The 67,423-nt window shown below is 36.0% G+C and overlaps 1 protein-coding gene across 1 annotated transcript; it reads right to left on the bottom strand.

Annotated features, from left to right (window-relative positions):
• Nucleotides 1–8,186: 8,186 nt before the first annotated feature.
• On the bottom strand, nucleotides 8,187–35,515 carry LOC110374473 (homeobox protein B-H2). Its single transcript, XM_021332185.3, has 4 exons — nucleotides 34,919–35,515; nucleotides 18,909–19,137; nucleotides 9,842–10,066; nucleotides 8,187–9,675 (listed from the first exon to the last, which is right to left on the bottom strand). The coding sequence occupies exons 1-4, from the start codon at nucleotides 35,055–35,057 to the stop codon at nucleotides 9,429–9,431; spliced, it is 840 nt and encodes a 279-aa protein (XP_021187860.1). The 5' UTR covers nucleotides 35,058–35,515; the 3' UTR covers nucleotides 8,187–9,428.
• Between the last annotated feature and the right edge of the window lie 31,908 nt (nucleotides 35,516–67,423).

The following is a 67,423-nucleotide window of genomic DNA, read 5'->3' on the forward strand; positions in this document are numbered from 1 at the left end:
TGAAAAAACTAGTACATATCTAGCATAAAATAAACAACGTATTTAAACAGATATGGTTATTCCAATCATGATCTAATCGTTCATTGAAATTCGTTATTAATGGCAATGAATAAACAGTATTATAGTAAAAACTCCATGAATATTGAAGTGCATATTGCATAGAATACAAAGACAATTTGATTGGTATTAAAACCTTTTTTGTAAATGTGATTTTGCAGGCTGTGTAAGTTTTGGGGTGAAGTGGTTTACTGAGCGCGGGGTGGATTGTAATTAGGATTTTTCCTTACTTAATTAACTTGGGAATTAAAATTTTAAATTGTTTTAACATATTTGAGGTAGCTGTGTTTGTAACGATATTATTTGCTTTTTGGGTGGCGTCTAAATATTGCAGTATCCTGAGTGTCACCAATTCACGCTGAATGTATGTAAGTTCATCATTTACACATATGTGATTTTGGCAGTTTCAATGTTCTGGTTGATAATAAACTTCTGAATTATCTTTACTTATCTACATTTTTCTTAAAAGAAGTTAGGAATGTAACTCTGAAGAACGCGAGTAACCTATTGTGGTCTCATATTTAAACATATTATAAAATATTACTTAATTTTGATACATCACCTAATTGCATTGTATTATAAAATTCCTCATACATTTGACAGTGATGTAAAATATGCGTTTCCTTTAAACTCCGTCTGTAACGAAGCTTGAAATCAAAGTTCATTATTCATAATTTCGTTGCTTTAACTGAAGTTAAAACTGAACCAGTTTGTATGATAATTAAACCACCTTTTATGGGAGCGTCATTGTTCTTTCTTGTTATTTTTTAATCGATTATAAACGTAACAATGAGTTCTTAAATGTTAAGTTTCAGTTAGTTGAATGGCAATTTTGTTTGACTTAATTAGTACTTTGTTAAACTTTATTCATAGCTGTGTTTTAGGATCTTGCCAAAATTAAGTACCTAGTTAGTAATAGGACCTTCTTAAAGTAAAATATTCAGTCTGATTTACTAAAACAGAGGTCAAGTACTGCTCTATTTTATAATGGATGTAAGTAGTCATTAATGTCTTGGTATTTTCAAAGTTTAAGCTGATAACTAAAACTTTACAAAAAATATACTAACGTACCTATTTTATTATCGTATTCTTGGACTTCTACTTTTAACAGACGTGAGTGGCAAATGAGCGGTTTAAAAACGGTGATAAAATCCTTAGGGGGCTACGGTCCGGCGGGACGGGGTGGGTGCCCCGGGGGTGAGGGGGGTGCGATAACATCGCGATTACGCGCTACAAAACGGACGATATCGCGCGCTCATTACCAACACAGGTTAGCCGCATAATGGATATTTACAGACCATCTTGCTTTTATATCGACAATATCCAACAATCAAACAACTTTACAAAGCTTAAAGTTACATACTGTAATGTTGTTTGCACGGAAATCGTTCATGTTTTTTAGGACCTAATTAAACTAAAAACAGGTTCAGTTGCCATTCATAAAAGTTATATGAATTAAGCTTGTTAAATAGAATAGCTGCTTATAAATTCCAAGCAGGTACCCACGTCCAGTGTTTAACTACCGAATCAATTACAACCTTTATTAAAAACAATTTAATATCGTAACAATAAAATGACACGCGGCCGCCGCCGGTTCGGACGCAGCTAACCGCGAAACGTCCATTTCATTTCCATAATTTCACAAAATGGCAGATTAAAATTCGAAAACAGCGCTGACAATCGCGACGCGACACAACAATGCGCCACGCTGCGTTTCCCGCGTATTATCCAATTTGCTTGTCAAAAACGTTGCGCGAGCGCACGACCTGACGCGATACCTAGCCAATCACAATAATAAAAGCCCATAAATGCTACGCATTTTGTGTATAAATGTAACGAAACTAATTGGTCCTGTAATAACACGAGTTAGTTATTAACTGAACTGTGTTCGAGTTGCGTAAGGCTAAATAAACAGTTATGTCTCGGTTGAAACGTGCGTGGCACAAATAATACGCGGCGGATCAATCGATACAAAGAAATTAATTACAAAAAAGTGCATACAAAGCGTGCACCGAGTTATCGCGACAGAACGCGACGCGACTAAAATGAAACGACTAATTACCCAGTGGTCGCGCGATACCATCTCGTATCGCGCACCGCTGCCCGCCCCCCTCGCCCCGCGCCCCACCCCGCCACACGGCGGTTTTAAACACAACACTTTGTTAATCATTTTGATTGAAATGAAAGGAAACACAGACTGACAATTAAAAAAACAATGTAAGCTCATAAAGGCAGATATGAACTTTAAATGGATAACTATGTATGCATCCTGTGAATTAAACTTACATAGATACATAGTAAGTTTTTTTCAATACTGATATACCTATTAATTACTGATGGATTTCATTTTAAAGTTACGCTTCAAGTAAGAGCAGTTTTCATCAAAGAATCTGACTTAAACTTTTACAGCAAAAGCATTAACATCCGATAAGTTTGTCAGTCATTCTGGAACTGCAATTAAAAAAAAAACAGTTAAACAAACACAGGTAACACTAGTTACAAAACAAGCAAACAATCAGATTGACGAACGGCAGCAATAGAAACGAAAACGTAATGAAATAAAAAACTTTCTCATATCGTAACCACTGTTATTATATACGCTACGCACCGCGATACGCACAATTGTTATTTGTAATTAATCGTGAATTAGTATAACAGTGCTTGTAATGCCTAATATTTTATTATTCATGGTGATTTTATTCGTGTAACAAACGCGGCAATATCGCGACTAAATGCTATGGTTAATTACGAAGAGATACAATCGCCGCGTGGAAAATAAAAATCGCTCCGCTTTGCTATTCAAATCGCGGTGTCTGTGCAATTACGTATCTTAATGGTGAGATATCATTAACTAGCTGCTCCACTTACTATTGCGTACAAATAAAATGTCTTTATAATCAATTAATGCTGTATATAATAGCGTTTATGCTGCACTTACTGGCTCTGTGATCCGTAGGGTTGCAACTGCTTGCCAAAATTGTGGCTGTTACTAAATCAGAATTTATATCAATAATTTGAAAGGTTTTGTTAACCCTGGTTTTATAGAACCCGATCTTAATACCTATTCGACAGTCAGAAAAGAACAAACAAGCCTGAGCTTGAAGAGTATTTCATAGTAAGGTACCTCTATAAATCACTATCAAAGTTCACACTTTTTCAACAAATCGAATCCTACGCTTACTTACGTTGGCATGACTGAAATATAATTCAGTCTGTAATGTAAATTTTTCAATCAACTCGGCATCCAATCTGAATCTTGCTTTTTTTTTAAAACCGGACAAGTGAGAGTTGGATATCGCACAAGGAATCCGTGCAAATCTGTATCTGTAAAATGTATGGGACCATCTGAAATATTTATTTTGTTCCAAATTTCAGTATTATTTTCGGCAACAGAAATACATCATCGGTGAAAATTGACAACTGGCATTTTACCAGACGGATAGACAGCCAATTAATTCTTAGTAACCTTGTTACTAAGTATTCACATGTTTTCAACACTTTTCCGAATAAGGAACTCTGAAAAAATTGTTGAAAAAATTCTTATTCATTACCATTTCTGTATGTTATAAGAGCATAACAATTCGTGCATGGACACGCATTTTTTTCTGTTCGACAGAGGCAGGTGTTGCATTCGATTCCATTAATTCCGATGATTATTGTGGAGTGCTCGTAATTACTAGAACGGACTGTGTTTGAAAAACCCAATCAAAAATAACACCTAGGCTGTACGTTGTATTGTTTTTGCTTGGGTTGTTATCAGTTTGAGTGTAAAAGCTTAAGGTGTGAATGTATTAGCTCATGATAGCTTGATAAGGTTTTGTGTTATACAGGCCATTTAGAAGTCAATAAGACAGTCAAAGAAGATTTTTAGCATTACTTTTAAGACAAACAAGGTTTCGATAGGTTACTAAAGGAATCAGTGGACTTGTGACTGAGCAAAAGTCAAACATGAAAACCATTTTATGAATGCATATTTTCAATACCAAATTAAATGAGGCCCAAATTAGTTTAAACACTGTAAGATGCTAAAAAAGGTTCAGAATACTTACCTACATGAATCTACAACATTTAGGTTTTAGAATCTATCAGGACTGTTCTAAAACATGTGCCTAATAAACACAAAATTCCATACACCTAGTTAACATTTGACAACAAAGGATATTTGTTTACATATTTAGCCACATCCCTGTTATGCAGATGCAGTGTAAATTCACACACAGCGCGCTGTAACAATGCATTAAGTGCATACAATATGAACCGCTCCACTGTTTTAATTGCAACCATTAGGTGCGTTTACGTTACCGGCCTGATTAATATGCTAATGTGCATTAATATTTTAATATCCCTATACGGTGCCTGAAATGTTCTGCGGTCACTTTCACATATTATACACACTCTTTGTATCACACCTTAACTTTGAAATGTTCGTAAAATTACTGTTAGGCTTTATGGCTGGGCTTGATAATTAGGGTGGTTATAAAAGTACCGATAGATGGAGATTACCATGGATTTAGATTAAGAGAACTAACAATTGACGTAGATAGAGGGTTTAATGATTCTTTGGTTTAACGGTTTCACTTTAATTTGAGAACACGCGTGAGCGTTGAGTACGATTTTTGAGCTGAATTGCCAGTTGTTCCGTTTAAAATTTTCAAATCACACAAGTAAAGAAAACTAACGACAGACGCCCCGTCGTGTTTTTATATAGCTGAGAAAAAACACAGACGGTAAGTGCATAATACTACATCATATAAGATGATTCATAACCCATTGTGCAGTTATCATCAAACGCAGCTATTTCTTCCACTATAATCACTCCAATCAACTACATGGTTGCAAACAATATTTTCTTGGTAAAGTTACTTTGGAAACTAAAAAATTAAGTGCAACTCTTCAGGCTCTATTAAATAGACATGATAAACAGTGTTGCTGCACTTAAAACTTAAACTAACATCCGCGTTCCGAAGGAAATATAAAAGAGTTTTCCCACTATCTATAAACGAGTGCCCATCAAGATATAACTTATTTTCCATAAAAACTACTGATGTAGCACTTCGCCGTTCAAACACGGCTTGTGTACACTCTATCGCTTTCCTGCCCCAATAAAAACGTTGCAGCCCTTTATCCAACATCGATCACAAATACAGTTACACCGGACTAATGCTCAGGCATTAGTACACAGTAATCGCTGTCTGTTTGACTTCGCCATGTCCCGATAACAGCTTGACACGACATTTTAAACCGTGCTTTTAAAGCACACAATTTTTTGGTGTCAATCGAAAATATTTGAATTCATAGAATTGTATTCTTTTTCACATTAGCAGTACCTATTTACATAGTAGTTGTAGAGTGGTTCATTTTGAAATTAATCCACAAAACTCGTTTTTGCATTCGAATAAATTGAGCTATTATTTTGCTTACAAATGACAACTGCGCCCTTGACACAACAAAGCAATTTTATAATCGATCGCTTTCAGCCCTTAAGTGTCAACGATCAAGTTTTTGTAATGTCCAAGTGAGTCATATAGTATTTTAATGTATGTATTGCCGGGTCGGTGAACAAAAAGCCTAAAATCGCTTGTAATCAGTAATTACGGGCGGTGGCAGCGACGGAAGCAGATACAGATCTACAACGCAGCGGCGCGGGCGCCGGCTCGCTTGTTGCCCATTGATTTAGTGCTAAACACTCGTTAAATGCTTTACCTTCATAAGTGTTTGTCGAAACGCTTTTCGTACCATTAAGTCTATACATAAAACCAAGCTTTTGAACGAAATAATCTAGACTATTTCTAAACAGTTTCAATCAGACTCTTATCGTAATGAGAAGTACAATTTAATTACCATAATTTTATCATTTTATACATGTCCCGGTTGTAAATAGACTTGGAATTGCTTCTATACGAATGTAGCTTACTTAAGTGTTCCATAAAACGCACAAGATAACTTCATGCGTTCATTAACACATGTAAATTCATAGTGGTTACTTAAAGATTGCTTGAAATTGGTACTAAACTTAGTCATTCCGCAACGGGGCCAATTGAACCATTTTGAGAATTAATCTACAAATATAAGACAGAAAATGAGTAGTGCTCGTTGATTATCGCGCATTATTGTTAACGATCGCAATGCATCTTAAGTGAAACGTATTTTGCTTTGTTAAAACTGGTACTTACCCAAAGCGCAGGAAACATTAGTAGGTGAACTGCAATAAAATGTTAAATATTACGCGAATTGAGGAAGCATAATCCATGACTCAGTCAATTAAACAATCTTTTAACGGTAACAATGCAACGCGAGGAAGTCGTTTAGGTAAACTGACCATAGCCTCATGTTTTTCCTACTCATAACAGATTCGTTTATTTTAGAAAGAAAGATTCAAACATAAGATTACTTAAATGCCTATTATATTTTAAAAGTTGAATGTCAAGAAATGTTTATGGACAATGTTTTCTAATGAATTTATGGTATATATCTTGAGGGGAACGATGCCCAAGAATATAGGTAAGATTCAAAATATTCAAATTGTTGAGCTTTTCTGTTTGCTCTATCCTGACCATAATGTCATATTCAACTCTGATTTCGTGTCTTTGGTTGGGTATTGATTTCAATCGGAAAATATTCATTTCACTGTAACTGACAGCAAAAAGTATTCGTGTCTGTTGTGATTAAACATCGTTTAAACAACATAAATATTAATACGGCACGAGTGGCTATTGGCGTAGCGTGGCGTGGCGTGATACCAGCCTAGTTTTTTACGTAACGCGTTGTTCCTACGTAAATATGTGTAATAAATATACTTAGCATTTATACCCTGTTATTATATCAGCTCCAGCTTTTTTGCAGTAAACGATTATGTAAAAAAAATTGTTTGAGCAAACTGAAGTTTAGAAATTATAATTTTATGAGTGCTTCATATTGATGATCTGGTATAGATTGTTTAAAAGCACTCGACTGAAAAAAAGTTGAGGAACAAGCCGCGTAAGTTAGTAATTAGATATTTCTTTAGGTACGACGTACAGGTAGCTGCAATACCGTCGTGGTCAATAAGTAATGTTCATCTAGGCATCGAGTAAATATTAGTATTTGTAAGTTACATGGCTGTTGATGGTGGTCACCGCGTTACCCCAACGCGCCGAGGCACGCAATGGTTTGTAGAGGCGATTCTAGAAAACGGTCGTTTTGCGATTAGATCTGTGCAGGAGGAAAGGCTGGGGTGAGCAGTGGTGGGGGAGGGGTGTTGTTAATTGCTCCGTTTTGTGAACACGGTCGGTGGCGTGCCCCGTGGGCAATCAGCGGCCTCTGACTGATTGCTTTTTAAATAGGTTTTATGCCCGCTAAAAATGTTTCGAAGGAAATCAAAGAGAAGTTTCGTGAGGGCCGATTGTGTAAACGCGACCGCGTACAAGTTGTTTTATAAAAGGCAAATCTGCCGTGACGTACATGTACTCTACGAGTTTATAATTGTTTCAATGTCTGATGAAATCTTGTTAAATGTCAAATTATTAAAAGATAAGCACATTGAAGAGTGAAGTCGAACACCAAAACTAGTGCGCCATAATAAGGATGTCCAAAGTCGGTGAAAAGTTGCTATCAGGTGCAAAAAAACGGAACAAGCGTGCTAATAAATTGGCGTACACACAAACACTTTTATTCGCAGACATAAGTAAGGTAGCGTGCAATCAGGACGTTGCACATAGCGCGGACTAGGCTCATATTCGTAACAGCCCTAATGGAGCAGTTGCAAATGGAGATAGCACACACAATTTAACACGGGCCTATTAACCGAGTCTGAGCCGATGGCGTGACAAAGCGGAGTTAGCTCCACGCCGCGTGGCTGCCCGCTAGGTGTTCGTTACAACTGGTAAAGTGCCACGGAGAATGTATTAAATTTGCTTTTATATAGTACTTCTAATTAATCTTTAGTTCAACCTCGTTTGCTTCTGTTTGCTTGACCAATAAATTTGCATGTAAAAGGTCGATTGGCAACTCTATTTTTTATTCTGTTCAACATGTCACTTGATATACGATTTCACGCAATCTTTTGGTGTCGTCGAGTATGTTGGTGTCAAAGTTATTTATTATGAAATTTCGTCTAATCGTTGTTGTATTGAAACCAATAAATAGTGTGCATTTTTCTTTAATTTCGTAAATCAAATTATTATCTGCCAAATCTACACGTCATCGAAATACAAAATCGTAAGCGAACATCTATGTAAAAGGTGTGACAACAGAAAAACAATTGCTATTTTAATTGACAACATTTTAATTACAAAACACCACAAAATCTATGGGACATAAAATGCCACATCTCTGATTGCTTAAGTACATCGCTGTGTTATTTCTATTATAGCATTAGGTACTTTATTACATACATTTAATACTTTAAGTTGTGTATTTAATACTAACAATACATACATCGTAACTATATGAATAGTTATATATTTATAATATAATATACAGTATGTTTGCACAATGTCGTGGCGTTGTTCCGACTCACTAGTACTATACAGGGTGCTGCAGTGCTTCATCACACGCTCATAATATGATATCACTCGCGATGACATTCATTTGTTTGTCGCTAACGATTGCCGTTCCTCTTTTGTTTGTTACATAATGCCAAAGTTTCCGACATTGCTCTCGAAACAATCATCTTTTACGTAACACGGTAATTGTGTAGACTCAATCTTGTTATCTCATCGTTATGAAAATATCTTATACGGAATTGCAATTAACACAAGTTTAATCTATAGACTGGCGTCTGAGGGCACTCGAAAAACGAAGGCTGTAGGCGAGTCAAGGCATATCTATCCTTGAGATGAGATCGCGAGATGGCAATCGTAGATCACTGGTATTGTTAACGACTCTGTGGATAATATTTTGTTATCACGAAGATGCAACACTGTGGAGAACCTTGTGGAACATTTCTTACATATAAATTAATCGACAGCGGAACGTTTCCATTCCAGCTTATTTATTTACTTCTATTGTAACTTACAAAGCTTTGTCTAATCACTAGTTTATCAATAAGTAGTTAACACAACATCAATTATATTTTACAAGTTCTTATATCAAATCTGGGCTTATAATATCACATAATATCCCGGACAGTCAATGTCCGTCTCAAGAAAATAATATTCGTAATACAGGTCATTTCCGAACGGGAAACTCGTGCAAAACAATAGTGCAGCGAACTGAGTCAAGAGAAACCATAACCAAACAGGTAAGACGACCGAACTATGGCTTCTTTCTTTATAACCAAAGCACTCATCAATGTAGAGTTTATCACTTTGTTTTTGACAACACTTTTGTTCTTGGGAAAGTCATAAGCACTCGGATAGAATTTTTCACTTGTTTATTAAGGTTTGTTCACATTATACGTGTATGGGCTCATCGTCGTCTTCGTCGTCGGAGCGCCTGTCGGCGGGGGTGTCGGGAGGGGAGCGGTGCGGGGGCGCGGGGCTGCCGGGGTCGAGGTCCGGTGAGGGCGTCCGACGCGCATGCGCGTAGTAGCCGAGCGCGCCTAGCGCCGGCGCACCCAGGGAGCCCAGGTGTGCTGACGGCCCTGGCAGGCCCAGCCCTAGAGGCGGGACACCTCCTAGCGGTGCACCGGGGTATAACCTGGTGGCAAAGAATATTGTTGTATGAATGGTGTTTGTTTTGGCCTCGATTTTAATCTTATAATCCTTCGAAACCAAGCAATCTTCAAAAGCATTATCTCTCCGCAGAACTTAAGTAAGCTTGCTTGATTTAAACTCGAGGAACAGCATTCTATATTCAAACTTACCGGTAAGGCAATGGCTTTTGCAGCGTGTTAGCGCTGGCCGACGCAGCGGCTGCAGCGGTTGCAGCGGCCTGCCTGTAGTACAAGTCAGCGGCTGCGGGCGCTGGTTGCGCTGGATACGCCGGTACTCCTGGCCAGTAGCCGCCGTAAAGCCGCTGAAACGCTGCATAGTTGCCGGCTTCAGCTAGAAGTTCAAGCCCGACCGCTGTTTGCCGCTTCCATTTTGTCCTGGTGAAGAAATATGTGGTTGAGAATGGTGTTTGGTTTCTTCTATTGAAGGTTCGTGATTGTTGTTCAAATCGAAGTTTTTAACACCTAAACTAGTGTAAATACTGTAGAACGCTGTAAGTGAGCTCATTCATCATTTTTGTCTGTAGAACGATTAGTGAAGGAAGATATAGGTAAGACATTAACTTTGACGTTGAACTAAGTAGGTATTGTCTACTCTACTTCTTTTTATTTTAACAACATTAAAGTAGATAATTCAAGAATCCTAAAAAGAGCAATTTCAATGTAATCTTAGAACATCATCATCATCCTCCGAGCCTTTTCCCAAACTATGTTGGGGTCGGCTTCCAGTCTAACCGGATTCAGCTGAATACCAGTGCTTTACAAGAAGCGACTGCCTATCTGACCTCCTCAACCCAGTTACCCGGGCAACCCGATACCCCTTGGTTAGACTGGTGTCAGACTTACTGGCTTCTGACTACCCGTAACGACTGCCAAGGATGTTCAATGACAGCCGGGACCTACATCCGAAACACAGTCAATGGTGTCTAAGATATACTTAGAAAGTACATACAAACTTAGAAAAGTTGCATTGGTACTTGCCTGACCTGGACCGGGATCGAACCCGCGCCCTCATACTTGAGAGGTTGGTCCTTTACCCACTAGGCCACCACGACTCTTAGAACATGATAAACGACTATTAAGAACACCAATAAAAACACTCAATAGCAAAAAGTTCGATTGATAAAAAGTTCACAGTCCATTAGAAATTGAAATAAATCGTTATGAGAATCCCACAAGTACACAGAAGCGATTTATGTCACATTACAAACTTAAATCGAGTCTAAAATTCTGTGAACTGCCGTTTACGGACCCCAGAGCCATAGATCACGCGTTGTGACCCCAATCGTCATCAAATTTGTCACAGTGCACTCGAGAATACAATGGGGATACCACAGTGGTAAAACTAATAAAAAAATGTAAATAAAATAATAAATTTGACAAAACGTCTTGGGCACTAGTGGAGTTGCTGGAGCGTGGTCGAGTACTTTAATTTGATTTATTTGATTCGGTTGGGAAAGGGTAAGCCCGTATAAATTACGCTACAATACTCACTTACTCTGGGTTATTACTTTAGTTTACAACGGCTCTGTCCCACAATGCTATTTAGCAAAAACTTTAATGGTTGTGTATTTGCAATGAATGATGATGTCGATTCAATAGGACTTTTAATAAAATATACATTTGTGAAAAATAAAAGTTTTTTTCCAGGGGGTTTTAGTGAAGAATTTGGTTTTCATCGTGTATCAGTAATTAGGTAATGCGTTCCTACAAGACTATACAAAAATAAAACTAACTGTTGCTTTTGTTTAGTTAATTTATTTTAGGCATTAAAAATTTACCTTCAGTTATATAATTGAATAAATTAATGTATTGAAGCAATTAAGTATATCCCACTATAAAAAATGTTTTCTATTTCGCATTCAATTTTCCGCACGCAACAAACAAACGCATCCCCATTTGGAAATTTAATTGAATTCCGCAGTGGGTACTCGATTAGTTCCGAAGTGGTTGTTTATTGTCGTCGAGTGAGGTTTTTATTAATTCGTAGGGAGTCGTTCGTAGCATTATCATTGCTATTATTAGTCGCGTAGTGTGCGCCCATTGTTAGCGCGCCCGCGGCCTCGCGCTACCAGCCGCTTCACTGGCCACCTCGTTAATTAATTTCTATAAATGCATCATTTAATTTTATTAAATGCAAATGAGAGGGGGAGCTCATGTTATAGCTCGTCATTCGTTTCACAATATTATTTTTTGTAACCCCATTTATTATCATCTGTCTAGTTAATTCATATCCTAATACATAAACCGGCCTCATAATAGAAGCATTTTAGCTTTAAATATAACGTTAACTCTTTAAGCCGCATTAAACCCGATCCTAATTTAAATACTACACTTTAATTATCAGTAGCTGACAAATGATCGATAGAAAGCTATGCTCTCATTAATCATGTTATTATGACGTCTCGCTCTTAGCGTCCGTCACTCGAGAGCACTTATTTAATTGTCAAGTGCTGAATGAGGGGCAATCTGCTCAGTGACACTATTCTTTTTATTGCCGCCGCGGGCTACGAACAAAAAGCTCTCGGAGCGCACTTAAATTTGGACTGGGGCATCTCAAGTCTCACCTCTCGACAGACAGTACACTGCTCTCTGTCTAACTCGAGGGCGCCACGCGAGAGAGCCTCGCCGCCGTCCCTGTCCCGCCGTCCCCCGGTGGAGTCTGACTACGCCCCGCCCAGTGGTTTAGTGATTTGATGCTGCGTGAACTGATTCAATTGTTGTTCGAGGAGACCCGTCCAAAAACGGGCCTTAACAGCTCTCGTTAAAGACGAAAATTGTCCGGTAAAACGATCCCGCTTACGACCTCTCCGGGGGGGAGGTTGTTTATCTCAGTTTGCGTTTTTCGGCGACGTGATGCGAATTCGGCTTGTATATCCGGCAAACAAAGAGCACTTTCATCGATCGCTGCGAGTCGAGGCGCGCTGGGCGCTTACGCTCTTAGGGCTCGCACTGAGTCGGGCCCAATTTGAGCTTTATCGAACGTTATTTATACGCAGCTTAGAAACTTTCAGAAACATGTTTGTGTGAGCGCTCTTATGGGAATTGTTTGAAGTGTAAGCACTCGCATTGTTGTGAACATTATGCATGCCGATTTGAAAACATTTTTGAGTTCAGCTTTTTAATTGATGTTTAAGACAGAAATAAAAAGTTAAGGAATTCAGTAATTTTGTCCGAAGTGGTGTCACTTAGATATGTCAACTTAAAAAAACTTCTATTAAAACTTAAATAAGGAAATGTAGGTACGATCACGGATTCAGGGCCAACTATTCTAACCAATATATATTATATATACAATTCATAAATTGCGTGCATAATAGTTTGAAATAAAAACTTTTATGAACTCTAATTACAAGCTATTTTCTGAACAAATTGTATTATAATCTGTTTATCTGTGGACTTAGTTTTTTTATGACAATTGTCTTTGATACAGAATTTCTAATAAAAAATATTAATCTAGACGTAATAAGAATTACGATATAAATTACGTCTAATTCCTATTTACATATATCATTGAGACTTCGCATAACTGACCGGTTTCCTCAACTTAAGTAAAAATTGTATTTTCTTTCCTACTTGAAAGTAAAGCCCAATAAGACGAGATACTGTAGCTAGGTAGATCGCAACGCGAGCTGGTCTTTATAAAAGTGTGTAGGTATTTCATAATACTTTTTTTTTGACTCATTAAATAATCTGAACTGTAACTTCCTTTACATAAAGAATAACTTTTAACAATCACAATAATTATTGCATAGATTATCTCTTTGATAGATCAGTCACACCGCTCACCTGAGAGCGCTAACAAAAATGTGGACCATATTTATTAAAAGATATTAACAAATGTGGCAATTTGTCTGTCTACATACAAAATACGTAATGTTATTTTAATGAACAAGTAGGTAGGTATACAATAAAACATTTCCTGCAAGTGGAACGCTCACTAATACCAGATTGCATCACGAGCCAGACTTAGAACAGCAAAATTGCTATACAAGGAATAATCCGGCTCGCAATCCGCTTATTAAAACCCGGCCAAAACTGAAATGGCATTTGCAGTATAATGATTAGTGGTTAAATGATAAGCCGGACGACCGGAGCGTCCTTGCTACGAATCCCGTGTCTCTGCCGTGTAATTTGGAAGGGTTCGCCATAACCGATTAGGCTGGTTCTCGGTAGCTCCGCGAACTCGCGGAACCCGCGCATTATGTCATTAGAGATGTGTAAGCACACGTACGGAATCTTAATAAACCTGCAGCTATTTAGGATGCTAGAATCAATCAATTGAACAATCGATTGTTTAAAAACCACGCGCTGTTCGATTGTTAAAGTTAATTTACGACTGCTTGTTAACTATTCTGCAGGTACGGTATTAGTTGTTATCGAGGGAGACTTAAATGGTGCAATAGTAGGAAATTGCTGCATATTTAAAGTCCAATGGTCTCACTTACTTATTTACAGGATTAGGTACCTACATAAGTATTTTCCTTATTTAAAAATTTACTTTCATACTTTCAGACATTGCAACCAAATTGAAACAAAATGGGTATCGAATACCCTTCAACACAGGTAGAGTTTTCCTCCTAAAATCATCAACATACAGATGAGATACTTACAAAATCATCACAAATCAGTTGAAACAAAGAAAATATTAAAACAATAAATTGTGTGTTTTGCATATCCATCGTTTCATATGTTGTGGAGCGAGGCTGCGCCACGTAGCCTGGGTGATCGCAGCGTTTATACAAATGATACAAATTTACGAGAAACGCTAACTGGTTAGTCGCTAACGAACGTACTGTTACGCGTGCGTTTCAGTTTCCATATGAGTAAGTGATCTGTCATGGCGTTTGTATGAGAAAAGTAATATTTTTTGTCGTTGGAAAGTATTCGATAGTTTCATTAAATTTTTCTGCTTTGTCGTAAGAATGATACATTTTTTCGATGCCTCTACTACGGTTCATTTTCATAGACAAAACTATAGATTTCATTTGGATTCTTATTCCATTCCTATTGGTGCTCCAAAAGCAACTTATCCTTATACCACTTATCAGTAAACAAGAGCTTGAACACAAACACCTTTTCCGCGCTACAGTAAAAGCACAGTCAATATTTTACCTCAAACACGACATTCAATTTCGCATTACTAGGTCTAGGCAGCAGCTACAGCAATTCACAAACATTATGACTATCGCTTAATAACAGACAGAACCGTGCGACCGAACTAGTGGCAACACAGGTAGGTGTTGTTACGAGCGTCATTACAGGATACGTCATTAGGTAATCGCGATGGATTACACGTTTCGACGACTAAACGCCGATAAACGACATTTTGTTCGCGGCCCCCGGCTTATTGTGAATTCACGATCGTTCCGACAAAATATTATAACTATTGATGAATCATGCTGTGATTCAGTCTATGGAGGTCGGTTATCTAGGTCCGTTCATGTTTTGGATCTCTAATAAGTAACCGCGATATGTTTTGCGGGTAATAGCGGAAAATATTTAAAGGTTTTTCCCACGTGAAGAGTTCCTATAACGACAGGATGATTTTCCTTGAAGAATGTTGATAAATTTATCCAGTAGTTGCCAAATAAAGTTCAAGGTAAATCGGGAATAGCCGTTTATAGAATGTTGGTAATGGGCTTTCCATTTCTAAAAGACATTATCGCTATCATTCGCTTTGTTCGTTACAATAATTCTCAATTTTCCTATTACCGTCTCCAATCCTTTCCAACATAGATTTAGGTGAGCAAATAAGGAAGCTATTTGGAAACAATTAAGCGGGCACACACCGGTGGAGCCTTAGGACAGTGTCGGCGATGTGGTGATTAATAAGAGGCGTGTATCGGCGCCGGCGCGCCGGTGACTTGCAGCCTTTGTGAGGCTGAGCCGACGGTCACACGGTGATGCCACTAGAGGTAACTGTTACGTTTTAACAGCTATTACGAGTAGCTACCAAAGTTCTAGCATTAAGTTTAGGCTGACCACCTTTAACTGACTAACATTAAACATTTTTTTTTTCATGAGTTTCATCTCATTAGACGGTAACTTATTTGATATGATGATGAATCAAGATAAAAAGAAGAATCGTAAGCAAATGTGAATTAACATTATATAATTGAGAGTATTTTGCCTAATTGCCGAATTAAAACTTGCTATCATGACTGATCGAAGGCTCGAAATAACAATTGAGATTAACAGCGAACAGATGTTAACGTGAAGAGCATTACACAGTGGTAATTCTCCTCGGTTGTTCTTACACCTGTCGCGTGGGAGCGATCCAGCTGAGACACTTATATTACCTCTAGCATATCGACGCAACAACACTACAAATTACTCATGTAATTGCGACAAATAGACGCAATTCAAAACAAAACAACCACTTTCTATATAGAAAATTAGCCATGTTTAACAAATTATATCCAAAACCCATTAAAAGCGACCGCGCCAAATCAACATAATGATATTAATTTTAATACATTGTTGAAAATCACTAAGCAAGTAGGCAAGAAGTTATGTAGCTGTGTAATTATTTATAATTAAGCAAAAAGCAAACGGCGTGTCTTGTAAATAGGTAATTAAAATTAATTGTTTCACTTTGGGTTATTATGAAAAAGCTTTGTGTTTTTCTAAATTAGAAGTAACCATTGTTCAAAAATAATCCATATATTAGTATAATTTATTCTGTATCCGGGAACCAGAAAATCGGTGCCCATACTGCCTATTATTAGTAGGTAGTATCACCATTCTATTTGGCCAGGCCGATATAAAAACTAAAGGAAAGTGACCGCACACAAAAGCCATTACATCCTTCAATTAACTTCGATTTCACACCCTTTCACGAACCGAAAAATCGAAGCCCAAACATTAGTTTAACCGAAATTATAGAAAATCAACAAAAACCGAGACAAAAAGGTGCAGTCCCGGCGGCAGGGGCGTGGACACCGCGCGGCGCCTGCGCATGTCCCGAGCTACTGGCACATTATCTATTGCGAAGTTAGTTTGAAAATGGAAAACTGGCCTAAAAAAAATAAAATGATAGCAAGTACCCGTTTAATTTCCATTAGCTACCGAATCTAATTTTTGAATAGGAAACGGTAGAATCAAATGAAGAGGCTCCATTTTTTCTGAGCGTAATGTAAGCACAAAAACCTCATACGCTAGTGTACTGGAAGAAAAAAAACAAAGCTAGACAGTTTTTAATAATGCACAATCTTGATTAGAAAGATGGTATTCAATCAATAGAAAATTAGTGTAGTTTGTTATTAGCTACCGTAGTTTTTTGTAAAGGAGACTTCAAAGGCGGCGATCGGGCCCTAATTATGAACGTTTGTTTTTTTAAATAGCCGCACTGGTACTGTCGTTGATAAAACTTCTAAGTAAGTATATATTGTTATAATAATTTAGAAGCATGAAATTAGCGGCGACAATTAATAGAACTTTTAATTCTGTTTATGGTTTACATATTCTAAGTTAATTTTAAAATAAAGATTTACATGGAATTGATAAAAAAGATTTTGCATTTTTTTTCTTTTCGCCGTAAAATAATTCTGAATCTTTAAGATTTGTGAAAATAATCGTATCTACATAGAGGCTTTAAATGTTAATACGTATGTAATTACACAAATGGAGATTGAGCCCGGTTCGGGTCAGTAGCAGACTCGCACAGACTCGCTGACTCAGCACTGCTTTGTAAGAACGCCGACTATCTCACGATCTTCGGCGGCGCTTGTTTCAAGTTACTGGCGTTTAGTTGCTATAATTACGACTTATAATTGTTTGTATAATATTATTTTAATTTGCATTATTTGCGGGACATTCATTTTCAGAATTTAAATCGCTTCTATCAAGTTTAAGATAATATTTTATAGAATAACGTATAATTTAATAAAAATTTTGTGTTTTTAGCTTTGCCATTTTATCTGACATAATGTTTTACTAGGTGATTTTATTTATAAAACATTTGTTTGCAAGTACTCACCGCTTGCGTCTTTTGTTTTGGACCACAAACTTTACTATAGATATTAAATCCTGCGCTTGGGCCAATCAATTGGTTGTTAATTGTTTTCGTTACTATACGTCTATGCTTGTAATGCTGCTACTGCATTCTCTTTCTCATTTTACTAAGTTGAATATTCTAGAACCGCCATGCATCAAGATCCACTTGAGCTTAAGCTTTATTGCAAGCAATGAAGCAATAGTTTGAATCAGTTTATAGAAATGAGAATAACTTTATTTTTGAATTCATCTGAGTCAATGTCATAGTTATGTTTTTAACTTTAGATCTGCTAAAGAGCAAAATTATTTGAATGATTTTACCAAAAACCTTGGCGCTAACAATTAATTGGCTTCACTAACAAGATCGATGTTTCCACAAATAATTAATTATCACTCAGAATAATATTTTCAGTTTATTTTAACCTACTATAATGAACAATTGACGTAATAAAGTTCAAGCTACTTGATTAGATATTTTAAATGAAATAACAACATGCGTTTTGTCAATTTCCTTGTATAATTTATATCATTATTGGTTAACTTCAGTACATACAGGTTACATATGTATATGTTTCAGTCATACACACGAACGCATTGTTCGATACTAGATATAAAATTATATATGTTCCATTGTTTTTTATACTTCCTGATTAAAAAAAAAAGTAAGTGGGTGCGAATTGTACATATATGCACAGTTGCATACTGGTTACCTATTACTTGTATGGTGACACCGTTCTAAATTAATATAAGCAATAAACTAAAATAACTGGGAAGTGTTCGTATAATATATATAATTTCCTCATATAATTCCGCGAAAAATTCGAGGAAATCTGGTGAAGAAATACAGGATGTCAGCCTTGGTAAATCGATAGGAAAAGGCTTGATAAAAATAATAATTTTGAGATCAAACCTTACTACACCTTAGTACTTAATTTTTAACAAATCTGTGAGTTTACTATGCTATATGCTCGCAATTTATAGATACCTACTATCATTTCGTCCATGTTTTTGAAAACATCACAGTGAACAACAAAGTCCAAATAAAATAAATAAATATATTATTTCCCGAAAATTAATATTAAAGTAAAGTATACTTGAGGAGCTCAGATAGGCAGTCGCTCCTTGTAAAGCACTGGTACTCAGCTGTATCCAGTTAGACTGGTAGCCAACCCCAACATAGTATGGAAAAGACTCAGAAGATGTAATATCAAAAAGAACTAACCTTCTATTCTGATACCAGGTTTTGACCTGCGTATCTGTAAGTCCTAGTTTCGCAGCCAGTTCCATGCGGTCCTGCACGCTGAGGTACTTCTGTCTCTCAAAGGACTTCTCTAGGGTCTGCAGCTGGTGGTCCGTGAAGGCTGTTCTCGCCTTCCTTTGTTTCTTCACCAGCCCCGATGAGTCGCCTCCGCAACTCTTGCTTGACACATCATCTGAATCGTCTTTGACTCCTGTTGAAGAGGAATGGTCGTTAGTTTTCTTATATTTAGCTGTAGCTTATTATGTAACGGATAGGTAGTTGTATATACAATAGTTTATTTCGTTCATTGGTCACTAACTCCTAATCCCTATTGACAGTTTTCATGCGCAAGACAATTTATTCATCTCCACTTTCCATTTTACGTTAGGTACCTACTTTGATTTCATCCCTGTTGTATACTTACATTAGGTACCTTTGCATATGGTTAATATAATTTGGATCTAAAGATTTATTCACTTAGCAATTAAGGCTTCGTCTACGAGTCCCTAACCCCTCAAATATCGACCACCAGAATATAATTTCAAGTAATCATATTAAGTCCTCAAACCGCAGTCATCGACCCCTGCTGAAACGTGTTTCTTATTACTCAGTAGTTGTCTTGGAGTGACAGAAGCCTTCCCTGTCGGTAGGGCTTCTTGCGGTCAGTGGGCCTCGGCTGCTTCCTCTATACCACTTGTCTTTCACTCTACATATCGAATTTGTCGCTATGTGTTTAATTTCTGTAAGATTTGCCCTACAAAGGCGATTGTAAGACCTCGTTTGAAGACATTTGAATAGCTCGATAGTTTGTGCCGTGTTAGATGAGGGGTGTTGAAGAATCAGTATTTAGAAATTATGGCTGTGGTGTAAAACGATTCTAATTAAATTACGTTATAGAAGTACTAAAGTGAGTCTAGTTTGCCGTGACAAAGACGTCTTAATAAATTCGCAGTTAAAGCCATTTAACGCCGTACAGCAGGCTCATAAAATTGTTTGTGTGATATGGCTTTACGGTTTCACATTAAACTATTGCACACATTAGCATCTAATAACCAGATAACGCTGCTAAATTGAAGACTAATAGCGCAAATATGACTTTCATTTTGGAAATGCTGAATTTTGACCACTCTTGCTAACAGGACCATGCATATGGATATTAAAAGCCGGTAGATATCTGAATAAACATGAAATGGATACCCATTTTCTTGACCTAAAAACAAAAGAAAAGCTTCTTAGCGTAAAGCAAGTAATATCCTTAAAGTCAACATAATATAATACGTGTTAAACAAGGTGAGGAGACAAAGGATTAAGTGTATAATACGCGAGGAATTAGCGCAGTCGAGCGGTGGGCTGCGGTTGCAAGTTGTGGCTGCGGCTTGCCACCCATGCGCCCTGTCCGAGACTAGAGCCACACACTATAGACTAAAAAGTTGGCCGATAATTCACCCGATGGTAGGCAATTTTTTTAAAAGAAAATCTTGAGTTCAATCAAAGTTTTCAATCGGGCTGATACCGTCTAAATACCTTGTATTCGTAATGTGCGTACTGCCATTCATCTTCATGCTTATTTATGAGCCCGAAGAGTCGGTCGACTAAAAGTTTGCTGTGTGCGGGGTGCGAACCGCCGCGTTTACGTAAACACTACATGAGCCTATTGTTTATCAAAATGAAAACCGAGATTGATAAGTTAAATGTGTACAAGTAGTTTAAATAGGCAGTTTTGTTCATTGATATACAGAACATAGGGTGTTCCCACATGTTACAAAGGCAAGACTACTTTGAGGTAAGAATACTTTGATATGTATTTAAATTGCTATTGGCCATCTACATTAAAGACTCTAATTTGACAGATTAATAATGAATTTCAGACACAATTACAAAAGTCGAGGACCAAAAAAATACTGAATTCCGTCTTTGTGATTGTTAACATTTTTAGCTCAGAGGTCACGGTGACTTTTTAACTATGCAAACTAACTAGTCTAATTATATTTCCATTAAACGAACAAAGGAGCTACTGTGACGTCACCGGCAATGTAAATAAATCTTTCTATAGCAAATATACATGCAGCAATCAGTTTGCAGATCAAAAACAACTTTGTTTTCAATTACAAGCGGTTAAAATGTTTACACATAAACGTTTTCCGTAATAAAACAACCTTGGTTATAAATTGCTCGTTAGTTTCGAGCAGATTTTTTACCAGCGACCCTTTAGCCGTTTGTAATATTGAGTATAATTATGTACAGGCCAGCCATTAGGGTACACCGCCGTTAATTTATTATAATAAGGTCCAACTGCCGACTGCACTTACTCGACCGTGAAAATTATTATCATTAGTGCACAGTAATGTACAACACAATGCACACATTAGGCTACTGCCCTTATCAGGACTCTAAGCAGCTTATAATATAACCTAAAATAATGTTCAGGAGCGGGAGTTAAGTATTAAGTACCTACAAAATTTTCCTTTACATTATTTTGCATGCTTTTCCGGAACTTGATACTTAAACGAAAACCTCTTTTACCTATCTCTCTCGATTAAGAGTTTTCTAATCGATACATGGATTGAAATCGCTCGATAGTATCCAATCTAGAATCTACATAAACGCAGATTTCAATCGACTAATTGAGAAATCGGTATGATGACGTGACGCAAATGCTAAATGGTTCAGTTGGCATCGGAGCACGGACACACGATCCGATCGGCCAGCCGTGTCGCAATGCCGCGCTGTTGCCGATTATTATATACGCAGAGATCATTGAAAACTGGGAGGCAAGGTAAATACTCCTTACATTTTATCTTCCACAGATGAAGGTTTGAACTCAATCTCCACTTGTTTTGAAATTCGAACATTAAAAAAAAAGCTTAGCTGTTAATATCCAACCAAAAATAGATCGCAAAGGTTTTATTTCAGGACCTTTATCTCCGTTTTGCGGTAAGTTGCAAAGAATACGAACTTTTTCCTGCATTTGCAGTAAACTCGGTGTATACTTAGGTATATACGATAGCACATCCCGTCACAGCGAATGCGATTCGCTGTTGCGCTTTAACCACCAATGTTACCTACAAATTCATTGAATTTATCTAAAAACCGGGAATTCCATACGTACAGTTTTCCATAACAATGTATATTGATAATTTTAATAAAGCAATTATTACCTAAATGTACTTATTGTACCCTGGAGGTGTTGTGATACGATACGTTTATCACGTAGGCACCTTGTTCGACCTCAGTAGATAATATTATGTAGGTACTTCACTACGGTATTAAACTTCTTCTGAGGCAATTTTCACATGGCGACCCCCGCAAACAGTGTGCCTTAAAATCATAAGTATTATTAACTCTACTTTATTTAATAACACCTTCGAACACGCTAAAACAAACCCGTTCAATAACAGACTATAATTGTGTTTTTTGTCGTCGACAAAATAATCACTGGTTCGACCTCTGTTAAATGTGAATATGAAACAATATGCGTAGGAGCGGCTCACTAATGGCTTTATAATTGAAATTATGACTTATGCTGCCCCTGCACGTCAGCACTCGCCAGCTTGAAAGACGTCCACTGAAGAGTTTGTGAACCAACCTTTGATTACATAGATAATGTACTCAGCAATGAATGCCGAACTAATGTAAACGTGTGTCTAGATATGGCAATCAGTGAAGCCCGCACTAAACGGCCTCGTCCGTCCGTCGATCGCAATAACTCTTGGAGGACAATCTAGCACGTATCTATATCTATGTACACGAGTTTAGGCGCTAATTGAATATTGAGTTACTTATGTGCGCGTGGTTGATTTCAAACTAGTTTTAATTATTCAATAATTATAGCGATAGCTCGATTAACAAATCTGATAATTAAGGCCGCAGTATTAGTGCTTGTCAAACGTAACGACACGCAAGGAGCTTTGTTGAGTACTGTTACAATATAAGAGCTATATTAATAACCGATTTGTGCGTAAAATATGCTAATCAGATTATAGATACAAATGTAGATACTTTATAATATATTTTCTTAATATAAAATAATTCAAGCAACAATGTAATCTTATAATCTAAAAACAATTATCCTAATTAAACTTTACGAATCGACTGACAAAAACTGTACTATTTTAATTGCGTTTTCAACGTCCACAATGCTTTGTAATAGTTATAAGTTATATCGAGTGATTGTAATTAAGTAATTAATAGTATTAAGGCAGGTGTGCCCAAAGACATTGAGTTTCATTGACAGCTTAGATTAATGAGCAATGACCGTAGTGATAACATCGTCTGAATTCTTTCGAGGTTGAATACTTTGTAGTGACGGCCTTTTTTCTAGGTTCTAAATTCAAAATATAAAAGACTGGTGACAAAATGTACCTACATGTATCTCGATGGGATAGGAAAAGACCGCGCTCGATACGCAGCGATAAAATGACGCTTTCAATGGCCCCCTAAAATGTCGTTACAGTGTGGGAGTAAATAGTATTCTGTCTTCTCCTTCAGAGTAACAAGTTTAACAGCCAATAATCATACCGACACAAGGTCATATAAATAAAGCAATAATTCATAAATAGTATTCAAATTAAATGACAGCCAGACATGAAATGCTGTCTTCAATCATTATCTACGTCATCTGATGAACCCAAAAGGAGAAAATTGCCTAGAACTGAATAGCCACATCGATCACAATACAATGATGACTTAACCTAGAAAGAATAACACAGATTTATAGGCTTGTCAGCTATTTAATTAACTGTAATCCCCTGTAGGAAATTCATTTAACAATAGATTGTTTTAATCACTATATAGGTACTCCCACTCATAACTACGTAATTAATATAATTGTTCGATTAGTGGGAATCATTCTCTATTCATTGCTCTGTGGAGACGTTAATCAAACATGAGTTACTGTTACGACGGCTGAAGTGAAACCGAACCTTTTTTATAAAAACTGCTTAGATAACGTCCTGGTTCTTAACGACATTCTCAAAAACAAAGGAAATGTAATTAATCATATTACAAAAGCGACCGATTGCAAAATATTTATTTTGGGTAGCATTACATAAAGTTAGAACGTCAGTTGCATTGCAATGTAATAGATATCTAATCTAATGGCAATTAAAATCTAAACCGGTAGCGAGCAACTAAATAATAGTCTATATGCCGTTTATACAATTTGCCTAATTACTGTAACGCTTGCTTTCCAGAGCGGCGATGCAAGAACTGTGAAGCGGACACACGCAGTAGCGGTAGCGGGACCAGTTACTTCATATTAAGTAATCTGTAACATCATGAAAGATCCGAAAATAAACATGCCTTATCTTATATTAAATCTTCATAAAAATCCTTCATAAATAAAGTTTGAGTAATCTGTGTTGCATTTATACTTTTCAGAAGATTAATTTTATCTGACTCTTTATACTTGAATTTATATAATAAGATCGTTATTAATCATAAGGAAACGAATAGGTGATAACTATGCCATTTGGACTAAAAATTCACCTATCACAAACATCCTCTTTGGTTTAACACTACAGCTGTGGCCTCTAACTTTTATTTATGTTAACTATCTTAAGTATCATAGATTGCCAAACATATTAAGCCCTCGAATTTACAATATCTCAAACTCAACATATCTCTAATTTCAATCCGCTAAATCTCATATTCCGTGCACTAACTCTTAATGAATTGATGCACAATGGCAGCACGGGCATGCAGCAGCGTGTGAGCGGCGCAGACGCAGCACAATGCACCGCGTTATGTCACGACTACATAACGTGCACAATCATACCACAACCATGCTCTGTTTTGTTTTTTTTTTCTCTTATCTTTACCTCTTTTAAGTAAAGTTCGGTTTTTAAATTAGTCTTGCGTTACCATGTTTGAAAATCGAAGCTGGAAAGTCTGGTCAGTCTTACGAAGGAGGGCCAGGTGTCTTTCTTTACCTCTTTAATTACAGTTCGGTTTTTAACTTAGTCTCGCGTTGGAGCCAGAATGTCTAACAACCAGTCTTACCAAAGAGTATCGGGTTGCCCGGGTAACTAGGTAGAGGCAGTCAGAGTCGCTCCATGTAAAACACTGACGCTAGACTCCAGAGTGGAAGCCGAATCTATCATATTCATGAGAAAAAGCGGGAGATGATGTTCAAAAAACAGATTTTCTGTGCAAACAAATTTTTATCTCCAACACAGGAAAACTATCGTTGCGTGTCAAAATATACTTACGAAAGATGTCTTTCCGATCACAAGGAAAATGGTCAGACGGATCATTGTAAATCTATTGTAAATGGAGTATTTTTACGAGGTTTGACTAATAAACAAGCTATCGATGACAGGTACTGAACGTTCCGCGGCAATTAATACAGCCACTGAGGTTACGCCTGAGTGCTGGGCTGGCGCCAGACATATGCAACTGTCCCGTTGTCACTTGGAAGCAGATTGAATGATCATGGAACTAACATAGATCTAGAGTTTATGCTAACAAGTTTTGTATTATATAGCGTATATATGTTAGTTTTTAAGGTATATCTATGGGACATTGTTGCCTGAATGTAGAAGATTAAATTTAAATAAATTGACTTCTACAATAAGCTGTATAAGTAACTAAAATTATTTAAGATATTTTGAGAACTGTTTCTGTATGTTAAAGTTAGTAGAAAGGAAATCGATTTGTTGTTCTACAAGTAATATTGACGTGTACATGTATGAAGTACCTATGCTGTTGAAGTAGTATTAGTGTTGAATTGTTTAAAAGGCTTTTCACGTAAATTTTATAGCAGATTTTGTTACGTTTTTGCATGAATATTTTCAATTGGCATACTTTAAATATCGATAAAAATGTAAATATAATTGTTCATTAAGTTACAAGAATATTTCTAAACTCATCATAGATCTAAACTGTAAGATAAGATACAAACAAAACAGATTAAACGGAAGGGCTCTAAGAAACTTTAACAAAGAGGATGCAAGATGCAATGAATATTTATGGTTCATCATCATCATCATCTCAGCCATAGGATGTCCACTGCTGAACATAGGCCTCCCCCTTAGATCTCCACAGATACCTATTTATGGTTATAATAGAATAATTCAAATGAACAAACTGAACAGTAAACTATAAAGTACGTTAATTTGATCGTTCACGTAAGTCAATACATACATACTGGCTAACAATGCGGTGATTTTGCGCTAGCACCAATTACGTGCAATTGTGATTAATGTAATTGTTCGCTTACAACATGCATTTTAATATATTTTCCCTGTTGAAGAAAAGTTTTAAGAATAACGGCTCGAATTTAGTTGGGAAACGTTGTCAAACTGAAATTGGGTGACGTGACAAGTTAAGACGCTGTAATTTTCGTAACTCACAAAAACATGAAAAAATATTTCTAATAGTCACATTAATTCACCGAAATAATTTATAATAGCTACCATTAATAAATGACAGTCGGTTTAAAGTTTACATCTAACTAAGTACATCATGGTTTATTCAAATATAAAACTAAATCCCTCAATAGGGACGTACTTCATCATAAAACATATCGATATCAAATGTATCGAATACAAAATAACGACGTATCAAAGCGGTATCGTTTCGCGATATATTTGGGCCTGTCGATGTGAAATCGGATGAAAAATTATGCATTTTCCGATAGGTTTTATACTTACCGTTCAAGTGGACGCTGAGTGGCTATTACACGGAGTATTCACACAAGTTACGTGTGTCTATAACACGATATTTACGTAATAACCGACGAGATAGGGATCGATAAGTGGACGTAGTCTTGCTAATAACGTTACTTTTAGTTACTCTGAATCTTTTGTATTCTTTGAGCCTTAGGAGGATTGTAATACCGAACTTAAGAGTTGTCTTCACATCGATCTGAAGGTATCGAAAATGTACCTACTAATGAAACCTACTTATTGGTAAAAAAAGTTGTCATGATAAAGGTATCGGTCTGAACTAAGAAGTAAGTGTGTCAGAAATATCAATAGTAACATTTTAAAGTATAATTATGTTGATGTGAATGTTAGGGTTAAAATAACTCTTGGACTAATGACTGCATATTAAGTAACTTCGTTTCTGGAAATAAAAATAAAATATTTTTCTAGTTATAAGAGCAGTCTGAATAATTTCATAATTCGCATATAAAATCTGAGTAGATAGATACCTACTGTTGTAAATTATAGCGGTATCTTGAGATCTAGAAAAAATAAATATTAGTCAGTGTCTGTTCAAGATTATCTCGGTATAATTTCAACTAGTTAACACTTCGGTGGGTTTGTTAAACTGCTGAATCCATTTGTGATTCTAAGCAGACATACTGAGCTACAATTTTGCTGTACGAACATTTTACTTTTTATGCAGCCAATAATAAAAGTAACAAATCAAAATAAACACTCTCGTATAACAAACAATTTCTCATTAAAACATATCAAAGGCCACGGTTGACAGTTGCAACATTACTACAACTAAACAAACTTTAAATAATCCCCTCTGGAAAAAAAGCTAATCACAAAGTCTTGAGACGAACCTTTATATTTTAAATCGAACCCAATTTCACAGCTCGCATCGCCTGTCAAATGTGACACAAAGCCAATCGCAGCCGTATTATGAGAGAACTCAAAACTGACCCTATTTATATCAATGATAATCTATTTATTGTCACAATAAAAACTTTTGATGTTATCAACTCACGGTGATGAAAGAATCGTCACCTTCTTCTCGTCCTTATCGCGATGCCAAAAGTCACGTTAGACGTCACATCAAATCTTAATTCGGACCTTATTGTTTAGTGCATAAGATTTGTATTAGTGTGATGATAATTTTATGGAAGGTATGCTAAGCAGCTTAGTGATGCGATGGTGCGGACTCGAGGTGAGGCGCGCTTGACGTTTGGAATGAGTGACGAGTCGATCCAGTGGCATTAGTTGTGCACTACAAGTACAGCCACCGACGAATTACTTTAACAATTAATTTAGTTGTATTCTGGGATCGTGACTAACGAAACTAGGTGAGAAATAAACACCTGTTAATCATAAAACACCTTCCTACCAGATTAGCGCGAAATTATATTTCACAATCTCAAGGCACAAAGTAAACCCTTGTTCATACATATTTTGCAGCGTTCAGTTTACGTGATCAGTGATAATAAATAAATGTTGCAATGAAACTAATCACGTTGCCCGCTCAGTTCAGATAAGACACTCATTTACTAATGTCAAGGAAAACATGATATTTGTGCAGCTAAATTCAAAAATGCATCTTTAATATATTATTTCACGTTTTTTTTCTCAATTCGTAGAAAATGGACATTCAATTTGATCGTGCGACTGAGTAGGTACCCTGTCATTACTCATAGATTAATTACTTAGTTAAATCCTCTTAGCTTGTATGGTCACTAATTGCTATAAACGTTGTATTTTTTTCACATTCTCAGTAAGTGGGTTTTTCAAATTACGATGCCAGAGGTTTTGTATTTACAGTTGCATGAAACGTTTAATTGCCTTCAACGGATGTTAAATACAGTAATTGGGAGGTAAATTCGTAAGATAACGTATACGTTAAGAAATATAATAAGCATGGGGTGTCCTTACGTGGCCTACGAACAAAAATTATTTGTTGAACCCACGACAGCAAAGTTCATGGAACATGTCGTTGCCGACTGTACCGACCTCATACAGTTCCCGATCTGTTGGATTTCGGTGAGCTATTTAAAAATTTAAAAAGCGAACGTAGCTTGACATTTGACAAAAGCTGATTATGACGTCAGTTTTTTTCTTTTTCCCCCGTGTGACACCGAGAGTCCTTTGAGCCAGGATTAATTTGGTCCGTTTTATAAGGGCTTACTTATCTCGAAGCCGAGTGTTAGGAACGGGTTGTATTTATCGCAACCCATTATACATTTTATTATTTAATTTATTTAACGCTTCGAGTTTAGCCGCTTGACTATTAAATCGTCGATGGGATAATGCGATCTAAACTCAAACATTACTTAGCCTTAAATGTGTTGTTTTGTTAGTTTATTTAAATTGAACTTTCTAACAGCTTGTTTGTTATTAAAAATGTTAAGAAGATTGGGATGTTAGTGCTATCTAACGACAATATAGCCGACGATAAAAGCAATAATGAATACTTTATTTTATTAGTTGTTTTTAAAACGCGATCGCATTAATTTAAATTTATTACAATTTAAAAGATTTTATGCAAATGCGGTGTGTTGTTAATATGAGATCTTGATAACGAGCATTTGTCTTAGTGTACATTAATTAGTTTGAAGCCAACTCGTATTAAACATTAATGAGGAATTATAATGAAGCTGGGATTACACGGTTGGAGCTTTAAATTAATAAATTATAATAATCATATGCAGTGCCCTTAATACGGCGACTTAAGTGGCCACTACTTTATTGAATGTAACTTTCCAATGTTATAACAGTTTTGTGATCCACTATTAAGTAATAAACTTATGCCGTTATAATATTTGTTACGGCCTCTTTTTGTATGTAAATGTGAAATAACAATACAAATAACATTCCACTTTTAATTTGTTATTTTTATCAACTTTGACACGTTAGAACGACTATTTTCCATTATTGATTCTAATTTCGGCCTAGTTGGGTCCTTGAGCTAAGTATATTTAAAGGTTTTTAATGAAGTAGGTACTAAAAACTTTCTTCAACAGTTCAAAAGAGCCCGTGAAGGGTCTTGTTTTTGCCTCAGATAAACAGCACACACATGTTTTCTAATTAACTAATATATTATAGCAATTAAATACTTACTTTAGACCCCGAAGATAATAATCTTGGTTCGAAATATTAATAGGCGCAGGTTTGGTTCCGCGTTACACATCGCAATTATTTCGCATGTCATTATTCGAATTAAATATAATTAATTATACCGTAATAACACTTATGAACATTTAATTAATAATGTTTGCTAATAAGCATTCGTTTAGTCGTAAAAACTTTAAATGGTTAAGTTCTCATGCATTTGAGTAAATAATAAACTTCCCGTGGTTTATATTCATTTATTTCCTAAATCAGACTCTTAGTCTAGCCATTGTTATTAATTTTAAAATAATAATAAACGTAGTTTTTTCAATTTTTTCAAACGTGAATTTGAACTGAAGTGTGTGAATAGATCTTTTTGAAGCAGGCCGGGCGTCCTTTTTAATTTATTTAATGTTTCCTTTTTTATCTTTTAATTGCTATAAGTAGATACCTACATAATAAATGTTAGAAACTATTAAAGATTTTTTCATAAAAAAGGAATATCTGAATGTTTTCTTTACCTAACTTCATTAAATCACATTTATTCTCAAGAACGCATTCTTGTATTGTTTTGCTTTTATATTTTCAGTAAGTATTTATTAGCTAGCTATAATTTTCTTGCAGTAGTACATTATCAAAACTCACCACATAAGTACACTATAACTTAAAACTCATCAAGAAAAAACATATTAATATCTTCGTTGTATCAAGATCATTGATAATCAAAGTTCAATCAAAACAATAAAAAACTGGAGTCACAGTACATTTGTGCCGCTCGGCCGGTCGGGTGGCATCGGAAGAGGTCGGTTTTGACAAAAGCCCCTGGATCGTGTCCATGGAGAACAAAATGACTAGCGGAGGTGCCATAACGGGATAACGCTTAAGAAAGTAGCGCGACAAAATGCGGGTGAGCGGGGGATGAGGAACGTTACTGTTTTCGCCCTTATAATTCAAAATCAAAAATCATTTATTCAAACTTGGCTGCAAGACAGCACTTTTTGAACGTCAGGAATTTAGAAAAGACATCCCCCAAAACGCCTACCCTTCACCAATTCTTCCTTGGACCCGAACATTTTTAGTAATACTAAAAATCGTAGCCATATATCTCAAAGACCTCAAACGAAAAGTCAGTTCACTCGTAACTCATCGTTTTGGTCATGCCCACTGTACGAATTTGACGCACAAGGAGGCGCCTGACCTACCTGTATTCTGTCATCTCCGCTTCTTTCCTTACTTCGTGATCGTGTTGCATCTCCCCCCTCGCCCCACCTCACCCCCCTGTCATATGCACCTGCATTAGACGTTTGACCCAAGAAGGACGAAAATAACATCGTGAGGACATTATTCCGATCGGATTACGTTTGTCTTTAATAAAATAACGATTTGTGAAATCCATGTTTAATTAAGAAGTTTAGATAACATGTTTTATATTGCGCGTTTTTTTAGAGAAAATGTATTGGTGGCCTAATTAGAGTAATTTGAGAAATGTAATGCAAACTTAACAAGAAATTCTGCTAGCACAAGCTACCATTTTGCTTGGTCCTTTTGCCAAAAGGACTTCTTTTGAATGATATATACTCGACTAAGTTCAAACCATATCTTACTAGCAAACAAGCCTAACCTGTGACAATATCCATTTATAGGCCCTTAGGTACATTCGCTACAAACCTGCGAGCTGACTTAACCGTTTAATCTTTTTATGCCGAAAATTAAAGAGCATCTTCTTGATTGACAAATTATACTTATTTTGAAGGCAATCGTGAATCCAATCCATGGAAATTCAATCACAGTTTTTGGTCATAGCCAATCACCACGATTAATCTCAATATTTTAAGCCCGATCAAACTATCGTTTGACAGTTTAGCCTGTAGTGTGCTGACTCTTATGCCCATTTTCACCAACAAATATCTCAATTTTGGGATCCCCTCAGAGCATTTAGGGAACACTTAATACGAATTTCGTTTTCACCAACGTTTAAGTGTCCCTTATCACTTTTATTTTTGGAGGAGTCCTTATTCTAAGTGACACTTAGTTAGGGAAACGTTATGAGACTATTGGTGAAAACGGGCATTAGTCTACAATGGTTTCCACCAAACATAGTTGCAAATTAAGATGTCTATGTAAATGTAAGCGTGTTCCGATTATCCTAGAAGAGACATTATAGCTCCGTGGGTGGGATACAAAGCGTTAACCTACTTCAAATTAAGAGTATTACAGAACTATTAGCGGTTTATGGACAGAACTATGAGTTCTACGTAATAGCCTGTTTGAATTGAAAATTATTGACTTTGGTCCCAAATGTATGTATCAATCTCTCATTACTATCTAGATATGCTTTAACTTTAGAGATTACCTACTGGGAAAATCTTAACAATTGGCACTATCTTCAGCTGCTGTGTGTTACAAACTTATTTACAAAAGTGTAATATTTCTCTAATGTCTTTGGTACCTACTTATGTCTAAAAATTATTTCTACTTAAAGCGCACTTACTTAAACTCTGGCAGCAAAATCAAATATAAAAACTGTTCTTTACTATTCATTATAATAAAGTAGGATCAAAGGATCAAAAAACTAATTGCATGCTTTGAAAAAAGCCTAAATGATATACTTTTTTGAAGAGTAATCAAAACTAGGGGGAAGACTAGATAAATCCACAAATTCATAATCCGACTGTCTTCATTCTTTTACGAAAATTTAAAAATAATCTTGAACCATTTAAAGTAACTGTTATAGCATTTTATGAGATGTTTAACGTAATAAATATGCAACATAAGTACCACACACTTCACATTCACGTGATAAAGTCAAAGCTTTTCATTATAAATTGTTTAATTATGCATTATAGACCTTTCACTGCTAAAAATAGAAATAACTTATGCATTACGGTTATAATAACCGCCGAAAATAAACTAAGGCCGGCAATACACGGACCGCTTGAAGCAGTTAGGGGCGTCAGCTTCAAGCTGTCGACTGCACAGTGAATTGCAGAGTTCTATGGACGCACATACACGAACCGCTCGAGCAGTTGCCCCTGACTGCTTCAAGCGGTCCGTGTATTGCCGGCCTTAAACAGTTTAAAAAAACGTGATGCTGCTATAATTAGATTTTTTCTTTCTTTAACTTATTTTTAATCGTTACGGTGTTGGTTTTCCTACATTAGTTTATTGCATTTATTAGTAGCTTAAAGGTAAAAATATTTGAACTACAAGCATAAAGAACTAGCTGTTTTCTCGTGGTTTCACTCGTGTCACGTGAGTATTCATAGGTATAGCTTCCCATCACCAACAGAATTTTTCAAAATCGATTCATTAGTTTCGGAGCCTTTCGAGTACAAGCAAACAAACACAAACATATTTCCTCTTTATTAGGTTTATATGCCTACACATATATTGGTAAAGTTTATATTAGGAAAGATTAATTTGATAACACTAGGTACAGTTTATTTTGCAACTATGAGCAAATCATGAATGAATATTATACCTACGTTTATACAAGTATTTATTGTCCATACATTTATAGTTTATTCATTAATATATAAATAAACCTATATAATGTTTATTTGTCATGTTACCTATTCATTACACACATAGTAGATATTCTCATAAAAGGAAAAACAAATAGTAAATACATGACTTAAGTCTCTCGTTAATTTGTTTTGGATTTTAATCCTCTAATTTTAAAAATTGAATAATTAATCATGACCTAAAAATTAACTTATTTATATACAACTAAAAATAATTACAAATCCTCTAATTAGATTTTGTCCAAATGTTCATCATCATCAGAGCCTTTTTCCCAACTATGTGTGTATTTTCAATAGGTACAAAATAATATTAACTGTAGGTATATCTAAGTAACATAAAAAACGAATAAGTCTTGTACGCCTATCCGTCAGTACATTAACCACGCAAGCACATTACGTAAGGTAACATGTTCATCACAATCGTTTCGAAGTAAACTCTTCTAATAGACACCCTCGCTCGTCGCGTGACTCCGCGCCACTTTATCGCGGTTCCCAGCAATCGAACTAGATCAAATTATAATACCAAGCAAGTTTCATAACGAGGAGCCCGATTCTGCTAAGTTTTTAAAGTCAAAATTGAATCGCAATAGCAGTTTTAACCTTACCAATATAACACCAATCGTATTCCAATGACATTTCATTGGTCTGCTATTCGGTCTATACGGTAGTTTGCTCTACAATCATATTGCAATCGTAACTTTTTTGCAAAGAATATGATTGAATTGCAAAAGCAGTTTTAACCTTGACGGACATTCTGCTGCTAATAGACGTTGTATTCCAATGACATTTCTTTGGTTTGCAATTGGTCTGCCATTTGGTCTATAGGTACGGTAGTTTGCTCTACAATCATATTGCAATCGTAAATCTTTTGCAGACAATATGATTCATTATTGAATCACAGAAAAGGATAAAAACGTTTATTTAAAAGAAGAAACATCTGAATGCTACATACACTTCAATCTTAATTGAGTCGCAATTGAATCTCAGTTGGATGTGGATCGTATGTCGCTTAAGAAAATTAGTAGAATCGAGCCTCAGTATTACAAGCCCCGAGGAAAGCATTTACAGTCGTCTCCGTGAACGATAGCCTAATCACCGCATTGTCGTTGATGTCTTTTCTTAAATGCTACGACGTAGCTCCTGTAGGCGAAATTATATTAGACCTTTTTTTTCGTAGTAGTTTTCTTGTCGTAGTCTTTTTAAGTATTTTTTTTATTTTGTATAAAAAGTCTCGAATGAATGTATGTCTTGTGCATGTTGTTGTATAATTTGATAGGTCTCTTTTACTTTGAAGATGCAATTTGCATGCAAAAAGACCAACGTGCATGAGCCCTACTCTTTTTATACCATGCATCTCAGCGATGATAATGGTTATTTATTTGATCCCAATTTCATTTTTTATTCATATTTTTCTTAATAAAGGACATGGGAAAATACCTACATATCGACATGATAAACTTTTTGAGGCTCCCGAGCCGAACTCTTGTAAAATACACACTAATATCACATATGTCATTCACAGGTAATGTATGATTCGTAGGTTCGTTCACTTTGGTACAATTCTAGGTACACACAGGCGCCCCGTACAAAAACAAACAATAAACCAATAGACACCCAATTGGATTTTTTGTCATCTGAACCTGAAGCACCTATTATCTATCTGTCATCACGACAGGCTGATTGTTTTAGATAAGCTATAGTTGTTGTTTACCTGGTGAGTCGGTGGCGGATCGGTCGGAGTCGGAGTCGCGATGCGCGCTGAGGTCGCGCGGCGGCGCGTCCAGGATGTCCGTGATCATGAAGCGCGTCCGCGGCGCGCGCGCCTCGCGCTCCTCGCGCTGCACCGTCATCGCCAGCGCGCCGCCGGCGGGGCCCGCGCCGCCGCCGCTCGCCGCCCCTACCGCATCCAGCGCTCGCCACCCCCGCCCCGCGCACAGCTCGATCGCCCCCAGCGCGCCCGCTCACACTACCATCACAATCCCAAAATACAACAAACAATCTTGTCCAACTTTAACAACACTTTACTATCTCGAATGTTTCCGAACTCGCATCGCCAAACCACCAAGTTTTAAGCCCACACGTTCAAAGTCAACTAATTCCAAAAATCCGAAAAAATAAGTTTATTTTTCACTTTCCGTCCGAATATTTGCAAGGTCTATTCAAATTAATTTAAAGTGAAACTCCGGAAAATTGTTATAAAACACAGGGCAATAAAGTTAACACACGTTGTAGTTGTCACGAAATAAAGTTGAGTGCGGCTCGTCCGGGCGCGGCGCCGAGGCGAGTGTGTGTCGCGCGGCGCGGCCGGCGTGCGCGGGCGCGGGCGGGGGGCGGGGGGCGGGGCCGCGCCAGCCAACCCGCGCGCGGTGGTCGAGGGGCGTGCCCCGGCCATGTTGCCGCACACACTTAATGCTCTTTTTACCAACTCGCCGCCGGGAGAAAGCTCCGCGCGGATTTAAGCTTTTATACGTGGATAAAACGCTTTTATAGGAAAATAAAGCGTTCTCGCAGCGGGATATCGCACTTTATGACAGCGTTTTACTGAAAGTTGGCGACACTACACTCCAGTAATTGGTTCACGCCGCCAAATTGAGGCTAGCGTGTCAGCCGCCGCAGCTTTGTACCTCAACATTAATAACTTATATTTATGATACATACTAGTTAGTTGAGTATTTTAACTCCAACTTTAATAACAGTCTAGTAGAAAATATTTTATCATTTATATAATTTTTACATGTTGAGCATACTTGGTAGGTGTAAGAAGAACTCCATAAAAATTCATCTAACGTATTTTTGGCACATTCAGCAGATTTATTTTGTAAAATAACAATTCCTTTTAAAGTCTTCAGCACAGTTAAATCTATCAATACTTGTGATGCAAAATAACGAAGGTATTATTAATTTAAAAACAATTTTACGACATAACATTTAAAAACGTTATCCCAACCGACAAATGCATCCTTTTATAAAATGAATTTAAGTTTCCTGGAGTAATTACTTACCTACTATTAAATTATGACTGGAAAATAAATTTTAAATTACCTAATAATCAATAAATGTGTAATATAAAACAATTTGCACATAAAATAAAATAAATTCACATAATATTAGCTTATAATTATTTCAATAAATAATAATAGCCATACAGAAATTAATATAAATTGTAATACTCATCTTCAAGTTTTCCGTATTGTGGTTAATTTTTACCTGTAAGTACACACCTGTGGAATGTAGATACTTTTAATTAGTCATAAGTTTTATTATTTTAACTATTTATGTACGGTGATAAACTAGTACCTAAATACATATATTTAATACATTGTATTGTTTTATAAACTTAAAACCTTTTAAACAAATTGAAAAATTTGTACACCGTTAGGAAAGAAGGTACTTAGGTACTTACAGTAGGTATTTAGGGTTCCAGCGGGTTGCATTCATTCCATCTACGAAACTAGTTACAAAGAAAAAAAACCTAGAATTGTAGAGGTACCTTTTATTGTTTTATAACATTTAGGTATAATTATCGGCCATCCTGACAGATTAGATATAAGTAGATCGCCCTTATAGACAGATGCTAGAAACGTTTATTCTATATAAAAAGATCGTTATTTTACATATAAAGACTTTAAATGTAGGTAAAGTCATTTAAACCTATTTCGTCTTCCAAGGCTGTTATAATATGAAATCAGTTATCTTCATTGAGTATATTATTGGGCCAGTAGATGGCCAGACCGACGCCGCTTTTCTTATTCCCTTACATAGATCATACGATGTAGGTATGTACCTTCGGAAGAAATCAGGCGCAGGGACGAGCTTTACATAGTTTTTGAAGGTACTTATGTCTGATGCACTGTCGCCTATGTTTGAATACGTGAAATATAAAAGCCTGAAATCTCTTTACGGGTAACAACGAAGAGACTTTAAATCATTAAAATAAAATAAATAATGGTCTAAGTAGGTACTTAGTAGTGCATAATTCTTAAAACTGTTTCTTAAACTACGATTTATTTTCCAAATACAGTAGAATTCATATATAACGACTTCGCTTATAACAACTAATCGGTTTTAGCGACGATAATCTTTACTCAAGTTAGGTTTCGTATACAGGTACTAAGAGAATATAACCGTTTAGTGCGACTCCGGTTTAAGCGACCAACTGCTTATTATAGCGACCAATATTTATTATAATACGTCCGGTTAAAACGACACACGCGCAATGTTTTGTTTACTTACGCACTCGCACCCCCGCCCCGCGTTCGTATCTCTACAAACATTCTAAAACCAAAATAAGCCAAATCGGTCCAGCCATTCCGGAGTTTTAGTCAGACTAACGAACAGCAATTCATTTTTATATATAAACTAGGTGACCCAACAGACTTCGTATCGTTTAAACCTTCCCTGGACCTCTACGAACATTTTAAAACCAAAACAACCCAAATCGGTCCAGCCATTCTCGAGTTTTAGTGAGACTAACGAACATCAATTCATTTTTATATTAAGAAGATAATAATATGTATTCGTAAGTTATGTATGTATGTACAAATTAAGTTATGTACTTAAGAAATAATCCGTCCGTTTTGTGCGTCGTCCGGTTAGTACGACATAGTATCGTCGGTCCCTTGAAGATCGTTATATCCGGATTCTACTGTATATTTTATTTTCCATACCCAAACATATTTAGTCAAATTATCGTATATTTTCGCCGTGGCTCCCAACCGTGAAATTTTAAGCCTAGGCTATGTATTTTCTTCCTCTTACGCATTTTCGTACTGATTTACTTTCCGAGAGCAATTACTTAGGTACTTTTTCTTTACTATCTAACTCTGGTACATCCCTGTCAATGCTTCAACCTTATTAAATGCTCTACAAACTTTTTGCTAAAGTCTTTAAACATTTGAAAACATGTTATAATACAAGTGTAACATCATTTAATTAACTTCCCAAGCTCGTTCTGTTCATAGCGTGTATCGGTTTTATGTTTTTCAAGAAATCCCCATTCTTATTGGAAGTTTTCGCATGTCAGAATCCAATTAGCTGCAAGCGTATATGCATGTAACAGATTAACAATACAAAGTGTGAAGAAATACGAATTATTTCGCAGACCTGTGTCAGAACATTAGATAGAAATTATTAATTACAAGATAATATTAACCTACAAATTTTCATATAAGTATATGTATAAGTAAGAATTAAGTGTAAGTGAGGTGTGTTATGTAAAAGGGATCCAAATCATGCAATATAAATTACTAAAACTTGAAAAGCGGCCGATGCGTAGCTACTGAAAATTCAATTTAGCAAGCCTTGAGGTTATAATGAATAATTATGCGCATGTGATCCTTGCAAAAACAGGCCTATAAATATACCTACCTAAAAAAACTGTGGTCCCATTGTTTTTAATTCGAGCACTTTTTTTCATTAAATCCAATGAAATATAGTGGTTTGGTTCACTTCTCGTAGCCTATATTATACTATATATAAAGTTCACAAGTCGCCGTGGGTTATGGTAGAACAACAATGACTTATTGCAATAAACCATTGCATTAAAACAGTTATAATAATTGGCTATATTGATGTTATCTTTATTGGCTTTTTATATCGTTTTAAACTACTACTTATAGCCAAGGGCTGTTTCGGTTCTTTGATAGGATGCGATGTTCTACATATACCTACCTAATATACAGAGGTGTCTACGATCATTCGCTATGCGTAGATTATATTATCCACTAATATTATAAATGCGAAAGTTTACGGACGTAAATTGGTACCTATGTTGTTTATTGAAAGGATTCTGATGACTCTTTTCAATTATCGCTATATAGCTATATATCAGAACATCGCGTAGGCTATTTCTGTCCATATGCGAGAAGTAGTACTCTCAGGACATAGGTTAAACCACGGGGAACAGCTAGTCACATATAATTTTCATACTCATGCATACGTTTCGTGTATTCGAAGTCAATCCATTATTGGATATCTTGGACATAGGCCTCTGCATAGCTCGCCAGTGAGCTTTATTTTCTGTACTTGTTGCTTTCAGATATATTTATTTAATCAAATTCCTTATAATTACTCAAGGACTTATATCAAAAATAAGTTTATTTAAGTATATACTTAATGCATGTGTTATTTTTTATGAAAAGGTAATAAAATTATTGCATCTCTTGCTCTATCTGAATATAAAACTCATTTGTCTGATAGGTAGGTACTTACAGAAAGTATCACTTATAAAAACACCTTCCCAATTAGTGGCTTACAAACAATATCTACTTAATATTTTACACGTAGGTACCTATGTAAAGTAAATAGCCACCTTAAACAGCTGAGAAAATCCTAGCAGGATTTTCAAAAATGCTCTAAGCTGCCACACCTCTCTTGATAAAAAAGTGTGCTATCTTTTCTAAATATTAACAACAACTGTATCATTTAAATATAATAGTAAAACAAATGGCTAATCACTTCTATTTATTAATTAAATAAAACACCAGTTTCATTTGCAAGCGGCATCAACAAAAGCTTATACATTGTTATCGAATTTCTTAAATAATAAACCAAATATAAATGTTGTATTTAAAGTTAATATTGTTTATCTGAGGGCGAAGGGCGAGGCCTTTACTCCTTGCGATAGCGAACATGCGTCGCCCTAATTCTTGAAGAAAGAGTCACGTCGCTCCGCCACGCAGTCTCTCACTCGTGGGCTGGTTATTAATGCTGATAATGTTATTTAGTCTTATATTTACTTATAATAAACTAGTTGTTTCCCTCGGCATCCTGTGGAAAATTCTCGTGTTTGGATGATATATACTTAAGTATAGCCTAAATACTTATGGATAGCCTATTCTCTAGTTACCTGAAAATGATCACCCGTAGCTTTATAAAAGTGACAGGATTGGTTCAGTACCTACTTTAGGATCTGTTAGGGTACAAACAATAAAACAAAGCTTCTTTAATACATTATTTATTTTAATAGTATAGTATGTATGTACACACACAGAATACAGACAAGAAGAAAAAATAGAGCACCTAGTACGTAGGCACAGCTTATTTCATAAGAAATCTCTTCCATTACATACTACATATTAGTAGGTATAGATTATTTGTGATATGAATTGCTAAGTTAAATTTATTTTGAAAACTACTTATTTGTTAACCTACATACAAGATATGTAACTGTAACGAGACAATTTTGATAGTGGAAAATTGACATCCATTTTTCTGAGCTCTTTCTGATGGAAAGAGAGTTAGACAAACCTAATTAGAAGCAATTAAAGTTCTAGTTTAGGATCAATTTTTTCTCAAGAGTTACATAATACTTTAAGCGTCAGTTTTGCAGACATTTTACTGAAATATTTTATGATATTTGTATCAACTCGAAATTGGCATACCGATTGAGTAGTGAGATAGATGATATATAATGAAACCTAACTAAACAAATGTAATACCGAGTCTCTGCAAATTCTAATTCATTTATTTTTCAAGTAAGACTACAAAAGAAGTTTATATTTCCACAAAAAAACCATATCAACAAAAACTCAACAAATAGTGAACTATTAGATAACAACACGGAAACTAAATGGTATTTCCACATTAACAGACGAAATAACGAATACGCTAATATAAATTTTAATGCTCCTATCGTGCAATTCGTGCATGCTCGATGCAACTCGTAAAGACCACTAATGGCCGAAGGAAAAAACGGCAAAGTGCTACAATTACTGTTAGGTCACAGTAGACCGACTCATGCGCAGCGATTATTTACACAATTAAAACTCACACTAATACAACATCTTTAGAAACTCTTAGCTGTGTCATTTACACTATTTACACATTTAATAGTAGGTAACGCTTTATTCTATTCTGCTATCAAGGTATATATTCAGTTTTTATTCTGTGAATGCAGGTATTGAGTTGTAAGAAGATGGCCTTCTCATAATGAATAAATATTCTGAATATTTTTAAAAGCTCAGGGAAAAAATATTTGATATTGCAAATAGGGAGACACTGTAGACAGGTATGACTAAATATATTTTTATAAAAGTTAAGTCATACTTATAATGTCTTGATTATATATACACAGATCATATTATGCAGGTACACGGGTACTTAGCAGGATACAAGCGTTCTTCCAAACATGTATTAATGTGTCTCAGTCGAGCGTAAAAAAACTTCTCATGACTAATAAAAGTACCTAAGGTTTTGATTTAAAAGCTTTCTCGAAGTATAAGTATTTTAAATAATTTTGAGGAGAAGCATAGAAATTACAGGTGTACATGATGCACAAAAAAGGTACATTATCATACAAACGTGCAGTTCAACACATTTTGATCCTAGATATTTTACGATAATTGCCACTAGATCATCGACATCGCCGCGAGGACGGTATCCATGCAGTTTTTATCACTTTGTCTTTGAAAATTTATACGCCAGTGTTCACGACAAGCTGTTAATGAAGCAATCGATAATATGCCTCATACTTGACGCTCCCATTATGATCCACAATACTTGGGTCAAGAGAACCATTAAATGAGTTATATCGAGCAAAAACTACTTCCAGCGAATTCCATCTGTATAGTCTAGCATTTAGAATTTTCATTTCACGCTCGCGTGAACCTTTAATCGCATGTAAGGCTATTTAATAGTACAAATGCTTCTAAGCGTTTATTGAAAGTAGTGTAAGTGTGTGCATTCACCCACACATGTACCACTGTTACGTGAATAAGTTGGGTACGTGGTACATAAGATATGTTTGCGATGAAAACGAGCGTTGTTTGACTAAGTTAAAGGTTATGGCAACACGGGGTGAATGGTCAAACCTAATTCTATACAAGTCCGGTTGGAAAGTCAGACAGGACACGACCTCTTGAACTTCGCTAATATTTTTATAATTCCTGCGTTCGATATTACGAAAAATACAATCTTGATTATCGCGATAGGCCTCATTCTGATTAGGTACTCGAAAACCTGCAATATTTAAGGTCGACCTTTTCCATTGTGTCTCCGATTCAATGAATCATGAACAACATACAGCATTGGTATAGCAATAGCTCAGCACAGCATAGCTTCGGTCAGCCTCGCTCACTATTGCAAGCAGTGAGCGCTTGCTAGGCGAGTGTGCGTTAGCAGTAATTTCACGGTTCCCGCCGCCAGCCACCACCTGAAAAACTCTAATCACACCACTTTTATGGCTCCTACTCGCAATTCGTGATAATTTCAAAAAACTCGTGATAATTTTAAATGATAATAAATTTATTAGCCGCTCGCACTCGGCAAACTAGAGCGTTTATCGAGCGTTTCCGTTCTCGGTATCGAGTCGCGTTACAGTTGTTTTTTTTGCTATCGATTTCCAAGGAATTGTTGTTTTTAATTATAATTGTAACGTTTCTGCACTTATCCGGTGCGGTTGTTCTTTCATGTGCCTTTTGTTAATGACGTCTTCCAAAAACTAAGCAAGGTTACCTATTTAATCGGATGTGGGCACGGAAGTGTTATCAGGCTGTTAGCAACAAGTCATAGTTTATCGAAAGGGCACTTCTACTTCATTCATAAGCCATGGTATTATTCTTCTTCTTGTAGTTTATTAATGAATTAAATTGTAGACCGCATGGCGACTTTTTGTTGTGTTTCTTTCAGCATTTCTTATAGTTATAATAGTGTCTTAGTAATATTTTCATTAAATGTTTTTTTACATTGCTAAAGGGTTGTATTTTGACTTGAATGCAGCAGTAAGGATTGTATTTTTAACTTATGTATGGTATATAAGTCGCCCAAATGAGGAAAACTGTGTGCTTTCCGATCCATTCAATAACTGAATTTAGTATATAAATAGACGCCATTTTGTGGAAATATAGGTATATATATATATATAAGTAATATTTTCCTTATATAAGTACATATTTAGTACTTCTTTATTAAATTGCGAGATCTTTAAGATATCTTCCGTATTTTATATAAACCTAGCTTCAGCTTAGAAGAAAGAGCGGGTTATCTTCAATCTTAATCCGATAATTATAAGAGATTATGATTAATTCTCATGAGATATATAATTATCGTGGGCGCAAGTAACAAAATCAATAATTGTGCAGTAATCTAATGTATTCCCACGTAATTGTTGTGATCGAATGACATAATTGTGTCGCGAGGTGCGCCCGCGCCGCGCTCCCCGCGAGCCCCCGCCAGTACCGACAACAGAAATGACACTACAACACTGTTTATTAGAAAAGTACCTAAAACAAATGAAAATTACTTAATACTCTTTCTAATAAAGATTAAGTTCAAGGGAAAGAAAAAGCAAATTTCATTAGATACATCCATCGTTTATGTAAAGTGTTAAACTTTTACCAACAATTAGCCATTAAATGTAAATCTAATTTGTCCAAAGCTAAAATTACTACCGAACACGAGCAGCATGACATGCGTTAATTAAATATTATAATAAATAAAACAAGGCGAGCTCGTATAAAATATATGCCAGCTAACTCTCTGACCGTACTCTAATTGCAATAATTACTCATTATCAGGAAGCTTGGCGCACATTAATTTAGAGTTTTTACTTGAGCAAGCTTAACAAATACTTATTTAATTGCTCGTCTTTGTTCCAGCAACATTATTAGGTTGGTGACGCAACTCCGTAACTCCGTTATACAGTATACTAACATCGCACAATTTTGATCGTTGTGTAAGAGATCTCGAGACGAGTAAAAAGTTGACGCGGTATTGCGCATACGACAGTTCGCGTGCTCGCGTACCCTTAATCAGATATTCTTTGTTGTGTCTAGCAGTGATTCGCTGACAATATCACCGTAGTAAACGCACTAACTTAGTTTACTTAGTCATGAAGCCGCTCTTAGGTAACCACGGCACTAATATTTTTTTACACGCCTATTGACTATTTCCCTGACAGTTTAATAGGCTGTGTAACCTACATTAATGATTGCTGTTCACTTGCAAATGTAAAACTGTTTGATACTTGCTCATAATGGTTTTTGTTGTATGTTTAAGAATTTACTTCGAGTCTGTTTTAGATGTTTTCTTATTATTGTTGTGGTCAGTTCAGTTGAATTGGTAATGAAATAATGTCCTACAAAAGGATATGTGGTGCAACTGCTCGTAGTTAGCGAACTATTGTTATTCGATGTAACTTGTAGTGAAAAACGCATGCGTTTTATAGTTGCATGGAGGTTACACTCGTAAATTATAGTTTTAATTATGCCAATAAGTACTTATTATATATAAGTATTTAAAACCTTTCGTGTTCTTGTTGGCACTAATTTATAGTTGAGCTTGATTGTAGGTAAGTACTTATATCTACAACCAGGTAACTATCATATACAAGGAGACATTTTAGTACAAATGTTATCTGTATGTAGGTATTTATGTATAACCCCTACCCATAGCGTAACTGTAGATAGATAAATTAATGTTTGAAAAACTTCCACGATCCGTTCACTAATTGGTTAAAATTTAGAATTAAAATAATTAACCGCACAAGTTAAGAATGGGAAATAACAAAGTTTATCTCTGTTCATTAGGCTTAGAGCGGCCATTGTGTTCAACTGTTTGTTAACACGAGTTATCTATAAATGCCTCTTTTAGTTTTTATTCAATCATGCATAACGTGTACCTATCTACTACCAATGTAACTTTAAAATAAAGTATTCTCAATTAAATAAATATAAATTATATTTTATTAAAAAGTAACAGTTTTTTTTTCAAGATTGCGCTAATAGATGTTCATTGGCTTCCAGGACCCAGAGGACTTAAATTTTTAACTTGAAAAAGCCAAGAAAATCTTACCAACATTTTTTCTAGGCTGCGACTACGACATTTTCCCTAGCTTACGCTTACAATTGGTCAACAAGTTAGAGTGATTTGGGTTATAACCGAAACTTTGGTACACACCATAATTTCGGTGGCACTTTATACCACTTGTTTGAATAACGTAAAGGCTTTGTAAAACCTCTGTATTGTTACGTGGCTTCAGGCAATAGGCAATACTAGACCGTTACACATAAATGTCTACATAAAACTTAAATATAGACATTAAAAACAATTGCCTGCTTCATAAAACGAACAGCCGTTATGTACAGTCGGTCACATAATGTGTGCAGTTATGTAAGAGATCACCATGAACGTTAGTTCCAAAACTTGTGTTGAGCAACGTACGCTGCGGAGCGTGAAAATGTAATGGCATGTATGCATGACTATTAAGTCTGTAGTTTTGTCTCGAGGACGATATACTCAAGCTATTTGGGTCTTTGTGAAACTTTCTTTTTTAAGTTTTCGTTTCATGATAGAGTTGCAAACGCAGAATGGTTATGAATAATTTTTAGTATATATGTAATAATTTTAAGTTTGGTGTAACCTGGTGAATAGGCTTGTAATTTCTAAGATATTTATGTAATATATTTCCTGTAACTATTTACTTTTAAACTATTTATATACCACCCACTTGTGTAGGTACAATCTGTACCTACTAACCTTATATAGAGTTAGTTAATAACTACCAAATATAGAATCGGCACGGGGAATCTAACAAAGCAAAGCCTTAGATAAGTAGGTACCTATAAATCTATAAAACTAATAACATCAAAATTTCCTTTAACTGTGATATTTTAATAAAATATTTAATTAAAGAAGGTATTTTATTTGTCATTTTATGTCCTGTAATCCGCAACAGCCTACAATATATAACAATTGGGAAAATACAAAAGATTTATAAAACGAGATCACACAACACTATATTTAAGACAACAGTTAGCAATTACACTAATTATATCCAAACGAACCTAAATTCTACTTTCCCCAGCGATGTTATCTACACACAATGTTTTATGACTGAAAATTAATTAAACAGATTCTCAAATTGAAACTAAAACGAACGCATACGAAATCAAATAGTCGCATGAGCATAAAATTGGTGTTTAGAAGCACAGTGGCCGGAAACGAGTCAGACACGTACAGCGAACAACAAAATAATGAACAAAAGTCATTATAAGTGGCGAGATGGTCGCGATAACGCGCCGGTTAGAGTAAACGCGCTTTTTTACGTTAATTAAACTTACTTCTGTAAACGATGATGGTCTCATTATCTGCATTAAGCACCGCTCGCCGTTCGCAGTGCTTTTTACGCAACGCTGCGCGTGAGCAGGGCGCCTGCCCGCCGACGCCGCGGGTTGCCATGTTCAAAAGTCATTTGGACTATTACAGTTTGTCATACAATTTAAAACAGAATTCCCATTACAGAACACAGAAAGGTAAAAAGTGACCGTTTTATAAAAACTTTTAAACATATCTCAGTATTATGGGGCAAAAAGTTTCCGTCTACATGCGACTGTTTTGAACAATTATCCCCCAAACGACATCTCGTAAGTGATACGTGGCGTCGCGGGCGCAGGCCGCAGGGTCGCACGTAATAGCCGGTGACGACAAAGGACACATGACAAAAACTCTCCTCATTATCCGCTCTATGACAATTCGCCTCCATTTATAATGCTATTAATAAAATAATGGCCAGCAACCACAATAAGAATTTAATTCAGCATCAAACAGACATTAAATGTCATTTTATCGGTAAAAACCACGTTCATAATAACCGTTTTGTTATTTTTTTAATGACAATATTTATTTCTGCATTAGAGTGTCATGTCGTACATCCGCATCGCGTTCCTGGCGTCGATTTATGTGCTATTGTTAAAAAGTGTTCATTGCATAATTGTATTTATTGTGATTACAGGCAGTTAGTAAGTTCCCCTCTTAAATAACCGCTTGTTGGTTACTAGGTTTTGCCGCAGAACCGCTCACGTGTCCAAGCAGGCACGCCATGATTGATTTATTTGGTACCAACACTATTTACTAGATTACGAGGCTCGTAAACAGTGCGTAATGGATTTCATAAAAAAAGGCTTTTTTCCACCATCAATGTTTTATTACCCTCCAGACACCACTTAATACTGTTAATCATAACATAAATTCATTACTAATTACGAACGAAGTGCGTGCATTACATGCTGATGTTTTCATAGAAAATGTAGCAGAAGTATGACTAGGCATTTTCCTAGTATCTAGTATGACTCTATCGTAGTTATTATATTGTATAATATAATACAATACATGGTGTAATAACTGACACAGGTATGATTACGTTTAGGCTCGTAATAAACCATGACTGCCCATGGCCTGGCTTGGAGGTAACACTTTTTGCATTAATGACTTCGTCCGCATCACATACAATCGAAGGCCAAAACACGTTATTTATATTAATCCTTTGAAATAAACGATGTCAGGAAAATTAACATCGCATTACGGGTCGTTAATATCCCAAACACTGTCAAATTAGAAAAAGAACCATATTTTGTAACCGAATAAGGTTCAAGAGCACCGACCGTTGGTTTTTTCTAAAACTACTGTTTACTATGAATTTCACAATTCACTTTTCAAATGATTCGTTTTCTTTTAATTACCTAACTCTTGAATTTAAAGCTCACGATATCGGAACGTAGGATACTTTCAATGGCGTTACAAACCACCCAGAGTTTTCCATAAAATCTTTAATATCAAAATACTAGCCAACATATCAAAACAAACTGCACCAAAATCAAATCCGAACGCATTCAAAAACAAACGAACACACAATCAAAACCAGTCACAAGCGAAATTTTCCGTTTACATTCAAATTCGCCGTATATTGCACGATTGACGTCGGTCCAGCTGAGATGAGGGGTAAACAGAATCAGGCTACTTATTACCAGTCGCGTTAGTATGCATGGGCTGGGATCCCAGAGCCCTACTGCATTACGCTGCTCGGTACATAAACGATGCCTCCATTCCTCCATTTACACCTAACTAGATTCCAGTCACCGCACCCTTGAATGCAGACCGACTCAATTTAGATTTTATTACGTGACGTCGTGAGTTCATGTTGTTTAGTTTTGTTGCTGCAGATTGGTTTGTTGCTGGGAATTGCATTTATATTGATTTGTTATTTGTTTATGAGTTTTTCTTGCGGTAATGCCTAACAAAGACTTAACATGAAAACATTTGTGTGCAGAATAAATAAGCATTTGTACCATGTACTGAAGAAAAAGTATGATTTTAAAATGAAAGGACAAAGAATTTTATTCCAAGATTGAATTCGGATCATATGGCAAATCTAATGGCAGAAATGTGACTCCTGTATCCAGGAATCTCGGAATCAAAAAATAATACATTCAGCTGAGGGGTTCTGCGCTCTCAAAATATATTCATTACAATCAACCTCAGTCATAAAACAGTCAATCTTAAATATAAATACTTTTCTTCATCCCATACTAAGACCACACACGATATGATCAAGCAATGACAATAAGGCTCGTGTATGGGAAAGATCTGAAAGCCAGTTTTTCCCTTTCACGAAAAAATAACCCATCACATGCATTTTAAACGCATTAATGGCCTAGTAATACATCATAACAGGCAATAATATCCAATTAATGTGCAATAGAACTGACATTAAACTAAAAATCGTGTCCGTAAACACTGTTATTCCGATCCGAAGTTTCGAAACGAGCCATTTCATTTTGACATTCAAAAAAACATTAGAAAAAGGTTGACATTCCGTCATTTTCTCAGGGACATTTCTACAAATTAAACTATTATTAGTTGTCGATCACGTCGTAGGATGCTTTTAATATTGAATTAGGGGAACCTGTGGTTAAGGCGCCCTTAATCGGGCCTCTGGTCGCGATGTTCGTATATTAACGTTATATCCACAGTCGTGTAATGGCGTAAGTAATAATAAAGCCCAAATGACACAAAATATTGTCAAATTATAGGCTCTGAAAGCATGGGTAACCACTTACAATGTCCGCCGTTGATCCCTGAGTAGCGTCAACATGTTATGAGCTCGTCTTCACAAGGATTTATTTAATGAAACCAAATGTTGCATGAAATGTCTCAAAGGATGAGAAATTGCACAACGGGGTAATATCTAAGTAAATGATTACGTATTTTTGTTTCAATTATTTGATAACTTTACTGATAAACTCTTTTTAGAGAAGTTTTGCTGATTCAGAAAATTAGGACGGCGCAATACACGTTGTATACAAAAACACTTTTTTATAAAAATAAATTTCCAATGCTTTCAAAATTAACCAGATTAGCAAAATTATAAATTAAAGGATAAAGATTTTTGTGCGCTCACTACATCACTACACTTAATTATGGCTATATCAATAGTTTTCCTTTTTGGGTGCACGAAGGAGATACAGAAACGGCTGTGTCATATTATTTTAGTGGATGACGCCGATCGCATAACTAACAGCTGCAACGAGTCGCCGCTGATTGTAGTGTTTAGCCTCAATACGAATCGATTTCATACGATTTGTATCGAATGATCCAATCGTAAGCTAATAGGAGCGATTCTGGTATATTTTTCGGCTCTCCGACCGATGATTTAGTTCCTACGTGATGTGCTTACACGGAAAATAAATCGTTTGAATCGCATTATATTCATTCGTATTATTAAATGTTCGTTTCTGTGAGAATTTTTGAGCTGGCCTACGCGTCGGAATGTAGCTTGGATTAATAAAAAGCGAGTAGCGAAACCATTGAACGAATAAATTGCTGTTGCTTTGATGTTCTGTTATGATGAATTCGACTATTAAGTTTTAATAAATGAAGGTTTATTATTGTGTTCAACAGTTATAATCTACCGCTCTCTATTCATAGGAAGCGGAATCAATTTTGCGTTAACATAACATTATTATGTATTGCGAAAATCAATAAAAGTTACGACTTATGATTTATATACGTCCGTTTTATTGTGATGAAAAGAATATTTAAAGCTATAATTACCACGTTTCAAAACAATGAAGTTTTTATTAGTTTTATACATATTACATTGAAAGCTTTATCGATGGTTTCGTTTATAATTCACATTGATTTCCTGGCACATAAATAACGATGCCATTCACCAATTAAATAGTCATAAAATTTAATGTCACTGTTTTATCTTTAGTGTGAGTAAAAGTCGTATCGTAATCTGATTCGAGTATATCGATACTCACGAGACCGATTTAAATCCGATTTGTTTACTCACTCGATGTAACATCGAGAAGTATTATCGCACTCACACATGAACCTAATGTTAATTGGTTAATTAGTCTGTTTATTAGTCTTAAAACAAATTAATTTGAATCGAGCGCGGCCATCTAATCTACTTGGCGCCTCGTACGCACGGCCGTGTTCAAACTTGGAGACACATACGTGTGATAAACTTGTATTGAAGATCAGTGATCTAAGTTACATAAATTATATTCAACTTTTTAACAATTACGTTTGACTTAAGACTTATTTCATTAGTAAAATTGATGTTGGAATATGGAAGGTTTTTCGGAAAATGATTAAAAGAATAATAAGAATCATTAGGGTTTGACATATGTAGAATGATGAATTAATTCGCCAATGTATTTTCACCAGTAACTGCAAAAAAATAAGAGGGTTTTGAAAATATATTCGTTTGAGAGTGAGTAGTTTCCAAAAAACTTTGTCGTCCACCTTAAAAAAACACCTTGACTAAAAATTATAAAACAATACGAAAACTTTTTCAAGTCTCCTAGTCAGACACTGGTCCATCCGTCCGGTCCAGCCAAGGTGTCACAAGTCGGGATACAGATAACAAATACAAACTTAATTAGCTTCCCTCAACTCTTTCCACTTGGAAATTGAACCTTATTATTAAAGACATAAGAGTGACGGTATTTTTTTAAGGTTGTGAAAGTATGTTGGTAAAGTTAAAGGTACTTAATGATACCTGCTCGGGCCACGATGACATCACACGCAGTATTGTAAGTGGAGAGATAAGAATAATTCAATAGGTACCAAGGATCCTGATGACACAACGTTTGAGTGGTGGTTTTCATTGATTAAATCGATGTGTACGGCTTGCGTGTGTTTTTAAGGTGTTTCTTTATGTTTACTTTTCGTTGTGAATGGTATTGTTCATTAAAAAGGTTAAGGAGACTTTTCATAGTTATCTAAGAATACCCGCACTCTCCAATCATGTTTTCAGTCGGTCTGATACAGCTAGATCATTGTAGTATACGTACCTACTACTTTAATTCAACTTTACACTAATTTATGAGCCCGAACATACTAACACTCTTAGTGCCCATAATTTTGGTTATAAAGACGTTTTAATTAAAATTAGTCTTAGTTCGTAAGTTAACTCTTTGATATGATAAGAATGCAGCTCAACTTTATCTCTATTTCCAAAATATTTGACAATCCATTAAACGCATAAAAACTTAGAATTTGTCTCGAAATTCAGCAGCCAAGTGTCAAAATTACGTCGAACCGATCCCGTGCAAATATACCTAACGAACCCTACCGCTTGATCGTCAGCAAAACAAAGCTTATGTTATATTTGTTCGGCAATGCTAATCAAACACCACATTGTCCTATGTCAATATCATACGTCAATATAATCGATTTACGCCCCGGAGTATCGATACTGGATGGAGAATCGAATTAACTTTAAGATTTGTGGCTAAGGTTTGTTTCCGATAAGTCTTGCAAAAACCTTACCACGTTGGAAAGAACCGTGATAAGAAAAGGCTGATAGCTGATAAATATAAGTGTTGTAAAGGTCACCTTAATCTTCCTAAAATGTGAGAACCAAACGATGGGATACATCTGCCGTTTTACTAGCTAGATATATTAGTCTAAGATTTACTTAGGTACTAATAGGTGTTCAAATACTATTGTTATGATTGAAAAAATAAATATAGTCGATCGGAAGGTGGGTCACGAATGGAAATAAGTATATGACAATAATCGATATGATTAGGGTGTATTTTCAATTAAATTGCAAGGTTAAAGCAGTTTGATTGTATTTCAGGATGCAATGCAGATAAATTAATAATTATTACAGAAGAACACATATTCGTGTTCATGTATGTATGAGCAACACTTGAGCAATTAGTATTGTTCGTAAACCTAGCTGTTCAGAACCAAAGGAAAATCCCACAGTACACATTCCTAGCTTCAGATTACATTTAAATATGTATAATAACAACGCTTATTTCGACTTTGTCCGTACTACCGGACAAGTACTTTATAAAAATCCACCACCCCGTCTATTTCTATTTTTGCAACAAAAAAACTACTAAGCTATTGGGAGGTCGTTAAAATTTTAAAAGAAAAATAAATTATGCTTGAGACAATTATGAGTTTGACAATTGGCGAGAAAATGTCGGCGAAACCGCGCACTAAGAGAGTCTTTCAGGTAATTAATTAAAAAATATATTTTTTTGCTTATGTTGCGTTGATTTTTTATTTGTGTTTTGTGAATTTAGTGTTCTAACGTTCAAATAATACGATTTCATAGCTTTTGCCTACGTTATTCATAATAATTATCGAGTTTTTTACTTGTCCGCCACACCGGACCTCGTCGAAACACCTGTATTTATAGCTTGTCCGTCACGGCGGACCTAGTCGAAATAAATATGGTATGGCCAGCAGGAAACCAGCAACGGTTTGTTTCGATAATTTTTTTACATCTCTTGAACTTGATTACCTGTTGCGTGAAAATTATGGTATTTTTTCTGTAGGCACCATTAGAAGCAACCGCCTCAGAGGAGCCGAAGAAAAATTGAGTAGCCAAAAGGCACTGAAAAAGAAACCAAGGGTCGGTTGTGAGGTGGCATGACAACAAAGCTGCTACTCTTATCAGTTTCTATACTGACGCTGAACCAGTTAGCAGGATTAAAAGATATTGCAAGAATGCCAAGAGGAAAGTCGATGTTGATTATCCCAATATTGTGAAAGAGTATAACAAGAATATGGGCGGTGTAGACTTGGCCGACATGTTGATCGCCTTGTATAGAACTCCATTCAGGAGTAAGCGCTGGTACATGGCGATGTTCGCACAAATTATTGATATTTGCGTCGATAATGCGTGGCGATAATCCTGTATCGCAAACATGCAAACCCTGCCACTAAATGCATGCGGCTGAAAGATTTCCGCTGTACTTTTATAACAAATAAAGGCTTTTTTCTTTCACTCTATATACTATGCAACTTCATTCACGTATTCGATTAAGTCCGCTAGGACGGACAAGTCCTTTTAACACTTTTTTTATTAAGTTTCGATAATGTCCGGTGTGGCGGACATCGCTTTTCTCCATAAGGGTGGGGGGTAGATTTTTTTTTTCGTTTTTTGGAGGTTCAGAAAAACCATGGAAACTATGTTATACAATAAAATTTTAATAAGTTCACTATCGCCTTCTCTGTCGAAATAAGGGTTAAACAGAAAACAATAAGTACCTAACTAGACGTATTACCTTACACGTAATCACGAATCAAAAATGATTTCGATATGGAAAATTACTTCTTAGTTATTCCACTAGTGGTTGACTTCGTTCCTAATAACAAATAATAGATTCTGAGGCCAATGCAATCATGAGAAATCATTACAAACAACATTAGATTGCTTGCAATTTATAAAATGTGGTTACATAGGTAATTATCCATGTCAGAGTACCTATTTATCTATGTAAGTACGTTGTAAATTACCTATACCTTTATGTTGGTACATCGCCTGACTGAGACAGATGCAAGGTCACAGTTTCAGTTCTCACAAAAAAATAAAAAACGACATCAAATCAAGTCAGGGTCCGATTCAAAAACCTGCCATTCACACAAAACTGGTAATATAAACAAATTATCGAAACCAAAAAAAAACTCGTAATTTAAGTTGCCCACATTTCATTCCACAAATTAGTCGAAATATAAAAACCCATGAATGAACTCTAAACAATCCGAAATGGTCATTTAGTGCCGGAAATGACCCGTTTGGCAAATAAATCAAAATTGCACTAGGAACGTAAATGCAGCGATTAGGCGGCGCTTGAAAGGATCCTGTGACGGTGCGCAAGCGGCGGCCTATTTATTAATTTCTCGAGAAACCAGAGGCGGGTCGCACCGCTCTAATTGTGCTTAATTTGATGCTGGACGGGACAGCCAGGCTGCTGACGTGCCGGTGTCGCCTCAAGCTATACCACTGATAGAACCACCTATTAATGCCTTATGACTAAAAATGGATTGAATACAAGAACGGGTATGGTTGTAATGATAAATATTCACTATAATTTCTGCTAATGATGGTCAAAGCCTGTGGGTGTCAGTGAACCTAGCTGTCCGTCAGAGCTAACTCTGGCCAGCATGGCCGGCGACATCACAACTTTCAAATGTTTGTCACACGCTACAACCATTCATAAAATGCTAATGCGATTAGTTCCGCATTGTTTTTGCTAAATTTATAGCCCGGAGCGGCAAACCAACCAACCTGTTCAGCTTGTGCCATTAATTTTATAATTAACACCTGGCAAAAACATTTAATATGAACACATTATGCTAATGAACATACGTCTTGGAACGCGACAACTAACAACATTACCCTATAGTTTTTATGACATTCTCATACATTTATTACCTAACTACGTTCGCGATGAGGTGTTAATGGATATCATTTGACTCACACGAATGAATAAGTGACTACGAGCGGACATCGGGCTCTCAATATCTTAAGTGAAATGAAAACGGATATTCAAAATTGGTACAATAAAACGCTTAGGCCCAATAGGTTTATCGCGTCCACTTCCTACAGCCGCTCTAATAACCAAAACAAACAACAGCGACCAACACAAAGGGAGGCAAATAAGTCCAAAAAGTGCTAATATAAAAAAGTGTGCCCGTTTTTATAAGGCAACGAGTAAGTGTGAGGTCGGAGCGAGGAATGTTGGCGCCTGTCTGAGTACGTATACCTGTCCGTTTATCAATGGACCACGGACAATAAGATGAAAAAAAATGTGAAAGAGTATCAAAAAAGCGCTTCATCAAACCGATGCGTCCGGCAAGGGTTGTCGCTTCGCTATCGGCTGCTATCCGTCCCTAACTGTCACTTTATAATGCGCCCACGAGATCATAAACGACGTCTCTGTTTAAGCCACGACGTATTAATATGTTGTGCTAACGATAATTAGTCAAGTCGATGCCTTTGTTCTCTATGCAGTGATATACAACGGTGTAAACATCAAAATCGGAGTACAATATAGGTAAATTTCAAGCCTACGCCATTCTCGTGTAAATATCAATACAATTTCTATATGAAAACAGAATAGAATTCTGCATTCCTCGCGCGACGTCAACAATAAGTTTTCGACATTGTCGCGTGTAGGCTCGCCACCCCGACGTGGGGCGACATAAATATCCCGAGTAAAGCCTAACACAACTCAAGATGAACACGACAAAACTGATAAGGCCCCGCCACGCTCGGCCGAGACATCCCAATTTAGTGCCGGCCCTAAGATAACGCTATTATACAGCTTTTAACTATACCAACGATACGCTAAATGTGTTAAAATCAACTTATTGTGTGTGTTTTTAAGGTAAAAGAATGTGTAAGTGGATTGCTCACCTGCGCGGATATGTCTGCGTGGGCTAAATGAAACGGGTAACAAAACTAACAAATAGAATTTTATCGATTCTTGTTTGTGGATATTTTAATGCCAATTTAAATGCAAAACGTTAAGTGATTGTCCATTTAAATTTATATTAACGATACATAATAAAATTTGACTATCTGCTAGCCTTTTTAACTGAAACTTACAAAAATAATTTCGTATTGTAACGGTTCGTCTTTCAATATTTTCATATTTACTTACAATCTTTGAATCATTTTTAAGCCTTTAACGTAAACCTAACAACAATTGAGAAGTCATTTAATCGCTATTATAAAATCAGAAATACACAGTGCAGCTGTGAAAGTACCTAATAGCTTAACATATATTCGTATGAATTTTGCAAATAAGTTTCGTAACCATTTGAAACATAATGTAGGCAGATAGAAAGTTAAATGTTTCGAATAACTCTGTCAGCGATCTATCACCGATACGATAATAGAGTCTGATTGACTGAGAGGAACAAGTTACTAATTTATTCAATAAATTACTTAATTAACGACTTTGGCGGGCCCACTCGTGCCAAGATAGAGATTTCAACAGAAATCGTTTTAATAAGTTATGAGTGTACGTTTAAATTGAATATTTAACAATTTGTATTAATTACATAAATCCTGACTATTCTCTAAGATCATAATCGGTAGGTACCTACTTTGTGGCTGTATGTCAATAGCTTTTCAAGAAACCTTTATGTTAAAAACTAGATTTAATATCATGAATGTCAATTGACACTAATGTGAATGTAAAATATGATGATGCCTTTTTTACAAATCGCTTAGTACAATTATTAATCTCACTAACGGGTGTCTAAACTTGTTGATTTTATGAACGACAAATTAGATTATTTTAATATATAGATAGTTTATTCCATTTAAGTATAATCGTAATGCTAATGGTAACACTTAAGCCGTCGTAATATTTCACGGGACGCGCGGAGCCGCGGCGCGCGCCGTGTGCGACCGAAGCTCGAATTTCCGTTTAACTAATTGAGCGAAAACGACACAACGAACGCCATTCAGCCTGGAACTAATGAATGGCCCTCAAAAAAACCAATTTGTAGTTTTTTTAACACTTCAATTTGTGCCGTAAACCCCAAAAAAGGCTCGACCAAAACCACAATCGAATTAGTGTCCCTTGTTCCGGAGATTAGAGGACTGTCCACCTCTTATCTCGGTCGTTCGTTATTTTATTGGCTTGTATAGAGTAAGTCGATAAACACGACGCATAATGGCCCATAATGAATCGTCCTCGCCAGCGGTTTGACTAATCATAAAGGTTTTATGGGTGTCGTTTCTGAATACTCGCTTTATGACGCAGTGCTGGCTCTCCACTCTCCCCGACCCAATACCACATTTGTTGTATAAACATACTATAAAACTATCACAAAACTCCTCCCTAGATAAATTGTTATACCATGAACCATACCTAAGTATTTGGTATTATTTTATTTGAATATGATTCAAAATACTCCGTCTGTCACTAAGATACTGGCAAAAAATAACAACCTTTTTTGCTTCGCCAAATATAGATACCTACATTTTAAAAGCCAGTGTTCGTATATCCGACCCAAGAAGAAACCATTTTGAATATAACATTATCATATTTAAACTCAGCTTACAAAAGCATTAAAATTTGAATGTGTTACATAAATTAACGACGTGTAATTAAAAATTATTGCTGTGAGCTATTATCTTTGCATAAATAATTGCCCATAATAAGATACATTAACATCAAAGTCTCAAAAATCTTCCAGAAGACATGAATTACTGCATCTACGATTCGAGAAATTGATAAAGATAATGTTTAAAATATGGAATTAGATACGCTCTATATACGGTTTATTGCTACAAATTACTCTTGTAACCGTTTTCCATACAGCCACTGTTACGACTGATGAACAAAATTGTTGCCGAAATGATCGTAGGAACAGTCGACAATGGGTGACACGGCGACTGCCTGGCCTGCTAACGGCCGTCCCACTACACTGGCCACATATAACGAGACACATTAGTATTATATTAATGAATATAAAATGATGTACAAACCGCGTAAAAGAGCTATTCATAAGTCGAATTAAAAGTGAATTAAAATGTCTGAAATGTCAAATTGCGAGGACACAAGGCTTATTAGTGACGAATGTTGTTTACCTCCTGTTACAACGTAGCGTAATTTTTTTATCTAGGTATAAAATATGATACTTAGTGAAATTAAAACTCCAACAATATGTTTAATCAAGCACATAAAGCTCTGATGATAATACCTAAAAGAAACACACACTCAGCGTATTTAAAATGTGAGAGATACTCGATACAGATAACGTAAACATCGAGCTATCAGCAATATTTTCAGCACTATTAGCAATATCACAAAAAGCAATTAGTTGGAACAAATCTCGTTCACAGTTTACAGTCCGGTGTGACAGGCAGTCACGCTATTGGAACGACCATTCTCGTGAAATAGATGCCGCTCGCTCGCTTTGCCTCTAATGACTTCCTGTATTTTTTCATACGCCAATTATTTCCCGTGGGTGAGCAGGCCAAAGACAACAATGTTTTTACTAACGTTTGTGTCTAAGTCAAGTCCATTTAATTTTATAGCTGTATTTTATGGCTGTGTTAGGAATTATAACCCTATGATCAAATAAAATTGTTATTCGTATACATTTTTGGGTAAAATAATGAAATGTTTTATCTTCGTACTTCTAAACTCATACATAAAGACACTGCTTCATTTCGTCACCCTATTTATTATAACTGTAACTTACCTTAACGGATATATAAAATGTCTCATGTTTTGATGGTTAAGATAAGAAATATTTTTAAAGATACCACGACCAGTATAAATCTCTCTACTATCTTTATGAATTTAAATATCAATCTGCTGGTGATATCTAAACAATTGGGTGGGGAATGCGATCGCCTAATACAGTATAATACTGTATCAGTTTAAGACACGGTAAATGAATTATAATAAAATCGCGGCGGTCGTCATTTGAACAAATGTGTTGTACATGTCGCGCCCACGCGCTCACTATGTCGCGCGGACACACTTTTTATGTCAACACTTTCAAAAGCTAAATCTCGATAATAGACTGTGAAATTATTAGAATTATATTTTGTAGTGAGCAGAGGTGTTTTGCGGGTTTTTTTCTACATGATTGGCAGTCAGAAAGATAGATGTATTTTTCACTGACTTGATTCTACCGAAGGCAATATTCTGTTGAATAAGAAAACAACAACAAGACATTAAATATAAAAATACTTATAATATTTATTATAACACATGTTGTGTACATTGAAAACGGGCGTGACTCGGAACATTAAGGGCCCGAAGCTACGGAAGATGACATTAAAAAAATTCAAAGCAATTTACTTACAAATGACAAATAATTATACAAATTATGTATAGGTATGATTACGGCTTGTTTGTGGAATTATTTGCGATGCGTAGTGGCGAAGTGCTCACGTTTCGCTTAAGTATTTAAGGGTGGGTTTAACCGCAAACAATTATGTGTTAGGGGGGAGTAATAAAATGACATGCGGTCGAGTGAAGTCAGTCTTGTTACGACACCGCCAATGTTCCGCCATTTGGTGGCTGTTACCCTTAATGGGGACCTGATAACGTCGAATTAGGACAGGTGATTTGAATTGATGTCGTTGTAGCGTTTAATCAGCGAAGTTGGGTGTGACTGATTTTTCATTCCCAGAAACAATTGCCTCCACATTTCAGGTGAAATTCTTACCTGTTACAGCAAGTACTTTATTTCAACTTTTTGTGCTTTTAAGATGCGATTAATGTAGGCTGAGAAAATATAAAGATAGGTGACAGGCATTCATAAAATATGTAAATATCCAAAATCATCAACACCCAGTGGCCTTTTACCTCTTTTTACCTAATTTTACCCGAATAGTATGCTAGCTAGACGTCTGGTATCACAACTCTGTCGTAGCCTTTTGACTACGCGGCTACAAAAATATGTAGGTTTTTTAGATTCAGAACCTGTCACATGTCGTGGTCTCAAGACTTTTTTTGGGCATCCAACACACCATGATGAGTGGTGCTGCTGTCATTTTGCGCAAAGTCCGGTGACGTGGTTATAAATAATATTTAAAAATTACGCTCTTCTTAGAAGCAGAGACTGGAAATACAATCAATTATGTATCTAACAATACTATTCCTCTTTCTGAAGTCAAGCTTCAAGCTAAGACTTCTACTTCCCATCCCACAGGACATGGTGACACACCAGCTACTTAAAGCGTAGCATTTTTTAATTTAGGTATGCGATCATTCACACTCTTTTAATTTTATCAATAGCCTAAAGCAACAGTATTCAGGGTCTTCGCTTTAAGCAACAATTGTCACGAGCATACAGCGATTATGTTCGATAGCTGCGCGCACACATGGCGCGTTTAATGCGCACCCACGGCGCATGCGCGGGCGACGCGAGCGCACGTACGCGCAATGAAGAGTCGGCCCAATCGATGATACGTGACTGTTGTGACTACGGGCCGGGATAATGCTAGGCTAGACTAAGGTTGGCAAGGGATACTTGACTTTTTCTGCAACCTGTAGGTCAATATCTATTTTCAAGATTTTGAAAATTGGAATACCGGTTAAAAATTCTAATTACCCACTAATTAGTCAAAGAGAATAACAGAAAGCTTAGCAGGTTTTTTAACTGGTTTCTGATAAGAATATAAAATAATATTCGTTTTATACATACGCCCATTTCATATAAAGTATACTTACATTTCAGTTATAAAAGTTTTCTTTCATGATATTACAGACATTAATAAAACTTCTAAACCACTTGGCGCCTTGAATATGACATTCGTGTTATTTTATTACTAAGCTGACGAAGGAAGAAGTAAACCTATGTAGGTTTACTGTTTAACAAATATTTACCAAACTATTAGATTTAGATACAAGACTCTTCATAGCTAAATGTGCAGCCCTATCCTCAAGAGAGATATTACAAAATACGCTAGTGCGAATTAATATGTGTAAATGTCGCTTTAATATCATGAAATTGTAAACCTAAGGCCGCTCATTTTGAAGCAAGAAATCTACCTGTGTCAGATTCACAGCAAAGAAGCTACATTAGTTGTAGCAAAATATATTTGTTGAAAATACTTCCAAAACATTGATTACCTACTAAATATTTGATGACATTAAACTTGAAAACAGTTTCTTTCTCCGGGGATCGAAATACATATTGTAGTTCTAGAAAAGACATAAACATAATATACAGGTAAAACTTGTTAAACAACCGTATTTAGGTAAAAGAGACTTTTCTTACTTAACTTATACTTAGCATGTATTATACAGTAACTGCTTTATAGACTTTTCTTACTGCAATTGGACAATAAGCTCTTATTTCCGAGTTCTAAACAAAAATTACTAAAAGTTTTTGATTTTGGAAGTTACGCAAACTTATACTGAAAGTTACGCTAATTTATAGAAAAGTTTAATGTCCTAAAATACTCACTTAAGCTAAAGATAAACTTAGCTCTCTATAGAGAATCAGCTTTAAAACCTGTCCCAGCTGCATTCGGGTTGTATGTCCACAATAATTTACTGTTACAATGTATGAATCAAGTTCTATCAACTTATCATCAACTATACGGACGCAAGGAAATAGTATTTGACTAAGAAAACATAAATTACCGGCCAGGCAGGGGAACAGAGGTATTCATTTAGAAAATAGTTTACTAAGTCAGTAGACTAAGCGCATTGAAAATTACTTAGTTAATAGGTATTCTATCCTATCAGTAGGTACATTATAAGGTTTTTTTACTTTAGTCGCTAGTAGATCGTGACTACAACTTCAGAATGTATTAATAACAAAGTGTACCTACCTATGTATTATTTATTTACATAGAAGACTTACAGCTTTTTTAAACATTTGTTTTTTATAGATCTGTGATCTATTAGAAGCCTACGCGCCTTCTACGCAAAGTCTACGCGACGACTACGCGACGTCGCAGCTACGCCGCTACATCCACACAAGATCTGTCTACGATGGTAAGGCAAAGAACTACTTAATTTGACAGTTTCGAAGTTTTGACTAATAAATAAGCATGCTTAGCGGTATTCCCCACATTTTTTCCTTATTGCAGCTAGATTTCCGAAAACGTGAAGTAGGTGTGACCAATAATATAATCCTCTTACCCGTTAAGAGGAAACATTCCGATAAACTAATCCAGATATTCATGAAATTGTTAGAACAAAATATGCATGTTTACAGTCTGTAGCTTAGGAACTGAAAACAATGGTAGGCAATTAAAATTTAAAAATAACTTCAATAAATATCCCTAAAGTGTATTAAGTTTATAGAGGTAAATGTAAAAAAACACGTTCTAAATATCAATTTATTCCGGTGTTGGTTCTGCTATATGTTCGTAATATGTAGGTAAAGACACACGTAGTGCCCGTTTTAATTTCCGTAATGGTTATCGTTGGTGGTCTATTCAATCGTTAATGATTAGACGATTCGTACAATAATAACGTGTTTCTCTTTCCGATCGATATGTTAATAACCACTTGGAGCTTTATGTATGCGTACAACGATTAAGATATACTTCGAAAGCTTAACATCTGAAAAATAAAGGAGGAAAGTAGAATAACAATCAACGTCCGCTGTTGTATAATTAGCTTATCTCGTGTAGATCGGCTAACAACGCTTGGTCGTGCGCGCGCGCATTGGTGAGTGCCGCGCCAATAGCCGCGCAGCGATCGCCCATCGTTAGACCATCGATTCTTTTTGGTTATTACAATAATTCCGACACGATTGCATCTAATTGCGCTGGTTTCCGACGATCGTGGACTGAACACAAGGAATTACGGATTATCTACGTAGGTACGTACATGAAGGCTTTGAAATTATAGTAGGTAAGTATACGGAATGTTATTGGGAAATCGGACCTTGTTGAGGGAAGCGTATCGCGGCGATAATCTTAACGCTGGCTTATTAGATATCATTTTGCGGTACGTGCCTCCCTTGGCTTGGTTCGTAGCTAACAAATGCTATAACACGACAGCGCGAACTACTCTTACAGCGTGTATCAAAGTAATAACAGCGCTGAAATTGCTTCAGACTATTTCCTTCGAACTAATTCGACGCTCACTTGTTAAAGCTCGCTGGAATCTGGTGCATGAAATCATAGCTTGAGATGTGACAATAGTGTAGGATCTACACGTTACATCTTGAATTATTTTCTAACAATTTGGTAGTAAGGAATTATGTTTCATTTCTTAGTTAGGTATATTTAATCAGGCCCTGAATAGACTTGATATAATATATGAGTCTAGTAATGAGTTATTTGCGATATCTGGTTTTCACGCTTTACTATTTCCGGCTGTATTTTGGTATATATTATTTGGGTTTTCACAGTTCATAGAAACTATGTCTATTAATTAGTGAGTTATCGTCATCGTACCTATTTAATTTGGAAAACATCATTGTGTGATGAACTGGATTTATTAAGGTACTTACATTTATTTGGTTGGGCGCCGGAAGTGATACCTAATAAACTCAATCCGATTATTATTTTACTAAGTCTAGTTAGGTAAGTATAGGTCTCTACTCATATCTGTTTTAAGGTTTTCTCCGTCGGAAGGAACCTCCTGAATAACAGAATTGTGACTGGAGCACGATTGTAATCAGCATGGTTTCGTTTTAAATTTACATTTTCATTTATATTGCATGAATAAAAGTACCTAGAACTAAAATATTAGGACTTAAAAAAATGCCCAATAGCACTAAACATAATATAACGAAATACCTACTACATGGAAAACAGTCAATCACATGAGGTAACTTCTAAGTAACCTACTAAGTATATACGTACCTATATTTTTACTCGGAAATAACTAATTAAAAATTTAACTCTGCGTCTCCCTGAAGACCTAGTTAATTTGCAGCAAGCGGAGAGACGCATTAGCATGCCAGTCGAGCTCAGGCTTAATAGCAGTAAGATGGCAAAGCTTCGACATTACCCGGCCTCAAAGGAACCTAACTGTCAACTAACTGCTAATTAACTACGTCTACACTGCCGGCAACTACTTCCCACAGCATGCATAAACTCAAACATCCACACACACTACCTTACCGAAAGCTATCAAAACCCAAAGCCAAACGAAATTTTAATCTACTTTAGAACACGCAAAAAACAGACAGTTACTCTCTAACACTCAGAGTATCGTAACAATAGCTCTTAACATTAGCATCAATTTAGCAACGGAAGCTCAAAAACTGCGGCAGACGAAGGTTTAGTAATGTTTTTACCGGCGTTTTATAGCCTCATCGCTAGATGGAATGGAACCGTCGTACATAATCAAACCACATGCGGGGCAGTAATTGCCTCTATATTCAAAGACCCGCTCACATCACGCCGTATAATGACAAAAATAGTCCAAAAAATACCTCCGCATATGAGATATTTTTTTTCAGAGTTCGCGCTCTCGCACGGAGCTAAATTACGAAATAAAAGATTAAGTTAAAAGATCAATAAACTTAATAAATGATCTCAATAATTGTTGTATTACGGACACAATGGAGCGGCGTCGTGAAACGTCATTAAGGCGCGAACATCATTAATTTTATTCGCGGCTTTCTGACGTAAAGGCAATGGCGTCTGTCAGATTTGAAAAGCCGCGCAGCCGCCACCTGTTGGTAGCGCGGTGAATTAGACATTAAACCCCGCGGCGCGCGTTCCACTTGATACTGCCACTGGAATGACTCGCCACTAAATTGAAGGACCATTCAATCGTAGAAAACACGCGTTTATAATATAACAAAATACATGTATTCATTTAGACAGCGCATTGTGAAGCCCGTACCATACAACTCTCTTGCAATCACTTTCTATGTGCAATAAGAAGCGAGTTTCTTTTTGTAATAATGATCCATTTGGTACTGAAATTAATCTATAAGACCACCAAAATCTTTGTTTCTATTAATCATTAGCTGTAGTTAAGTTTTGTAATTTATTCTATTTATTCGAGGCGTTAATGTGGAACCCAAAAACATGGCGGCCAAAAAAGTTGGGGCCGCCTTCTGAGATTAGATTTCTTTTTGGTAGCTAATTGCGTTTTATCAAATTAAAGCTATCCTGCCCGCGGCCGCGGCGAAAATGATTGATAATGTTTGACGAACACCGGTCCCACTAGTTTTACAGAATAAACTGTTTTGATTCATATTAATGTTCGCCATTTGTCTCGTAGATCATCCCCGGGCAAAGATATTTTGATTTGTCGTTTTATAAATGTTGAAAATTAAAGTAATTCAGAGCGACTAACGCCTGTAGCAAAGAAAAAATACGTGACTACAAAAAGCTCCGCTAGGTTCTTACAGTTTTACTAGGTACAATTTAAAAGTATATACTTTCATTTAAGTTATTTCTAAATAAGTAAATAGGTGCCGAATAGGTATATGAAAAGCAATGCAGTGATTGGTGGAAAGACTATTAAACGTTATTTTATGTAAATCTTGAATGTTATTGGAGATGTTGATCGGTAGCCAGATAAAGCCTCGGGCAATAATATATAATGTACGTACCGAATTCTTGTAGCTACCGGTCTAGATATTACATTAGGGTATCGTATTTTTTATCTCGACTCTTCTTTTTATTATACCTCTAACATATTTTAATATTGTCCTAATTGCTACAGTTTTTTGCGCTGATACATTATTAAAAATCTTTTTAGGTATAAGTATCATTATTGAATCATTTTTAGCATAGTTTTTACTAGACCCAAACAATTAAAGTATAAAATCTTGTTCAGGCATGATTTTCGAGTCGAGCTTTTCCCCAGATTTTGTCAAAATCTGTTGGTGGCCAAAGTATGTAGTTCTTACCGCTACATGCATAGGTACTTCTAATAGAGAATTTAAGAATGAATTTGGTCTACGCATTTAAACGACAATAGTCCAGCGTGCTAAGACTCAGCCACTGAGGAGAGTTGTCTTGAAATTGCATTTCTTGCTGAAATCTCTTCTTGATAAATGGATTTACAAAAATTAGGCACATGAAATCAAGTGCAGCTGTGAAGGTTACCCTTCAAGATAAACTGTCGATTTGCACCCGTTGCTTACATCCCGTGTGAGAGCTGGGGTGCGCGGGCGCGGGCGCGCGGCGGTCAGAGGGCAGCTCTGGATCGTCTGGCATCATTTCAATCATTAAGAAGTTCGGCGGCGGACACAAAGCGGTGATTGATGCGCCCGTTTACCAGCCGCGGTGGCACCGACCGGTAAAAAACGAACGCTTAATTAACTCGTTTGGCACCGCCGCTCATTAGAATTATTAATCAAACCGAGGCGGGGCGATAGCGCGAGTATGATGTATTGAGCTTTGATTACATTAACGCATTTGGCCGGCAGTAATTAAAACCACGCCGGGATGTCCGCGGATCAGGCGAGAACAAAAGCCTGTGGTTTAGGCAACGTCAATTATAACAGTTTTAATGGAAGTTGAAGAAATATGATTTCGCTAATGCAGATGCCGCCGCCTACGAATATACGATCACCTGCTTAAACACGAATGCAGCTGAAATAGTTAAATGTTATATTCGAATTATAGGACATTGGTTTCCCAGCTTCCATTTTATCTGGCTATGCTCGTACCTACCACTTTTTTAGTTCAAAACTGCGCAAAATTCTCGTATTTCTTACTGATACACCCATCCTTCTTGCGGCTAGCACATCTAGCTTGTGGGGGAATACATATAAGTCACACTAATATTTAAATGCATCTATACTTTGTGTTAATTTTGCTCAAAATTAAAGCTTAGCTGTAAAGGACTTTATTCAAGTAAAAATCGTTCGCAAAATCTTTCGCAAACACATCGTAGCTCCAGTAAAATGAGATTTTAGCATGTGAGTATTATATTAAGTTTATTTGAAGATCAGGTGACTGTGTTATTTTGTGCTTCGTACACTAAATAAATAATACAGAAAAGCTTTATTGGGACCTTCTTCAAATAAATTATTGAAATTAAAAAACGCCGGCATAACTTTCCTTAAAGCAGTTTATAGAGCCATTGCTAAAATTAGCCACAACTAACTGTGAAACAAAATGAACACTGCCAATAAACTCCTTTAATAAGTGCACATGTTTTGTACGCAGACTATCACACATTCGAATCTATAAATAATGGAAACATTTAATGTGAGACATAATTCTACCGCTCGTTAACTTCATGGAGATAGAAATCGCTAAAAGAAAACCTTTTCCTATTTGTACGTAATTGCTCTTATAGCTTCTTTTGCGATATTAGAAGAATTAACAAGTATTTATTCGATTGTATCAGCACACAATTTATAGTTGCCCATGGGCCGTGAGAGACAATTAAAAGGCAAATAGGAAACGCCATAAAATTAAAAAAAAAACTGCACAAGTATTTACTTTTCATTAAGTTTATGGCGATCAACATTATTTTTATTTATGAAACTGCCAGCTAATTGCTATTTAATTACTGTACCAATTTAGTGCATGTTTATTACGTGGAAAATGATCTTAGATAAAGTTTTTAGACAGCTTTTAATGATAACGGTCTAGGCTATAGTCGTTTGTAGAACTAACTATGGATTTGTATATAACTTTCAGTAAAATAATAACCCCGTGTGTCAGATGCATCCTTGTAACACTTTTGATGATTTTGCTTCGATTTACAAATGAACACAGATTGACTCAAAACTTTTTTTTACAAAAATCTGCTGTTCG

This window comes from Helicoverpa armigera, chromosome 5, assembly GCF_030705265.1.
Source record: "Helicoverpa armigera isolate CAAS_96S chromosome 5, ASM3070526v1, whole genome shotgun sequence".
Classification (NCBI taxonomy): Eukaryota; Metazoa; Arthropoda; class Insecta; order Lepidoptera; family Noctuidae; genus Helicoverpa; species Helicoverpa armigera.

Excerpts from the sequence above, each read along its gene's own strand:
- LOC110374473 (XM_021332185.3), bottom strand. The coding sequence starts at position 35,057 with ATGACGGTGCAGCGCGAGGAGCGCGAGGCGCGCGCGCCGCGGACGCGC. Across the intron at positions 19,138-34,918 it reads ATCCGCCACCGACTCACCAG|GAGTCAAAGACGATTCAGAT; the intron begins GTAAACAACAAC and ends CCTCTTCAACAG. Across the intron at positions 9,676-9,841 it reads CAAAAGCCATTGCCTTACCG|GTTATACCCCGGTGCACCGC; the intron begins GTAAGTTTGAAT and ends CTTTGCCACCAG.